This window comes from Abrus precatorius, unplaced genomic scaffold (assembly GCF_003935025.1).
Source record: "Abrus precatorius isolate BTA unplaced genomic scaffold, Abrus_2018 Scaffold11, whole genome shotgun sequence".
Taxonomy (NCBI): Eukaryota; Viridiplantae; Streptophyta; class Magnoliopsida; order Fabales; family Fabaceae; genus Abrus; species Abrus precatorius.
In genome coordinates, this window is record NW_020874303.1 from 22,285,486 (window position 1) to 22,356,329 (window position 70,844).

The following is a 70,844-nucleotide window of genomic DNA, read 5'->3' on the forward strand; positions in this document are numbered from 1 at the left end:
TTCTTTTAAATTTGAACAATTATTGCATTTAATAGTTTTTATGAAATATGAGATTGAATCATTTAATTGTTAGGTTAAAATTTTTTATCCAACATATTAATTTTATAATTTTTTATAGAAAACAAAATTGATAAATAATTTATCACAGTGATTATATATATAACGAAGCAATTAAAATATGCAATCAATGTAACTTTTTCTATCTGGACGGAAAAATTAGAAAGGGGATATGAATGAATGAATAAAATATTTTTTTATTAAATGATTTTATTTTCAACTAATAATTAAATGATAACAAATGCTAACAAATATCTTAAAAATATTGATTAGGGAATTAAAAAAATAATATTATTCATGAAGCAGTCTTTATAAAATTTAATACTTAAATAATTTAAAATTATCTAAAATGCAAGTTAAACACAGCCAAAGTCCTCGTTACGTCCGTTGGAAGGGACACACCCCAAATTGATACGTTCCTGCTTCCAATGCACCCAACCATGAGCCACCTAACTCGAAACAAGTCAATTACTGCAAGTAAAGTTTTGTTTTGGTCGATTTCTACAAGTAAAGTAAAGTTGCGTAAAGCTTCTCACCAAAATAACAAATGAGGGACACCCAATTGTTTATCAAAAGAAATTTAGCATTATACTTTTTTGAAAACTCTCTTTAATATTATTTTTATGATTAGAATTTTTAAAAATAATTATTTCACTAAACAAGTATTTTCATCTTTTAATAAATTAATTAATTATACAAAATACATTAAATAATGTGTTAAATAAATGTATCTGACCAGAAAGCTCTGCCCTACATGATTTTATAATTTAGGACTTGAGAATTATTATAAGTACTGAAATCTTTCTTTTATGTATTTAATATTTTTGTATTCGTTGAGATGAATATTGCATGTTAAATTAGACCAAATCTCATTGAATATGTGTAATGGTAGGGTAGTGCCACATTGAATGCATGCATTGTTACTTTTATTTATGGGTGTGTTAGAAAGAAAAACATGTAAGAGAATAATAAAAAACAAATATAGTAAGAGTAAGATTTTTAAAAAATTAGTTTTTTATACAAGCAAAAAATTAATAAACTACTTTTTAAAGCTTGTTTTATATTAATTATTGACATTTAATTTATTTTTTTTACATTATATGATAAAATATTATATTAAAAATACTTAATTTTATTGTTATTTATCATTTTAATAATTTTATATTCATATAGTTAAATCAAAATAATTTTAGTATATATATGTATATAATTATTTACAAAAATATAAAATTTTATTTATTAAATATTAAATTATATGTATATTTATTATAAAATAAAATACTTATTTATTATGCAAACTATTCAACTAATTTTTTTAAGATTTGAGTGATCAATTTGATATTTTAAATATTTCAATTATTCTCACATTACTTTTTTAAAATTTGTTTTTGCGTTGAATTAGTCATTTTATCATTATTTTAGTCACATATTAATTTGGTGAAATTTTATTTTATTTTTTAAATAATTTTATTTACTTTTATTCCTTCTAAAGACTAATATAATAATTTTAAAAATATTTTCTAATATATTATATTTTAAATCTTTAAATGATTGGTTTGACTATAAATAATTTTTAAAAGATTAATTTAATGAGAAAATGCTCGAAATATTAATATAATAACATTTTATATTTTTAAAATATTAATGTAGGTACTCAGTGATACTTTAATTTTTAACTAATTTAACGTTTTACTCGTTTAAATTAATTTCCAAATTAAAATTGTGAAGAAGATAAGGGACATGGGGTGATGGGGGTGAGGCCCACGTCATTAGATCCCACACAATTTTCTAGTTGCCACCTAAATTTGCTGCCTCCACTACTCTCCAACGACGTATACCAATCCATTTGTCAATGCTTTGCTTGAAGAATGCATATTCATGATTATTGATTGAGGGTACGTTTACATATATAAATAATTAAATATTTATTAATATCTTTTTACATTATAATATAATAATTTTAATTACAAATTTTATTAAAACAATTTTACAAAAGTATAAAATATTTTTATAAATAATATTTTTAACATATATTTAATGATGTATTCTAAAAATTTACTATAAACAATAAAATATTATACATTCAATATACTATTGACATTCAATATTACATTCATTAACAAAAACTTATTATTTTCTGATTTTTTAAATATATATGTTATTAGATACATATTTAAAATCCTAATATTGATTAAGATATATGATAAATAATATTTTATCATTTAATATTATTAATACATTAATTTTATAGTAATTTTAAATTTTGTATATATTTAACTACAAGTTTTAAAAAAATTATAAATTAAAAAGCGTATTTCAAGACTCTTAAAAGATGAGTTTTGAAAAAAAAAGAAAATTTTATTTTTTAATTTTAAATTAAAATAACAAAATATCATTTACACTAATAAACACACGCAGTTAATATTAAAGCATTAATTTATATTTTAATTTAAAAAAATGTTAATTTAAAATAGAAAGTTTTTGTCGCATCATCCAAACAATCCAAATAGAAGCCAACATCTTTGCTGCATTTAATTGGCAGTCTCATAACAACAATTATCAAACCACTCTGTCCAACCAAAATCCAAACGTAACGCAACACATTTGATCTTCCAACTATGTAACCAACCAAACCCTCTTTTCTTCAACTTTCCACTCTCTCTTTCCCTCAACAATAACATCAACAAGCTCATTCCTCAAACACTGCAAAGCAAAACCACAACGCTTCATCAATCAAAACCCCCATTTTCAAATCACATTAAATTCATATGAGTTTATCCATCTACCCTGTTTCTCCCAATTTCGATTCCCTCTTCATCTAAATTATATATATAAAAAAAAAACCAATTTTATTTATTTTTCTACAAATTATTATTATTATTGCATCGATTCTTTTACTCCTCGGATTTTCGGAAAGAACCAAAAAAACAATAAGACACGATGAGAGGGCAGCAAGATCAACAATCTAGGGTTTTTTGCGAGCTGTCGGCTCTCGTTTTCAACCTTCTCCGGTCACCGGCTCTCGTGGTGGGGTCGCCTTCGAGGCGTTCGTCGTCGGCGGGTCAGATAACGCCGGCGGGGTTCGCGTCGCTGCTTTTGGGGATTTCGGTGGCTCTGATGCTGTGTGGATCGGTTACTTTCTTCATCGGGTTTATGCTTATGCCTTGGGTTCTTGGATTGGTGATGGTGTTCTACGTTGCTGGGATCCTCTCCTCTCTCTCCGTTCTTGGACGTTCCATTCTTTGTTACGCTACGCCGCGCAAGGATCTTCCTGGTAAGGAAAAAAGCTAAATATATTTTGTTTGAAAAACTTAATCTACCATTTTAAAAATCCTTTCTACGATTTTATTTTATTCTAAAAAGGAAAAATCTTGGCCGTTTACGCATTGAGAAGAAAATTGTAATAGAAATTGTGGAGATTTAAGAGTGCGTAATGGATAAGTTAATGGAGGGACCATTCATCTATGGTCTATTATGTAAATACTAACTCTTTTTTACAATAATTCTGTATATGAATGTTTGATTATCTGTTTCTCTCCTGCTTGTGTTTTGTTTGTTTGTTTTTGTTCTCCAATTTTCTGGGTTTTTCATTTTTACGAAGAAATTGGAGAAAGACTTATGTGCCTTTGAAAGATTGCATAATGAAATTCCACCATTTAGTCTTTAAGCTATTAAGGAGGTTTTTTTTTTTTTTTAATTTCTTTTCTTTTCCTTATCTAGATTCTTTCTGTTCTATGGGTGGATCTTTCAAATTGATGAAGATTAGGATTTCTGGTTTGACCTTCAGCAATGTTGTTTTCCCACCTCTGGTTTGGTTGAGCTTTTGCGAGCATTAAAAATAAAAAATAAAAAATCTCTGGTAACATGTTACTATGTTAGTCTTGTGCCTTAATTACCCATGTTTGTTAAAGATTCAAGATGCAAGCCCTACGTTATTTCAACTTTACTTATTGACCCTCCTATATTGGTACTTCTCATAACCAACGATGCAGTTGTGCAAAGGGCAATACCCATATTGCTGATAGATTAGCTACTGTTCAGTGTGATGTAGATAGAATTTGCTATTGCCACACATGATATAGCAGACTAGCAATTTGACAATAAAGGATTTTGTGCTAAAGTTGTTGCATTCGTTATTTTAACTTATTGTTTTCTTTTTTAAATGGATTTTCGTATGAATAAGAATAAGATACATCATTGTAAAGGTTTAAGTTCAAATTTTATTTGAGTTAGTAAAGTGGAAATTATGATAATGAGATACACTATTTTGTTATGTAGGCTATGTTGAATCCAAAAAAGAAATGCTGGATATTATTATTATTATTCAGTCAAGTGTTGGATCTGCAAAATTAGTTTTTGTTTTAAAACAGTTAAGTGTATAAAATAAAGTACACAAATTGTACTCATTGTTTTCCAACATTCTTATTGGGAAGTGATTGAAGCTGCGCTGGTGTATCAATGTTACTTGAGGCTGACAAAGTTTGCAAATTCAACCTGTTTTGGCTAAGTTGGCAAATTTTATCTTTGTTTGGCTTTGATTGCATAACCCATATAAACCAATGTAAAAGCTTCCAATCTGAAAAGTAAATTACAATTTAGTCCTTACAATTTGGATGTTTGTTTTGACTTGAAACCGTGCGGCTTATGTCTCCGATTGTATCACTCTTTTTGGTTGGATTATGAGCCTGACAACTTCATTACAAATTTTTGTTGTTCAGAGTGGAAACTTCTATGAAAAGATTTATAATGGAATTGACCAGTTCGATACTGGTTTTGTGCCTGCTCATGCAGCCTGTAGAATTATGAAGATTAGGGAACTTCTCTCACAAGAAGCAGGAATCGTGGGTTTTGTCAAGAGTATCAAAATTTGTGGATATGGCCTCTTATAATTACAATTATCGAAGTTCTGAATCACTAAGAATCGAGGAGTTGTTCCCAGCTACTGCCCTTTGCTGTCAATTGTTTTTTTTAATCTTCATAATAACTTTTGTAAATTTTGAATTATAGGCTTCTGAATATCTTTTTTTATTTTTTTCCATATCTAAACGTGGTGTATATTCTATAAAAAGTGATGGAAAATATTATCTAACTCAGTCGAGAACATGGATGTACTTGAGCAAGGAGCAAATTTCGGATCCGATGGTTGCTCTAGATAAAGAGATAAAGAATCCAAAATGTTCTTTTCTTATTTTCAGATTTTAAAAAGATATATTATAATAGCACGCCTTTTGACAAAATTTTCAACATATTATTGGGTAAGCGTCATGTGAGTTTTATCAACTAACAAAAGGGAACGACTGATTTATAATATTAATTTATAAATATAATGTTGATTTTATCAGTATAAATTTTTTAACATTATCAATCAATTATAAAATATGACAGATTTACCTTTTAAAATAATTATTATAAAAATTAATCATTTTCATTAATATAATAATCCGTGACTAAATAATAATAGAAAAATATATTATCATGTTAATAAAATTTAATTTATTAATCAAAGATATTTTAAAAAAATAATTAACAATAAAAATGATATTTTTATTATAACTTGTCATTAATTATTATAAGTAAAATTAGTTTTATCAATCTGTGCATAGCCCGATAATTAAATTTAGTTATTATTGAAAAGGGAATTATGTTTTGCTTGAGCCGGACTCCGTCTAATCTAACTTTTGCTTGTTTAAAAAGGATTTTGTCACTGTTGGAGACTTTTTTTTTAATACTTTTCAATCTTAAATATAGATTTTGCAAAGAAATAAGTTACCCACACACAGTGAAACAGGCAACTTTTATTCATACAATTTCTTTAAATAAAATATTTTAAAGTGAGAAAAAAATTTGCTATCACTGTAGGATGCCAGAAATTGTGATTGTTAATCATGATCCAAGTAACTAGTTGGTTTTCTATTTTCTACTTTTTATTCACAGTTAGGGATTATTTTCCTTAAAGTTATAGAGATTATTGAAATGAACTTCATATTTCTCCACGAAAATTTTCCACATCTATCAAACTCAGATTAGCATGTTTAACTAATCCAGTTATCTATCAACTTTGTTAGATAGACTTTGCTTATAGACTTCAAGTAAGCTAACCAAACCTTTAGCATTGCTTTACAAGAGAAACATTAAATGCATAACTTTCAAATCCAAACCGAGTCAGCAATAAAAACAACACACAGAGTTAATAAATATAATAAAAGTAATATAGATACATTATAAATATAATTTAGTTTAGTTCAATTTTAATAATTAAAAATAAATAAATTAAACTACGGTATAAAATGTGATATATTCTATTGTTTATTGTTTCATCATGATTTAACAGTTTAGAAATAATTTAGTTTAATTTTAAACGCCCCAGAAGAAGCACATAAGATATTCTATAAGCTAGAGAATTTTTTTTATAAAAAAAAAAGCAATTAAATCACCAATCTTTTTATCACATCTTAAAAGTACAACAAAATGATTGAAATCAGAATAATTAAAAAAGAATAAAAACGAAGACACCAATAATAAAATAAAATAAGATGTTGTGGTACATTGGTAGGGGGTGATTATCCTGAGTAGATATGCACACCAATAGCAAGTAGAAATATGGTGATGAGTCCAAAGAAGATGATAGTGTGGACTAAGATAGAAAGGCCACTGGTTTGCATGCTCCCAAACGCCACCACCCTTCCCTTTCCTGGCAGCTGAAACAACAATCCTGGGCTTAATAGCACGAATAACACCACTGATATCACCACTGGACCCCAATCAGCCATCACTCTCCACAAATTACTAGCTTTTCTACAACAAATATAGTATAGTTTTCGTTCAACTTTATAGTGATCCTAACTTCACCCTTCTCTGTGATTTCAATGAATGCCGTGTGATTCTCTGTAAGCTTGTTAAATAGGAAATTAAAGAATGATTCTGATGTGGGTATGTGAGGCATGCAATTGATTGAGTTTGAGGGTAACTCAATCAATGAAGCAAGGTATAATTGACAACCAAAAAAGGAGCATCAAGTGCCTTGTTGGTTGATGCGAGCTAGAGCATAACGTGTCAACGTATACTGAATCTACTGACATAAATAACTTCTCATTTAATGGAAAGTTTTCTCCATAGGTATTCTTTATGGTGATCAAATAATCAAATAATTTTATTTTTTTATATGATAAAATAAAAATATTATTATTAATAAAAAATATTCATAGAAAAATGTACTAGTTCCTTTTTTTTAAATTATTTCTCAAAGAACTTTTTCTTTCTCTGACTTTCAATGTCATCAACCTAATTTTGAATATCAATATTATCAATTTTAGAATTTCAACAGATAAAATAAAACTTTGAACAGCCTATTATATATAACTTTTAGGACTAAGCCCAATATCTCCATTTCTTATAATATCTGAAAGTTGATGTTTACGGTGAAAAATGACTGTTGTAAACAAATAATCCAAAGATCAATCTGGGAACTGAATTTAGGTCCTCTTTGGGTTCTTTTAAGTGTGTTGTTAACGTGATGCTCAGATTAACGGCGTAAAAGAGTATTAAGCAAGAATAGTGAATAATAAATGTGCAGAATTGAATCAAATGCAGATGCTTTTACAAAAATATAGTAAACCGGAAACAAACAATGTACATAGATACAAGCAACAAGCACTGAAATTAAAATGCAGAAAGGTAAATACAGGAATGTAAAGGTGCTGGAAAGTAAACGTACGACTCCTCACAACGACGAACAACGGTCACCGTGGGTCTCCTTGTAGCTGGTGTCTGGCGCGGTGCAGGGTTTCAGCGTCTCAGAGTGTTTAGGTGCGGTGTCTGGGTGCAAAAAGTCGTCCTCTGTGAAATAATGCTTTGTAGTATTTATAGACATGAAGATCACCACCGTTTTCTTCCTTTTGCGGGCACTTCTTAGTAACTGTCTTCAACTGTTGATGCTCACTATCCACGATTGCTTGTGATCGTGCTGTTTGTTGGGGCTGTAACCGCTATCGCCCATGATCTCCTTTGCGTAGTGGTGAATGTTAATAACTACTGGTAACCGCTTTTGGATTTTTCAATACTCCTATTTTTCGAGTATTTCTGAGAGAACCCTAGGAAACTCTTTTAATGTTATAGCCTTGGAATAGTTTCTTCTTGACTTCTCTTTTCGAGCCATTCTGGAGTTTTGAGAGTCTGTCTTGGTCTTGTGGACTTAGAACATTTTCTTTGCTCATTTCTGTTTTTCGAGCAATTTTGGAGGGACTCTTAAGCTCGACCAGATTTATGGACTTAGAATATTTTCTGACCACTTCTTGTTTTTCGAGCAATTCTGGAGGAAATCTGGAGCTCAGCCAAGTTTGTGGACTTGGAATATTTTCTTACCACTTCCTGCTTTTCGAGCAGTTTTGGGTGTCAGGTACTTGAAAACTCCTCAAATATTCCTCGAAAAGCCATCAATTTGTTGTGGACTTAGAATATTTTCCTGTTAGTCTTGTTTTTCGAGCAGTTTTGGGTGTCAGGGACTTGAAAACTCCTCGAAAAATCATCAGTTTTGTGGACTTGGAATATTTTCTTGCCAGTTCTATTTTTCGAGTAGTTTTGGGTGTCAGTGACTTAAAAACTCCTCAAAACTTCTCGAAAAAGCCTTTAGTTTTGTGGTCTTAGAATATTTTCTTGTCTTTCAAGCAGTTTAGAGAAAAATCAACAATGTGACAAAAATCTCTTAAAATAACTCGAAATGTGTTCCTTTTAATTAAAACCAAAGATCTTCCAATATTCTCTTATGCTCAGGTTTATCTTTGGCTCCTTCTTGACCCTCAAAACTTGTTGAAATGTAGTTTCCTTCAAGATGATTTTTAACTTAGAAAATTTTCCTTATCCCAAACAGATGCCCCCCAAAATATTAATATCTCAGGTTGATGAGATTTTAATATTTTTTATTTTGATATTTAATTGAAAAATTTTCATTTTCTACTTTTCCCGCCATTTCTTATGGCGTCTCTGCCACTTACCTGCTTTATGTCAGGCACGTCGCTCAAAGTCGGCGCAATAAATGCAGGTACTGCTTGGCAGTTACCGAAAATGTCCCATTATTGAGACGTGCTCCGTTCTGTTGGGGATTTAAGGCCATTTTTGATCGAAAAGACACCCCACTATCTCTTCATCTTCCCACTAAGTGCCAAAATACTCTGGACTTGGGCTCTTGTATGGGCCTTGCACGAGGTTGGGGACCAGTATAAAAAGGCGAAGTTACCTTCCCATTTTTTACACTTTCATATTTTACTCCCCTCTTAAGAGCTATGTTCTCTCTCTTCTACTTTTGTGTCGAAATCTCTTCCAGTTTTTTCCTATCTTCTCTTTTTCTCGTCGAAATGGCCTCAAAGTCTAAGGTTCCCTCTGCCTTCTCCAATGCTGAGCTCGTTCCTTTGGGTCATTCGAGCTACCTTCCTGAGCCACCTCTCGAGGAGGAGAAACTGGCTATTTGGAAATCCCAGGTACTCATTCCCTTTTCATTAGGCTCGAAACCTCATGTATTTTTAGGTCCTTTTGTTCCCCAGTCATCTGTCGAGTTTTCCGCTGATGGAGTCTTGGCATTTTCTTCCAAATATAACTTGGACTCTCTCGAGAATGCTCAAAAAATATTTAGAACTATGCCTCCTGTAACCAAATACTTATATTTGCCTTGGTTAGATAGAGTTGAGGGTGAAAAACAAGATAGTTGGAGGGCCATAGGAATCTATGATATCATTCAATTGTCTAGGTACAATCTGTCTTACAACTTCCCTATGATCATGAGTTCTCTTTTCTTCTGGGATCGAGCAACTAGCTCTTTCCACGTGCCTTGTGGTATGATTACCCCAACTCTTTTCGATGTGGCTGCCATTCTTGGGCTTAGGCCAACTGGTCCTTCATTTCGACCAGATTCTCATCCAAAAAATCCTGATGTAACCCCCAACTTCCAAAAGCTTTCTTACCAACTCTTCATAACCTTGAATATGAATCGAGATGGTCCCGTTACTGATGAGGAGCATGTTGCTTTTCTGATGTTTTGGCTTTCCGCATATGTTTTTTGCTCGAGATCGCTCCAAGTACAAAAGACACTGCTTACTTTGGCCCAATTACTACACGAAGAGTCTTCAATATGCCTTGGGAAGCTTATCTTAGGGAATTTGTATGAGAATTTAAATGAGGCTGTAGCTTCATTTAAGTCTAGTGACTTTCCTTCAGTCATTAGTGGCCCTTTTTGGCTGCTTCAGCTCTGGCTGAATGTATTTTTGAAGAAAAATTACAAAGCTCTGAACCACCCAATATTTCTCGAGAGATTGAAGGTTTCCGTTTGACTTTCTTGACTACTAACATAGTCAAAAAATACTATTGTAATGCTTTTCGACAATATTTCAATTTTTTCTTATCTCTTCAATCTTTCACTCCTCAACTTGCTCCTTTTTCTGCTCGAAAGGTAGGGCCAGTATGGTTTAAATGTCCTTTTCCTTCGAGGACCCCAAGTGCCCAGTCTGAAGTTTTAATGACATGGAGACAGTTTCTTTCATGTCAACTTCTTTTTTGTAGTTTCACTCATAGGCCCTATCAAGTGGTTACTTATCAACCAAATCTGGTAGCTCGACAATTTGGGTTGGGTCAATTAAAACCTTCTTTCATGTTGGAGGGGTCAAATCTCGATATTCTTGAAAACGCTCGAAAGAGTATTGATGATTTGAATGAGGCTATTAGTTTCTTTCGAAAACGTAGGCCAGAAATTTCCCCTTTTGAGTTTGAGCCTATTTTTTACTGTACCAGCACTTTTCAAAGTTGGTGGTCTACTTATTATCATCACCCTGAGATATCTATCGAAGCGTGCAACCAGAAGATGACTTCTGCTTTTTCTATATTTCAGAAGGGGGATCCAAAGGCCAAGACAAGAGGTACGCATATTCGAGAAATCCAATCTTTTGAACGATTTTTTAAAGTACTTTACTTACCACAAAGAATATCCCAAACTATTTTTGAAGTTGCTCTTTCCTTGAGAGAAAAAACAAAAGAAAGAGTAAATAGGTATAGGGATTTTCATCCTTTTGAGAAGTTCATAGAAGAAATCTTTTTTAAAAAATTTTGACCAACTTTTCCACCTTTGCCAAACTGTAACTTTGCTCTGGCTTTACCCATAATTTCTCCTAAATGGGTCGATCTACCTTCGACTCTTTTGAACGAATTATCCCCTCCTCGAAGTAGAATAACAGCTTCGAGATTTTCTTTTAAAACATATCCTTACCCTCTTCACCTTGATATTCAAGATGTGAGAATCCTTACAAAGTTTAAAGATGGTAAGATTTGCCCTGCTTTTTTTTTTCGAAATACCTTTTGTATTTTTTATTTGATTTTAACCTTTTTCGAGTACTTTTACAGCTCTTCCAACAGAACCTTTTGTTGGTCGATATGACCAAGAGGATTGGGAAGAAGATGAGCCTCCTAAGAAAAAACAGAAATCTACTAAAAAAAGCTCTTCTTCAAAAACCCTACAAAAGGATTCATCTACACCCCAAGCTGCCTCTGGGGTGTCTAAGGTAAACATTTGATCTGGGTTTAGTTTTATTTTGTTTTTCTCGAGATGCTTATTATTTGGAAATTTTTCATCTTCCAGGCTAAAACTACCAAAGCCACAAATCCTGCCAAATCCAAAATTTCTGTCGAAATGGCTATTCCAACTCCTGTTCGACCAACTTCTGATTAACCTTCGACTCAGTCAGCGGAGGTAAGTATTTTGTGCTTTTTAGAGTAAAATTCTATTTTTTCGAGCAATACCTTAACCTTTTCTTTGTAATAGGTTTCCATTGATGACACTCTAAGTGTCAATTCCCCTCCTAGGGTTCAACAGGAGTCAAAAAAGCGCTTGACCCCTATTCCTGAGGAATCTCAAAAAAGCTCGAAAAAGAATCGTGAAGTTGTTTCCCAAAACTTGGCGCTGGGGAATGAAGCAACTTCGTCTTCAAGTTCTGGGACTTCGAGCTCTTCTTCAGATGCTTCTTCGAGCTCATCTAGCTCGAGTTCTGAAGATCAAGCTCAAACAGAGCAAGCTTCTGAGGTAAGGCGGGATTTTGCTCGAAATTGATCTTTTTAATCTGTTTCACAATTGATCTTCATACTTGTGAATTTTCTCACTTTTTTTTTCTAGGTGCCCCCTATATCTCGGCAAACACCGCCTCTGGGTTCACCTGAGGTTGATGTTGTTACATATCACTCAGAAGAGGAGGGGCCCTCACATGAAGGTGAGGAGAATGCTGCAGAAGGAAACCAAGTTCCTGAAAACCTCCCAATTTCTGTCGAAGGTCCTCTCAGCCTTGAAGTTGTGCCACCAACATCATCCATTAACTCAGAAATGAACTTGGATGATTTTAATGCCATGGTGGAGGAAGATCCAGAGGGGGCCATCAACAAAATTTTGGCTGGTACCTTCACCTTTTCTTCTTCATCTCATACTCCTTCAGGGTCACACTCAGAAGTCTCCAAGCCCACTAAATCAACTGAAAAACTACTCGAAGAGCTCAAGTCCTTGGTCTTTGATGCGCCAATGATGAAGCATCTTCCAACTGACAAGGACTTGATTGCCAAGATCAAGGGTTTACTTTCTTCGTTGAAGGTTCAGCTCTCGACATTTCCTGAAGGGCTCCAACGTTTTGAATCTCTTTTCATCAACTCTTTAGCTATTATAGACCAAACTGCTATGGTTGGCTCTAAACAAGATCAAGCTCGAGTTAAGCAGGACTCTGCTTCTAATAAATTGAAAGATGCTCGAACTGGGTTGGTCAAACTGAAGGAATCAGCTACCAATGCCGATATGAAGCAGAAAAAGGTTGATGCTAGGATCGTTGATTTAGAGAAACAACTCGAAAGAGCTTGAAAGGAGTCAGAGATGCTGAAAAAAGCTAGTGCAGCTTGTGAGAGGAAAAGAAATTTTTTTATAGAAAATGTGAAGACCCTGACTATAGAGAAAGCTCAAGCTATGGAGGATATTTCGAGTCTGGATGCACAATGCACGGCTCTTGAAACCAGATATCAAAATTTGAGAGCCGTTTACACTGAAATGCGCTCGAAGCCTCCTTTTTGATTTTTTCATGTATTTTTCTTTGAATTCTAGTAGTTATTTTAATGTAAATACTCGAATTCTACTTTAAATGATATTTATTCGTTTGGCCTTTTTACTACTCGAATTATCTTTTTGCCTTAAGTTATTTTTACTTCATGTATTTCTGGTTTGTATGGTTTTAAGTACTTACCGTTAATCGACATGATTCGACTAGTAGTTCTAAGTTCTCGAATTGAATAAGCGTTATTTGAAAACACATTTTCAATCTCGAAGGGGTCTTCCCAATTGGGTGACCATTTTCCAAGTTTCCTTGATTTTTTGTCGAACGGTAAAATTACTTTCCATACTAATTCACCAGCATTAAAAAACTTGCCTCGTACTTTTCTGTTGTATGACCTCGCAATTCTTTCTTTTTGTCGAATCATTTTCTCTAAGGCACTTAAGCGAATTTCATCCAGAACATTCAATTCATCAAACATTAAGGCCCAATAATCTTCACTTGGTAACTCGAATTGCCGCTGTAATCTAACTGATTGTAGATTCACTTCAATAGGTAAAACGGCTTTATGGCCATAAACAAGTCGAAATGGGGTTGTCCTCGTGGCCTCATTTGGAGAATTCCTATATGCCCATAATACTTGGCTTGAAGTGTCATGCCAATTTCTTGGTTTTGATCCAATGTGTTTTTTAATTAACTTGATCAAAATTTTAATTACTGCCTCCACTTGTCCATTGGCCTGAGCATAATATGGGGTCGAAGTTATCATTTTTACATTCAAGGACTCAGCATATTGAGTTACTTTTCGACCTACAAAAACAGTTCCTTGGTCCGTTGTCAAGGTTTCTGGTATACCAAATCGATGAATTATATATTCGTCGATAAAATTAACAACATCACTCTGAGTAACTTCTTTCAATGGAACTGCCTCAGCCCACTTCGTAAAATAGTCTACAGCTACAATGATATATTTATGGCCTTTTATCGAAGGAGGATGAATTTGGCCAATTAAATCCAGAGCCCAGCCTCAAAAAGGTCATGGCTTAATTATTGAATGTAATTCTGAAGCTGGAACGTGTTGAATATTACCATGCTTTTGACATTCTTCACAGGATTTTGCGTAGTCCAAGCAATCTTTAATCATCGAGGGCCAGTACAATCCTTCTCGAAGTAACATCCATTTCATTCTTTCTCCAGCTTGATGGCTCCGCAGATCCCTTCATGGATTTCTGCCAGGGCAATATAAGCCTCATGTTCGCTGAGACATCGAAGTAAAGTGCCATCAACACCCCTTTTATACAATTCATCAACCACAATTGTATAGTTAACTGCTCGAAATTTTGTTTTTCGATCAGTTGGAATGTTGGGGTCCTTGAGATAATTGACTAAAGGTTTTCTCCAATCTTGGTCAGTTAAGTCATTTATGTTTAAGATCTCAAGGTTTGTTGACCCTAACTTCTCCCTTATCTCTGTTAATTTTGTTAGTTTTTCACTCGAAATTCTATATTTCGAGGCAATTTGGGCTAATTCATTGGCCTCTTGATTTTTGTTTCGAGGAATATGTTCTAGAATGACTTCGTCAAATTTTTGTAATAACTTATTCACTTTTACCCAATATTCAACGAGGTTTCTACTTAAACATTTATATTCTTTGGTTAGCTGCTTTATTACTAACTCAGAGTCTCCTCGAATGATTACATTTCTTGCCCCGAAATTTAACAATATTTCAAGTCCAGCTAATAATGCTTCGTACTCAGCTTCATTGTTTGAACAAACTAATTTTATCTCGAAGAGTAATTTCGTTGGGATTTCGTCTGGTGAAATTATCAGTATTCCGATTCCAATTCCATTTCTATGACTAGATCCATCGAAGTACAATTTCCATGATTTTAGACTTATAAAATCTACTTCTTTGATTGGAATCGAATGATCAACAACGAAATCAGCAACAACTTGGCCTTTTACAGATTTTAGTGGTTTATAAATTAGAGAATACTCTGTTAAAGCCAACGCCCATTTTCCAACTCTACCATGAAGGATAGGTTTCGACAAGAAATATTTTATTATATCGTGATGTGAATAAACATGCACATCAAAAGGCCTAATATAATATTTCAATTTCTCACAAGAAAAATATAGACACAAACATAATTTCTCGATTGGACTATATCGAGATTCTGCACTTATCAACATTCGACTAAGATAATAAACAGCTCTTTCGACACCATTTTCGTCTTCTTGAGCTAGCATGCTCCCAATAGTTTCTTCTGATGTCGAGATATCTAACTTCAAGGGAAAACCTTTCTTTGGCGGAACAATTACTGGTGGTTGTGTCAGATATTGCTTTATCTCCTCAAAAACAGCTTGATGTTCTACCTCCCATCGAAACTCTTCTTCTTTCTTTAACTTCAATAGGGGTGAGAAGATTTTAACCTTGCCAGAAAGGTTGGAAATAAATCTTCGTAGAAAATTTATTTTCCCTAGCAACGATTGCAGTTGTTTTTTAGTCGACGGGGCTTGTGTCTCAGATATTGCTTTGGCCTTATTCTTGTCGATTTCAATTCCTTTTTGGTGAACAATAAATCCAAGGAACTGTCCTGCCATAACACCAAAAGCACACTTTAGAGGATTCATCTTCAAGCCATATTTTCGCATTCTTTCAAATGCTTGTCGAAGATGACCAACATGGTCACTTTTATACTTAGACTTCACGACAATATCATCAATATAAACTTGCAAAAATTCTCCTATTATGTCATGAAAAATAGTGTTCATTGCCCTCTGGTATGTAGCTCCAGCATTTTTTAATCCGAATGGCATTACTACCCATTCATAAGTTCCTAAAGCCCCAGGGCATCGAAAAGCTGTTTTCGATATATCCTCTTCAGCGGTAAAAATTTGGTTGTACCCTGAATATCCATCTAACAAACTTAAAATTTCATTACCTGCTGCCGAATCTACTAACATATCGGCTATTGGCATAGGGTATTCATCTTTTGGTGTAGCAGTATTTAGATTTCAAAAATTAATGCAAACTCTAAGAGATCCATTTTTCTTAATCACAGGTATTATGTTCGAGATCCAGTCAACATACCTGGCTGTACAAATAAACTTTGCTCTAAGGAGCCTTTTGATCTCTTCCTTGATTTTTGGCAAAATCTCTGGCGCAAATCTCCTAGGTGGTTGCTTTACTGGCCTCTTTTCTGGTCGAATTGGGAGTCGATGTTCGACTAATTCCCTCGAAAGGCCTGACATCTGGTCATAATCCCAGGCGAAGCAATCCTTAAATTCCCTTAGTAGCTTGATTAATTGGTCTTTCACTTCTCCGTCGACCAATTTACTGATGAAAGTTAACCTCGGCTCCTTTTCATCTCCGAGGTTCACTTCTTCTAAGGGATCTTGTGCCTCCATTTTTGGCCCTTTTCGAGCTGAATCTTTCTCGAAGCTAATCGGTTCATCATCGTAGATGCAATCGAGCCGGATATCGTTGCCTTTGGTCTCTAGAACCGATTCTTTTTAAATCACACATGTTTCGAGTTATGTGTGCCTTTGTTCGGCTAGATAAGCCGAATTTGTCGTAATGGCCGAATATGGTGAATCGGCCTCCAATCCTTCAGCCACTTTTAGGGCCGCTTCTCTTCTTTCGGCTAGATGAACCGAACTTTCGACCATGTTGATATCTGCATGGCCTTGGATTGGGTCTACGGCTTTATGGGCCGAGATTTCTTCTATTTTTTGTGATTTTATGGCCGAACTAAATTTATCGGCCTCTGAAGTATCCCTGGCTTCGAGAGCCATTTTTATTTTATTTTCGGCTACGTAAGCCGAAATTCGAGCCAAAAGGCTCTTTTCAAGGCTCTTTATTTCCATTCTTTTCGGCCTCCACTATTTCTTGGAAGCCGTAAAAACCCATCGAAGGGTCTAGGCGAATCTGGTGTCGAATTTCGCGAGCATTTGGCAGGAGAGGATTTCGGCCAAAACAAGGGCCGCCTATATCTTCTATACGGAGTGGCGCAATGTTGGCAAAAGACTTGTCAAATGTTTTGCTATCGAGACTGTTTACATGAACTTCAGCCTTAAAATAGCTCTGATCTCCATCGACGTATTCCAACACTCCGTTGTTATTCCAAAGACATAGTTTCTGATGCAGTGACGAAGGTACTGCCCCAACCCCATGAATCCATTCTCTCCCGAGCAATAGATTATAACTTGCCTTAGAAGCTACCACTACGAAGATGGTTGGTCGAGAAACAGATCCAACCCTCAAGTTAACGATTAGGGCCCCTTTGGAACTTGAAGATTTCCCTTCATAGTCCGTTAGTACCAAGTTGTGTGGGAGCAAATCCTCTTCAGATTTCCCAATCTTTTTCAGTAAAAAACTGGGCATAATATTGATAGCTGCCCCAAAATCCACGAGGACTTTGTTTACTCGAAATTTTTCGTTAATTCGAGCCGCAATGTATAGCGGCTTCATATGACTCTTCATTTCACGTGTCGGCTTCTCAAAAACAGCCGACGATTTAGCAAGTGAACCATCCTTTGCCAAATAACAATAACCCCATGGGTTATTATCGGGTTCGTCATCGGCATAGAAGTCTTCTTCATCTCCTTTGCCGATGCCTTCGGCATATTCAGCAGGCAGCATGGATACAACCCTAAGTATGTCCTCGAGATCATCTTCAAAGCCTGATTCGAATACATCGGTGATCAATTCATCATCTGCATCGTACTCGATTTCTGGACTCTTCATCTTCAAGTCTTTCTTCATTGCTGGTGCTCTCTCTTGAGTCATTTTGACTTCGACACTAACCGAGGTACACCGCATATTTCTGGCGGCATTTCCCTTGGCTTGTTGGACTTGATTTTGAGCTCGAATTTGGGCTTGGATTCGAGCTTGAGCTTGTGCCTGGACTTGAGCTCGAGCTTGAACCAAGGCTTGTGCTTCATGCTCAGCCTTCCTGATTCTTTGAGCCCTTCGCCACTGAGTTTTAGTCATAGGAGCCTTAAAATAGGGCTTTTTCGACTGAAAATGGCTCCCAGATGGATTCTGGCACCCAGTTTGAGTGAAAAACTTGGGTTGTGAGAAAACTTGTTGTGGCATGACCATCGAATGTGACGGTCCGCCCTTTTCAACCATCTGCAATTTTGGTCGAGTTAATGATGGGTGTAGCACGTTTCGAACCCATGTGTTGCTCGGAACGTTTTGAGCAGGTACGAAGGTCCTGCTTTGAACAGTCTGGGGATCACGTATGGTGATAGAGGCATTCTGGGTCTGGATCCCTTTGTTCTTGGTGATCACCTAGTTGGTGGTTACCTGATAGTGTTTCTTCATCTTTGATTGATCGAAGGCTTTAGCCGCCGCTTTATCGAAAACGGCACTGCACCTCGGGCACAGCATGACCTCACTGTCTGTTTCCTTCTTTCGAGTTAGAAAGTCCAGCAGCGAGTCACCAGCCTTTGGGAAGATTTCAGCTTCTTCCTTCTCGAAGGCTTCGAGGGTGTCATTCAAAGAGCCTTTTCCTTCTAACTCTTCTACAGCTCGATCGAATGACCCTTGTTGTTCAGCAACATCGACCATCAGTATGTCGATAGGTTCCACAAAATTAGCTTCTATTTGCATGGGATCAGAATCGATTTTCATCGGCATTTTGGTTTTTTGCTCGAATTTTAATCGTCCTTGCTTAATGGCGTCCTGAATAAGATCCCTAAAACGAACACAGTTATTAGTCCAATGACCATAAACATGATGAAACTTACAATATTTTTGACCCTTTCTTTGTTCTACAGTAGGGATTTTATGATCATCAGATAATATAATTTGCCCATCCTTCAATAAAATGTCGAAAATATGATCAGCTTTAGATACATCAAAGGCATAACTCTTGTTAGGTCGAGTTTTGTCCTTAATTTCGAGTGGTTTTAAAGACTGGCAAACATAAGGGGGTCCTGGTTTTAATTCAGCTACATTTACCTCATTTACCCCTAAATCGACATCTTCTTCGTCGAGATCATTCTCGCTTCCTATTTCTCCTTCAGCGAGACCTATGTAAGCCACTTTGTCTTTTCGAGGAAATTTCTCTATTTTCTTAGGGACAAATTTTTCAGCCTTAAGTTACTCGATTTGCCTCACTCTCGTCGCTAACTGCGACATGTCTCTTAACTGCTGATTAATCAATTTCTTTCTAATCAAGTACTTTAATTCGCCTATAGCCATTTGGACTAGTTCATATTCTGAAATTTGAGTAAAACATCTCGACCTCATTTGTCGAAATCTACTTAGATAATCATCAATGGATTCATGATGTATTCTTTTTATATTAACCAAATCCATTAAGCTAACTTTCGCTTCACCACGAAAGAATTGTTCATGAAACCTTCTTTCTAATTGATTCCAATTATGAATTGAATTCGGGGGTAAGTTTGTGAACCAGGTAAAGGCCCCCTTAGTCAAAGAACTAGGAAAGTACTTTAACTTTAAATCTTCATTTCGAGCTAAATCTCCACATTCTATGGCGTATCTAGCTATATGTTCTACTGTAGATTCACCGGAATCTCCGACAAATTTAGTGAATTTTGGGACTTTCCAGCCCCGAGGCAGTTTAGCCTGCAAAATTGCCTCAAAGAATGCTGAGACAAAGTTGGGTCTATTAGCATACCCTACGTCGAACCCATGTTGATTCAGGACTTGTTCGACTACATTGGCAATATTTTGAGGATTCGGGTTGTTTGGATATTGAATTTGATGCCCCCTACATTATTTTGCCTAACTTGCTCAAGTATTTCATCAGCATTCTGATTTCGAGCAATAATAAAGGGTTGATTTCCCTGGAAATCACCCTCATTTTGTCTCAAAAGATTTTGGTCGAGATTTCGACCAATTTGCCCAAATGGAGCATTTGGATTTCGAGCAAAAACTAGGGGTTGGTCTACCTGAAAATTTCCCTCATTTTGTCTCGGAAGATTTGGACCAAAATTTGGTCTATTTTGCTCGAAAATTTGACCATTTCGACCAAGATTTGTAGCATCTTGATTAGATGTTTAGGCAACATTTTGCCCTTGCCTTATAGGGACTCGAGGTGCCCCAAAAACGTCAGCAATTCGACGCATTTGTTCAGCCAAAATTTGATAGCTGGTATTAGTCGTTTCCACTATGGGATTCAACACAGTGGTCATTTGATGAGTCAACATATTGACCATCTCGTGATTGCTTTCATCCATTTGTTGCCTCATGGAATGTAAGGCAACATTCGAAAACGAGCTAGTAGGAAGTGAATCCCCACTCGAAGCTCCAAACGCAAATTGCGTTTCAGGTACTCCACCAATCGTACCCATTCCCGGTGGAATGGTATGGAGTACACTCATTCCCGGTGGAATGGTTTGACTCTAGGGTGACACGGTTGTCACCACAGGGTTGGAGTAGGTTGATACTCCAAAGATAGGAGGCATACACACGGGAGGTAAGCCAAATGGGTGATCACCCAGCCTTGGCCTTGGGCCAGGGTTTATGCTGGGATTAGTTGGCGGCATAGTAGCCATAAATTGGCTAACTACGAAAGATGACGGCGTAGGTTTGATAGTCATATTTTAATACATCTTTCTCTCTATGTTTTCGATTTAATTGAGTCTTTTTAGTATATTATTTTGATGTGTTAGTTTAGATTTGTGTTGGTAAGTCATTTAGGATTTAAATTTAAATATTTCTTAATTCCCGCCATAAATTCTTGTTTTGATACAGTTTCTTGAAAAGACCATATCTGGAGCTACACTACTCGGAATTGGACAAAATTGGTGTCCCTGGAAAGATAAGAGAGAGATATACAACTTCTCTGTTGCGAGAAAAGCCCAGTTCGAACATCTTCAGGCCCAAAACTGCGTCACAATGTTGCGGTCCTGCAATGAATTTTTCAGAATTTGGTTTTATTGTTGACATTACTTAATTAGGGTTTTAGGAACCTCGTTAGGAAGCTGGGCCTTAATTAAGCCCAATTATTTTGTCTTTAAATAGGGTTTATGATTTCGCGTGGGGATCTTCTTCCCTCTTTTTTGCCTTAATTTTCAGAATTTTTAAATAAAAGCTTTCGTAAGGATTCCTCTCGTCTCCCTCTCTTTTATTTTCGAAAACTTCATCCCCTTCTCTAATTGGTCGAGCAACATGATTATGAAGCAAGGCTAATTCATCAACCGGTTCAAGGTTTCAAAAACTACATTGCATTCGAGTTTCAAAATAGGTTTTATCGAATTCCTCCTTTCCTTCCTCTTTTCTAATTAGGTTAATTACGTTTTTCATGATATGGAATTTTCGTTGCATCCTAAATAGAAAGAATAGGTTAATTTCATATTTGAATTAATTAGATTCACCTAATTTAATCAATCAATTGTTCTAAATTTTGTTAAAGCATTGGGTTTGCGATTGCAGTTCTTGTTTTGATGGAATTCATAATCTAGATTTAGATTTTAGGATTGTTGATGCGTATTGAATTAGTGTGATTGGAAATTCGTTGGGATTATATTTGTGTGAACGACGAGAATTACATTGTAGGGATTGAGATCTTGAATTGGTTGAATTTCATAATCCTTAATTTTCGTTTTTGTTATTTTGTCGTTTAAATTCAAAACAAATCCTCCCCCAATCTAATTTGAAATTGCATGATGGAACTAAAAATAAAATGCATTTTATGTCCTTGAGAGATGACCTAGGTTTGCTTCTTGTATTGCACAAATTTTTGAGAAAATCTAGCTTGTTTGATACCATTGCGACGTGGTTATCAAGGTAACACCGTCGTTGGTGTGGGTTGTGCGGCAGTAGTAGTATTGCCGCTTACCTTCTCTGGATTGGTATCACTACCATCACTTCTAGAATTGCCATTCCCAGAACTCGAATCACTATTTCTTCCTCTATTAGTCATAATACAACGTCCGTTACGTAATATCATGCAACAAAGCAATCAATCATTCAAAACACACAATATCGTCCCATTGGGCGTGCCAATTTGTTTACGGTGAAAAATGACTGTTGTAAACAAATAATCCAAAGATCAATCTGGGTACTGGATTTAGGTCCTCTTTGGGTTCTTTTAAGTGTGTTGTTAACGTGATGTTCAGATTAACAGCGTAAAAGAGTATTAAGCAAGAATAGTGAATAATAAATGTGCAGAATTGAATCAAACGCAGATGCTTTTACAAAAATGTAGTAAACTGGAAACAAACAGTGTACATAGATACAAGCAACAAGCACTGAAATTAAAATGCAGAAAGGTAAATGTAGGAATGTAAAGGTGCTGGAAAGTAAACGTACGACTCCTCACAACGACGAACAACGGTCACCGTGGGTCTCCTTGTAGCTGGTGTCTGGCGCGGTGCAGGGTTTCAGCGTCTCAGAGTGTTTAGGTGCGGTGTCTGGGTGCAAAAAGTCGTCCTCTGTGAAATAATGCTTTGTAGTATTTATAGACATGAAGATCACCACCATTTTCCTCCTTTTGCGGGCACTTCTTAGTAACTGCCTTCAACTGTTGATGCTCACTATCCACGATTGCTTGTGATCGTGCTGTTTGTTGGGGCTGTAACCGCTATCGCGCATGATCTCCTTTGCGTAGTGATGAATGTTGATAACTACTGGTAACCGCTTTTGGATTTTTCAATACTCCTATCTTTCGAGTATTTCTGAGAGAAACCTAGGAAACTCTTTTAATGTTATGGCCTTGGAATAGTTTCTTCTTGACTTCTCTTTTCGAGCCATTCTGGAGTTTTGAGAGTCTGTCTTGGTCTTGTGGACTTAGAACATTTTCTTTGCTCATTTCTGTTTTTCGAGCAATTTTGGAGAGACTCTTGAGCTCGACCAGATTTATGGACTTAGAATATTTTCTGACCACTTCTTGTTTTTCGAGCAATTCTGGAGGAAATCTGGAGCTCAGCCAAGTTTATGGACTTGGAATATTTTCTTACCACTTCCTGCTTTTCGAGCAGTTTTGGGTATCAGGTACTTGAAAACTCCTCAAATATTCCTCGAAAAGCCATCAGTTTGTTGTGGACTTAGAATATTTTCCTGTTAGTCTTATTTTTCGAGCTGTTTTGGGTGTCAGGGACTTGAAAACTCCTCAAAACTCCTCGAAAAACCATCAGTTTTGTGGACTTGGAATATTTTCTTGCCAGTTCTATTTTTCGAGTAGTTTTGGGTGTCAGTGACTTAAAAACTCCTCAAAACTTCTCGAAAAAGCCTTTAGTTTTGTGGTCTTAGAATATTTTCTTGTCTTTCAAGCAGTTTAGAGAAAAATCAACAATGTGACAAAAATATCTTAAAATAGCTCGAAATGTGTTCCTTTTAATTAAAACCAAATATCTTCTAATATTCTCTTATGCTCAGGTTTATCTTTGACTCCTTCTTGACCCTCAAAACTTGTTGAAATGTAGTTTCCTTCAAGATGATTTTTAACTTAGAAAATTTTTCTTATCCCAAACAGTTGATAGTAAAAATGCAAAAATAATCATCGATGACAATGTGTATAAAAGACAGAGAACAAATACATTTACAAAATGCTAATTTACATTAAAATAAATTAAAACATAACATATCTCAATCTCTCAAGGAAACATAATGTTGCGTCTCGAAATAGGGAAACATATCTTAGAAAAATATAATTTATTTTAAATTTAATAGTAGGGGCGTGTAGTTTTAATTTTGAGAAATAATAAAACATAATCTTTAATATTTTTTGTTATTAAATGGAAATCAACTTTTAAAATTTTTTCTCCTACTCTAATATAAAAATATCATCTAGCAATTTAAATATTTCTGCACTCAGATGGATGAGAGATTGAGATAGACTGCCAAGGCAGGCCATGGGCAGGGATGAACAAGATCACCATTGGAGACAACTCACAGTTTGGAGAGAGGACGCAAATAATCCATCTTTGGGGCTGTTTTGTATTGCTGATTGGACCTTTGTTGACCCCTTTTTTCTTTGTGGTTTCTCAATGTATCCAAAGGTATCAAACAATTCATGCATTATTAACCCAAAAAAATAGTAATGCACCAAGTTATTATAATACAATTTGAATTAGAAAGAAGTAAAAATAATCCATATATTTTAACGAGTAAATATATAAACATCTTCTAAATTGGTAAGAGCAACTTTGTTCTTGCAACCGTTGCTTATAACAAAATGGAATTAAAAAAACGAGGCCAATTTTTAGACAAAAAAAAAAATTGCTACACGTGCATATAAATTTTTAGTCCCTCAACATTAGAAATTCAGTAAAAATTTCCATTAAAAATGGTTTTATGTGTATAGATTAAATTAAAGAATTTAGGTATGCATGATTTAATATGATAAATTAGTTCTTTTTCTCTCAATTTGATTCATGAAAATTTTAGTCTAAAAAATGGTCAATTTCGCAAAAGAAAGACTAAATTATTATAAATATATACACACACAAATTTCTTTTAAAGATTAAATCAACATAAATTAGTGTCAGAGAGATGACATCATATGTTTACTTTGTTTAAAACTGACAATTGTGCTTTAGAAAAAATGCTAAGAGAACATGCATTTCTCTTAATCAATGGGACACGAACAAATTATAAAAGTATATTAAATACACATCTAATCTTTAGTAAACTTTTTTAATACATGTCAATTAATTAAAACTTATAAAAAAAAATATTTTCTTAATTAATTTGGGTTAATTATTATATCTTATATCCCGACCCGACCCGACCCGACTTAATTCATCGTCATCCCCGACACTACAAACGGTGTAAAACGCCACCAAAGAGAGAGAGAGAGAGGTTTGTTGTTTTACAGATATAAAAAACAAAGATTCCGAGTTCCTGTTTCTACTGCCATTCCTTCTATATATGAGATTCTTGAATGCATAAACATATTATTTTTTAATAGAGAAACGTTTTCGTTTATTAACTAAAAAATATGTCCAACAATGTCATGTTTTTGCATAAATTTAGTATATCCAATTTTATAGCATGAGCAATTCTGGGGAACGTCACTTAGAAGTGCCTTTTATTTCATTCTTTAGTTTGATTAATCTCAATTTTTAGAATTGCGTTTAAGAATTTAAAAATAATATATTTTCATTATTCTTAAGTTAACAACATCATATATTTATTAATATACTATACAAACATGTCCATTTAACTAAAATCAACTATGTGTACAATATTTTACTGATTTAGTATAACTAATTTAACTACGCCACATCAGAGCAAGAATTTCTCAGAGTTTAAGATTTAGGATTTGCCGATTATACAAAATAGTCAGTATAATGTGCACTTGGCAATAATTGAAGAGGAAAATAAAACAAACACGGTCTTGACGGGTGATCAATTTGCAGTAGTGCTGCACCTTTTTTCTTTTCCAGCATTTCACCAAGTCAAATCAAGCTATGAACTGAATTAAAAAAACGCTGTAAATTAATCCAAGTATAACAGCCTCAGACATCTCAAATGCAAGTGAATAAAATCAAGTATTATAATTCATTAAAGGAAAACTGAATACAGGCACAACAACCGTGAAAATAAAGTATGAAGAACCAAAAAGTAAAAATAAAAATACAACCATATGAATTATTATTACACGCAGTAAGAATAGGACAAAGATACTACATAGATTTATTTGCCCATGATTTATATTCTATGATAAGGTGTAACAATTAGCCGAGGTACAAGTGGACCTTAACAGCGAGAAGGAACACACAGATGAGACCAAAATAGAGGAGTGAGTGGATGAGTATGGAAGCACCACTAGTTTGAAAGTTGCCAAATTCCACACACCTTGACCTTCCAGGTACCTGGAATAGCAAGCCTGGTGTTAACAACACAAACAGCACCAATGACACAAACACTGGGCCCCAATCCGACATGTTTTCCAATTTGTCCTATTGCAATTGCAAAATGCTAGCTTGTGTTAGTGGAACACACTAAATTAATGTTACTATTGCTAATGCTTATGCTAATGCTAATGCTAGCTTGTGGGGTATTCCAGGGAAGGTTATTATGATTATATATAAATGCAACATTGGACTGTGATTGTGAGTAAGGGGACAATTAACAAAGCAGGTGTGAGAGGAGGCTTAGGGGGTTAAGTCACTGTGGATTCACTGCCGCTGTGTTCATGTGATGTGCTTTGAAATTGGACTTGGATTTGGATTTGGATTAAGAATAACTTGCTTCACATGCTAATTGCAATTGGGTGGTGCTTCTGCTTCCACCGATTATGTGCTCTGGAAGCAAGGAATTAGAGGTGTGCTTATTGCATTGGTTTCTGCTTTGGATTCACTTCACACGCCTTCTACAAACTACAAGGCTCTCTGTTAATTCAGTTGCCATTGCCATCGTGCATGTGTGAGAAGATAAAGCTCAGAGAAGTGATTTAATTAGCAGTGAGAAAAAAGTGTTATTTTAGTAATTGATTTTGTTTATTATTATAATTAATTATTTTAATAATTCTAACTCTTAAAGTTGATTTTAAACGTATAAAAATAAATAATTTATACTTAAAAATGAGATAGAAAAGAATTTTATTTTTTTTTAGATTTTTTGGATACGTCGGGTGAAAAGTAATTTTCAGATATAAATTTATTTGACTTGTTTAAAAAAAATTGTAGTAAAATTACTATAAAAAATATCATACCTTTTTTATACAAATCAATGGTAAGCTATATTTTTGTCATATTTATATTAACTATTAAATAAAATTTTAGAGCGAAAGGTTTAATTTAAAAACTTGATGATATTGAAAGTACGATTATGTTTATTTCTAAACTTATTTCTCTTCCATCGTTTACATTTTACAAGTGGGAAGAACTCTCGACTTTGATCTCAACCAGATTATTAAAATTCGTAAGGTTAATTCTAAACGGAAGTTCTTATTACATCATAATAGATTTAGTATCTAAATATAATTTTCATAATAAATATATTCAAATGACTAAACTATCTCCTACCTGTAGAAAAAAAAAGTGTTTTTCTTATAAGTTTGCCAACACAGCTTTGAATCTACCTTGACGAAAAATATTGCATGATTTTGGACTACCATTCACAAAAAACACACTTATTTTCCGATGACCCATAAAAATGAACTAAGTATGTATTTAATATCTTAAGCTCCAAAGTCATCCATCTTAATGTCTTATAACGACAGCACGAAAATTTCATCAACAAAACCTTATGAGCAATAATTTATAACACAACGAGTCATTACAATATCATTATTCCTATTCAGTGTTTTAGGCCTCTTCTTTTGAAAACCTTTATTCGCTAATTAATGATCAAAGTCAAATCTTAAATTGTGATTTTTAAAAACTTAATGATGTATCAATTTTTTTTAATTTCTAATGTGCTTGACTTTTAATCTAATTTTTAATTAAAAAAATAATCATTTATTATTTCTTAAATAACAGAATTAACGTATATTAAATTGTGAAAAACGACTCAATCAACTTTTTTTTTGGTTTGACGCGAACGGTATGTTTGAATATATATATATATATATATATATGATGTTAAATAATGACTATTGTATAATATAATAATAGTGTTCAATATTATAATTCGAGAGATTATATCAACTTGGACAAACGATTGAGGCAGCTTCTATATGACTAAACATAAGATAAATGTTAATTTTAAAATAAGTTTAAGTAATTAATAATAATAATTTTTTAATAAATACTTAGTATATTTTATATATCTTTAATCTAATAATTATATTTTTCCTTAATTTCAAGAGTTTAATTATAAAAATAAATAGGAAATTGGAGGTGAATCTACTGCGTGTTTAGTATACGGCTTTTTTGGAGCTTGGAAGATGTTTCGTATTCCTCAATAATTAATAAAACATTAATCTTGTCAGTTTGATATATATAATATTTATTTAGTTTTAAAGGGAAAAAGCGAATAACTATTTATAATTAATCATTCATTTAAATTAAGGATTTTTATAAATATTAATAATTTTAAATAAATAATAAAAGTATTATTTAGATATACATTTTCTCATTAAAAATAGCATATTATCTAATTCAAATAAATGCAGGAGTTTGATCTTTCATTTAAAATTATAGAAAAAATTATCAATTGTTAAAAATAAAAATAACTAAAAAAACCTTTTCTTCATAAACTTAACTTGATAAACTCAGTCAGTCACTGCACTCTCCACACACGGTTTTAGCTTTAAAACTTCCACGGTATGAAGCTTTGGATAAATCTACACCTGTAATAATTCTATGCACATAAATACTAGTTTGTGTTCAAAAGTAAACAGTCATACCAATACTCTTTGCCCATTATTAAAATTACATTTAAAGTTAATTTAACAACAAACATATGTACGCTTTGTATAAAATATCAGCATTTACTGATCATGTGCAAGAATTTCTTTATGTCTTTCATATTTAGTTAGTTAGACTTTAAAGCAAGTTGCACTTTTTTTTTTACGAAGATAAACAGTAATTAAAAAGGTAGAAGTAGGAAACTATGAATGCAGAGTATAATATTAAAATGTGAACAATTAATTGATTGACAGCATCCATATTGGACATTTTTTCCACGTCTCACTTAGTATTATCATTTGTTATGGAAAATGTAGTTGGTTTGTTTTGGAAGATGGATAAGTCAATATCAACTCAAATGCCAACTACTATGAAGAACACTTGATGAATTCGCCTTCAACTCACATTCACACGGTACAATTTTGTCTTTTGTGTTTAATTATGACTAGGTCTTTCTTTCTCATTTTTGTCAAGTCTTGCCTTGTGATTTGATAATCATACATATTCTTATCCAGGTTGCCCAAGAAGTCACCCACTCATTCACACTTCTTTTTATTTCTTGAATTATAATTAATTATGACCAAAAACTTCGTCAATTTTAATTTTACTTCTGATATATATATGTATTCAACTTCAGTCTCCAAAAAATACCCAAAAAACAGATGCTTTTGGTTTCTAATAAAGAACTAAAATTACATACTTTTTATTAAATCAAAAATAAAAATAAGAAAAGATAAGAAAAGGATGTGACTTTCTGGGAAAGAAGTGTTTTCCTTTCGCTGTTTTCGCTAAAATCGACTCTTTAGTAAATGTTTTTCTGAAAATTACTTTTAACTACCGATAAAAAACGAAAACTTCTTCACGAAGCTTTTTAGAGTTGAATTGTAAGGAAATTTCCGCACGCAATAATCGTACTAGGGGCGATTTATAAATTTTGTGATGGAATTTGATTTTAATGTATTAGTTGCGTTCATTTTTTAAAAATATTAGTTAACTTCAATTATGGCACGTTATATAAATTAAAAAAAATACACAATCGAACTTTTGACCCACTGATCAGCCACTTAATAAGATCGAGTGTGTTCACTTTACACATCACTAAAAATGTCACCTAAAAATACCTTTGCTAATGTACACATTATTTATTTCATTAAATTAATAATAGGAATATTTAGAGACAGAGATAAATGAAGAGTAAAAATCATTTAGAATATTATTTTGATATTTATTTTATCTTTTTAAATTTCTTTAAATATTTAAAACGACAATTAATAATATCTATAAGCGTAAAGGTTGTCTACTGTACGTATTTTCGAAGAAAGGAGTATGTAATTGCATTCACTGCTTTGGAAAAATCAAACTTGCTCCAACTAGTAATAGTAAAGCTTTTGCTATATAGACATTTAAAAATCTGTAAACAAATTAAAAACGTGAGAAGAGTGGTGTAGAATAAACTTTCTTATAGCTGGTGGTCTTGGTCGTGATTAATAGAAGAACGTTGAAGCTTAATTCTCATTCTCAACCCCAACAAACGCCAACTGTGTCTGTGTGTTTTCTGCTTTTGCGATTTTCTTTCTCCCATTCTTCATCACTTTTGGAGCTTCGAGCCGACCAATCCGTGTTTTTATTTTCACTAGTTATAGAACGCACCGCATCAAATCTAGCAACCTCTACAGCTTCAAAAATGCAATCTGTGCAGTTCTACTTCTAGCTTTTTATTCTCCGGAATTAACACCATGACACCTGGTAAACGTGTTTACTTTCTCTTAATGATGTTATTATGATTATTATTATTATTATTATCATCATTATTATTATGTCTTCTTTTGAAAAATAAAAAAGAAAAGAAAATTGGGGTGATTTGGTGCGATGTACAGTGAACTGAATTGAATTTGACTTGGTTTGATTTGTAGAGTGGGTAGTTGAAGTGAACTGCATCAATTGGGGCTTTGTGTGTGTGCAGTATTATTACCTTTTCTGCGATTGATGCTTTAAATAGGGACCATGTGGATTTTGGAATCTCTTATCTGTTTTTAGAGTCGGTGAAAATCAAACACTCGCACCGGGAGTAAAGGGTTTTTAGATTATTCTCTGTAACTTTCTTTTTTAACAATTTTATTTAATTTACTCAATTATTTTGCTCCAATTAGCACATTCTGCTTCCAAAGGATGTGGAATATTGGAATAATTGATTGGGAATGTATAGACAGAAAAGTTTAAGTTGTTAGTTACGTTGTGCAGTTCTGATTAATGCCTAAAGGGGATTCTTTATTTTCTGCAACTGTCGCCATTTCAACTAATTCTTTTACTGTAAAGAGGGAGAAAAGAAAGCAATGATGATGACGATGATGATGGGAAGGCTTTTGAATTATTTATTGTTGTGCTCTCAGGTTACGACTACGATATTAATGATCTTCATCAAGAAGCTCAAGCCAGATGGCTGAAGCCTGCAGAAGTGATGTACATTTTACAGAATCATGAAAAGTTCCAGTTCACCCAAGAGCCCCCACAACAGCCCACAAGTAACATCCTTGCTCTCTTTATCCATTTGATGATAGAAACAAAAAATGACAGCCTTTGCCATTCCCGTTTGTTTCTTTGGAATGACTGTATATTGGTGATTTTTAACATTATTAATTGATCTTCTTAACAGATGGATCCCTGTTTCTGTTTAACAAAAGAGTCCTGCGTTTTTTCCGTAAAGATGGTCATAACTGGCGCAAGAAAAGAGACGGAAGAACTGTGGGAGAAGCACATGAACGGTTGAAGGTGCATTACTAGTGTCTATGGTGTTGTGTTTGCTAGTTGTTCATGAAATAGGATAACTTATTAACACATGTTTAGAGGGGGTCTCAGTTGTAGAAAGGCATCATATGAGTATATATGTAAGAGGAAAATTCGTTGGCTCTCCTGAATTGTTGGGAAAAAAAATATATATTCAAAACTTTGATAGATATCTCAAACATGGTGAGTGGTGACAGTTGGTATTATTAAAAAATATATAAAATTCCTCATTGGAAGTTTCATTTTGAATTGTATTTCCTAGCCCAAACTCTGTGCTTCTAAGATGCTTTTGAAATAACCGATTTCTTCTCAGCAGTACTCTTTTAAAACGTTATTCACTTATTGTTACTTTATTTATGAGTCTAGGCCAACATTTGTTTTTGCAATGTTATTCCATATACTGACTTCATCTATCTGAATGATCATACTCTGAGTGACTAGGTTGGAAATGTTGAAGCCCTAAATTGTTACTATGCACATGGAGAGCAGAACCCTAATTTCCAGAGGCGGAGTTATTGGATGTTGGATCCGTGAGTAAATTTAACTATTAGCTAACTGCATTACCATGTACTATTATGACCGCATGTTGTCTTGTATCTTTCAAAAGAAATATGCAAATTTTGGGAAAAAGTCATTTTCAAGATAACTGAATGTTAAAAGAATTACCAAGATTAAATTGTCACAGACTTTGAAACACAATCAGCCTTCAATGTACATAACTGTTTGTGAGACATGTTTGTATATATGTTATTGTAGCAGTTATTCATAATCACTCATTATGCTATTGTTTAATGACAGGGCATATGAGCATATTGTTCTTGTGCATTATAGAGACACAAGCGAGGTGAGTCTAATGAAGCTTCAATATTTAATTCTCTAAGATAAGGGCTACTGATAATAGAAAATTAGTGATCATTCCTTAGATTTACAATGCCCTGTTGCTTCGCACTAATTATTTTACTTTCTAATGACCTTGGGTCTCAAATGAAGATTTACTTTTATCTTCTCTTGAATCATTTTTGGTATCTTGGATGGAAATTATTTGATCATATTCTGTTATTCACCATGTGCATAGCAAAATTGTTGTGCAGCCCATCTTTGAGTTCCTCATTACTGTTTTTGCATTCTCATGTTGTAGGGAAGGAACAGTTCTGGAGCTGGCGCACAATTGTCGCCAGGTTCCTCCTCTGTGTTTAGTCAGAGTCCTAGCCCATATTCTACTCAGAATCCAGGGTCAATGTCCATGCTTGGTGATTCATATGAACCTTATCAGAGTTTCTCCAGTCCTGGATCAGCAGAAGTTACCTCTGATGCGTTCATTCTAAACAATGGAATGGGTCACTTGGATGGAACAGATGCAGAATCAGGAACCTCAACTGAACTGGAGGTTACTCAAGCTTTGCGCCGATTGGAGGAGCAGTTAAGTTTGAACAAGGACAAGTTTGAAGATATTGCTGCCTTCAGCAATAAGCATGAAACTGCTCATGATTCAGACCCTCAGCAAAATCCAGGAGTGATCAGCAAGCAAGAGCAATCTGCATCTTTCTCCAGACCAGATGATCAGGGGATGTTTTATAATGGAAGGCAAGGTAAATTTGACAATCTTGATCTGTTGAGAACACATGCTTATATCAGTGAAATATGTGAGTCCTTAATTTATACTGTTTTAATGTGTTCACATACAGACATTTCTTCTACTCATCTAATTATGCTTGTCGCATCTTTCACCTGCACAGCTAGTTTTATGTAATTTGCTTACTGAAATTTATGCTTGCTTGTTTAAATTAAGTCGCTCACAACTATCATGTAGCCGCTGATCTTCTTGTTTGGGTCTCTGTTTAATCTCTCTCACAGAAACCCAATTCCACAATTGTTATATGCTGGTTGTCTCTCTTATTGTAATCAGAGCATAGCACAGAGGGTGGTGATTTTTAACCCAAACTAGGACTCCTAATCAAACATGGAAAGTACTAAATTTAAGGAAAAATACTAAAACAACCTCAAAACATACTTAAACAATGGAGTTTGGGTTTAAAGTTGGGCTCAACAGCGTGGTTGCTACGTGCAAGCTCAAGAGAAACTGTCTGTTTATATCATATAGTCCCTGTAACTCTACCTAGATAAAAAGTTGCGGTTGTTTAAAGTTAACTTGTCTACTCGGGATTTATTGGTTGCACTTTTGGGCTTTTATACCACCTGCTCTAGGAACTTATTTGTTACAATTGTGGCCAAAGGTTTACTTGTCAAATTATTGTAACTCTTTGACCGAAGTTTTTCCTTATCAGTCAGTTATTCAACCCTCAACTTTTTTTAAAATTTTCATATTTTGAATTTCAAGTGAAATTCAGCTCTTTGTAGTTTGTTTTCTCTTCATTATGAAAACATTGACTGGAAAGAGAGGAAAGTAAAAGATGCTATAAGTGGTGTATATTCTTATAGGTGATGGTGGTGAATGTTATCATGAATTAATAGACCATGGTTGCCCTGGTCGAAATGAAAAGGCTGTATGGACAGAGGTGCTGGAATCATGTAAGTCCTCATCCACAAACAAGTTACCACGGAAAAATCTATACATGCTAGATGGAAATGTAAGTACTGCTTGGACATATTTCATAGATTCATATAATTTCGCAATTTATGTTAGCTCATACAACAAAATGATCTTTTTCTTGTGTTTTGCAATTCTTAAACTGTTTGATACTTAAAGCAGGAAAATTCACCATCTCCTTTGAGAAGGGAAGAAGTTGCCAATCAGGAAAACAGTAACTGGCTAAACTTCAACAGCAATAATGCTGAAAACTGTATGATTTACTTTCACCTGATTAACTTAACAATAATTTTGGCACTTTGGAGTTCCTTTAACTTGATTCCACTCCCATGTTACAGCCATTTTCTCACTACCTCAAGGCATTGGTGGAGTCAAGTTTCCTCAATATTCTTCTATGGTAGAAACACAAGAAATTAATTCTGACTACTATGCAACATTGTTTGACCAAAGCCAAATTGGAGCACCTCTGGATTCAGATTCAAGCTTGACTGTTGCACAAAAACAGAAATTTACTATTAAAGCGGTCTCCCCAGAATGGGGTTATGCCACTGAAACTACCAAGGTTTGTGCTTTTCAAGGTTAACTCTGCAGTAGTTGGTGGTATCTTCCGAATGTCAAAACTACCCATTCTTTTGATTAATAACTATTGGTGCTTCTACCTGATCTAGGTTCTTGAAGAGCTTTAGACTTCATACTTTGTTGAAATCTATATAAATTGCTTGAGGTAATTGTGGTGTAAAGCAGTTATATATAAAGCCCGGTCTATTTATAAATATTTAGGTTAGGGAAATATTGTTCAAAACTTCTAACTTGTGACTTTGGACATTTAAGACCTAACTAGTTGGGACATATGTATCTCGTCTCCTTTTTTTCAACTTTCTTATCTTAAAATGAATATGTAATGTTGATTCTGTCCAAATTTGATTCCTAAAGCTCTATATTCTGCATAGGTCATCATTGTTGGATCTTTTCTCTGTCATCCCTCAGATTCTGCCTGGGCCTGCATGTTTGGTGATGTTGAAGTTCCTGTTGAGATAATTCAGGATGGTGTAATTTGTTGTGAAGCTCCATCTCACCTTATTGGAAAGGTTACTCTGTGCATTACCTCTGGAAACCGGCAGTCCTGCAGTGAAGTCAGAGAGTTTGAATATCGCAATAAGACCAATAGTTGCACCCACTGTACTCAATTGGAAACAGAACCCACTAGAAGTCCAGAAGAGCTGTTATTACTTGTTCGGTTAGGACAGATGCTTCTTTCTGCATCAACTGAAAAGGATGACAGCATAGATTCTAGAATTCCTCTCATAAAACAGAAAGCTGATGATGATTCTTGGAGCCATATAATAGAGGCGCTTCTATTTGGCAGCGGAACCTCATCTGGTGCTATGGATTGGCTTCTTGAAGAGCTTTTAAAGGATAAGATGGAACTGTGGCTTTCTTGCAGATCCCAGGAAAAAGATGAAGAGACAGGCTGTTCTTTGTCCAAGAAAGAACAGGGTATTATTCATATGGTTGCTGGGTTGGGCTTTGAATGGGCCTTGAACCCTATTCTCAGTTGTGGAGTGAATATAAATTTCCGTGACATCAATGGGTGGACTGCTCTTCATTGGGCTGCACGTTTTGGAAGGTAATCTAAAACTCTAGAGTACTTGCTACTTTGTTGACTGATTTATTTAGTTTTGGTGAAAGATGTTAATATTGTTATACAAGGCAAGACTTATGCAATAAAGATAGGAAAGTATACATACTTAAAATTTTCAACGAACAAAATTTGCTTGATAAAATCTATATATAAATCCTTGTTATTTTTTTCCCCTGGGAGAAGAGAAGAGATGGAAGGAAAGATAACAAGGAGAAAGAAAGGAGAATAAATTACCTGATCTCTTATTGAAGGCATAAAACACTTAAATGAAAGCCAACAGATATGATAAGGGTTTTCAATATTCAAGTCTGAAAATTAAACTTAAAATTATATCAAATATACTGCAATTTCAATTTCTAAAATTAACAAAATCCCTGTAGGTTAAGTTTGTTGGCAGTTTGCAGTGCCAAGTCAGGCAGTCAAATGTAGAAATTGATGACAACAGAGAATATAAAACTTACCACTTTTAGCAGCAAGGATTACTTCTCGTATCAGAAATTACTTGGCTTGGTTCAATAATTGTTGAACACGTATATAATGCCTAATCAATCGAAGCAAATGCTGACTTTTATATCTAATTGAAAAAAATATTTCTTCATTCAGTCATCTGCCAGAACTGATGATCATATCAAGAATAGTCAATAATAGTCGTGTTTCTTTGCAAACCATTGTATAAATTATGTTCCATTTACAGTATTCTGGAGGTTATTTTATTGAAGTGTTCCTTATTCAACGTAGGGAAAAAATGGTTGCTTCACTTATAGCTTCTGGAGCATCTGCTGGGGCTGTGACAGATCCTAGTGCACATGATCCAATTGGTAAAACGGCTGCATCTATTGCAGCCAGCAGTGGGCACAAGGGACTGGCAGGGTATCTTTCAGAGGTAGCAGTAACAAGCCATCTGTCATCTCTTACATTGGAAGAGAGTGAGCTATCTAAAAGTTCTGCTGAGCTTCAAGCGGATATTACGGTTAGTAGTGTCTCCAAGGAAAATCTCACTGCCAGTGAGGATCAGACTTCGCTCAAAGATACCTTGGCTGCTATTAGAAATATAACTCAGGCAGCTGCACGGATACAAGCTGCTTTCCGCTCTCATTCATTTAGAAAACAAAGAGCGAGAGAAGCAGTTGCTGGTATAGATAGATATGGTATGAGTGCAGGTGGTACTGGTAACATTCCAGAGCTTTCTGCTATGTCAAAACTTGTCTTTCGGAATGCACGTGATTATAATTCAGCTGCCTTATCAATTCAGAAGAAATATCGAGGATGGAAAGGTCGCAAAGATTTCTTAGCATTGCGCCAAAAAGTAGTGAAGATACAGGTAATAGAATTTAACTTTACAGTTTGACTGGAACAAAATAAATTCCAGGAGCTATATAAAAAGAGTTATACGCAAGCTTGTAGATGCACGTGCACGTGCATACTTTGAATCTTCAACGGCATTTTATCAACCTAAGTTATTTCTAATTTATTTGGGCAGGCTCATGTGAGGGGTTACCAGGTTAGGAAGCACTACAAGGTAATATGGGCAGTTGGAATTTTGGACAAGGTTGTGCTACGATGGAGAAGAAAAGGAACTGGTTTACGAGGTTTCAGACAAGAGATGGACATTAATGAAAATGAAGATGAAGACATTCTTAAGGTGTTCCGAAAACAGAAAGTGGATGTAGAAATTGAAGAGGCTGTTTCACGGGTGCTGTCCATGGTTGACTCCCCGGATGCTCGTGAGCAATATCATCGCATGCTTGAGAAATATCGTCAAGCTAAGGTTAATTACTCTAAAAGCGAAAAACCAAGTTTGTCTTTTTATCAGAGCTGTCAATATCTCTATAGCACCCATTAGTTTGCCACTTTTGCATGAGGCTTCCAGGACATTTTACTCTTGAGAGTCATAAGACAAAACAGTGACCATCACCCATTCTGACCTTAGTTCGGAGTGCAATTGTTTTGTGCGCTGGCAATGCATAACCTGTCAAATCTTTTGCAGGCTGAACGTGCGGGTACGAGTGAAGAAGCATCATCAACTTCTATAGGAGGCGCTTTGAATATGGAAGATGATTTTTATCAATTTCCATAAGAGCAACGCTAGCCTTGCTAATCTTCGTTCTTTGAATGGTCAATTTCTGGCGTCACCAATTAGCTGACTTATTAGTTCGTATACAGTGTAGATTAGTATAATGGCGATGAGCTTTTTTACTTGTAAAATATGAAATGGTCTTGGATGCAAGTAGGGTGCGGTTTTCAATTTAATTGGCTTAGATATAGGATCATTGGAAGATATGTTGTAAACATATGCATCATTGTCGGCTTATGTAGTTTTTTTTTTTATGATTGTATTAGAAACTGCTCTTATTGTTGTTAAAGCATCATAGTTGCTAATCCACAAGCAATGCTCAAGCCCAAGGGTGTCCGAACACACAAAGGGTCCCAAGTTAGAAAGTATCAAAGTGGCTTCCGTTCTCGTTTCTCTTTCCTTGTTTATGCCGAATTTGGTTAGTTTGCTTGACAGCCATGGCTGGAACAGATTTGATCACACAATTATGTCGTTGGCATCACCATCAAATGCACATAAAATGACATGGCAGGAGATATCACCATTTATATTGCCAGCCTGTATAAGTTTTAACATTCCACTTCGGCATCGTCTCTTCACGGCTATAAATCATGAATTTGAAAATGCAACTTAAAAATCACTCAGAGTTCAACTTAATTTCTCAAAATCACAACGAAACCTCCCTGAACCTCAAGTAAATGACTATTTTGCAATTATATGTTATTATGCTAGCAAAGTCAATATAATTATTACCCTTTAGTCCCCATTCTAACCAGAATCGTTACATAGCAAATCTACAGTTAATATCGTTTTCCCGGGGAGAGGTGACCAAGAAAGACAGCATAGTGTTAAATACTGAACGAAAATGAAACTTGTTCCTTGTGCAGCTCAGAACAGTCAATCCATTGCAAGCTTAGTCTTGCTGATCTTAAGAGAACAAAACAAACCTTCATTCGCAACCAAATACAAAGTAAATATTATGATAAGCAGCATAAACTAATTTGTAGAGGTAACTGGATCAAGTTGCTTGGATCCATGAAGTTTTTAATCTCCAATAACCGGTAATCTTTTAACAATTTATCCTTGAAGGCTTTTTTTAACCAGTCAAACACAAAATTCTTACACAAAAGGCACAATTAAGCGTTCAACACAACCATCCAAAAAGAACCCATTTTTCAATTTCAAATGTCCAATCAGAAACTGTGAAACAGCTATAGGTAAACTTCTTTGGCCTTTCAGGTCACATATTTGATGGTCTATCTTCATGCATAGTTCAAACGGAATATGTCATTCAACACATAATAGCTTCCCTGCGGTGTTGGTATCAAATGGAACATCTGGAAACAGAGTGACAAATTTAGTCATCGCCATAATTAGATATACAGTCAATGAGAAGACAGCAAAGCAAGATGAGAGATAGAAAGAGAGAGATGAAATGTCCACCAAAATACAATAAATGTTTCTACATTAAGGAAAAAAGAACATATACAATTACTAGTATAAGAGCAATGTACACATGTATAGCAAGGGCCAATAAAAATACGGAAGTAAAAGTGCAATTAAAATTCCATCACAACATTAACATTATTATAAAGAATAAAAACAAAAAAAATGTAAGTATAAATTTTCAAATTGCAATCCCATGAAATATTTTCTTATCTTATTCTATGTAATCAAAACGACCTTCATCTATTCCCACAAATTGGATCCCTTTCTTTGACTACAAAGACGACCCCTGAAAGATTATTAATGAAAACCAATCCATTCATGATTTATTTAATAGAGCCATCCCATCCATTAAAATTTCTAACAGAACTATTCAATCCATCTTGGTTTTTAACTTTTTTTAAGGTCCTTAAATTTATTAACAGAGAGAGCCAGTTCTTAAGGAAGAGGTCGCAGCAATTTTGCAGGTCTCCTACTGGCAAGGATCATTGCTCAACTTCCACATAAACTTCAAGATGTTTACTTTAACATCTGTGACTAGCTGCCAAGTTCCAGTTGTCTGTTCTGGTAATGATCTTTGCTTTTATTCTTTAAAGAGCAAAATTTTCAGTAGGGAGAGTGATATTTAAAGCTGGATCAAGACATAAGATTATGAGAATGCACTCCGCTTATAGAGGTTGAAAATTCATCAAAATTGAAGCCTCTAGAGCAATTGTTGAGCAACTCCATCGACTCCTTGTGAAAAGAATGGGAAAAAGCCAAACTTTCAGTGATTGAAGATGACACCACGTCAACTACTACAAAAATGGTAGGGTAAAAGGAGCTGTTTTGAAGGATTCCACAGGCCAAAAAATTGAATTCTGAATGAAGCCAGGTCGCAATTTGGAAGAGGGGAATTTTGAATAACCTACCCCAGCACCGATAAAGAAAAGTGCAAGCAAATTGATATTGACGAAAGCACCACGAAGTCACGAACAGCCGTTGATAAGAGCATACGTCGAGGGAGGTTGAGATCATGAAGCATTTCCCAAACGTCAAAATGAACTTTTCCCCCTTGTTGACAGGGTGGTCTAAGGCATAATGCTTAGTGACGCGAGGCCAAGTTACGTTTGGTACAATCCATAACCATCCAAAAAATAACTCTGATCCAATTTATTAACACAGTTTCTAAAAATCATTACGATAAACGAACAGATAATTATGTTGCTTCTCTCTACTCTAAACATACCTTGAGATTTCGAATCACATCCTAACCATTATTTCCGATCAATTGGCAATTCATGCAAACACTATGATTTGATTTGATTTGATTTGATAACATTCCTAACTCGTCCTTCACCTCATCATCATAGACTCTAACGTCAATAATATTAACAATAAACTAAATCCTCCTTACAGTTAACAATTTAGGTCTTCCTTTTAGCCAAAGAAATCTACATTTTACACGCCCCTCTCTTAAGCCAACTCCAAGTAAAGGAGCCAAATCAGCAACAAGGAATCAGAAGACGCATTGAATTTTATCGTAAACCCTAAGAGGAAGTTGGAAGGTACCTGGCTGAACTTGAGAGCGTGCTGTTCGCCGGCGAGTTGGAGATTGCCACTGACGAAGACAAGCATGCCGGCGTTGACGCCGGAGGGTTGACAATCGACCGTGGAGATGGAGTGATGCGATTGTTGGAAAGGAAGCGAAGTGAGTTTGGCAACGATGTTGGAAGCGCCTTGGATCTTCTGGCCTTCGAAGGTGAGCATAGAACCTTCTTGATAGAGGTTCGCTAATCCTGGGCGGTTGTTATCGAAGGTGGAGTAGTAGTGCTCCACGAATGCCTTCGCCACTGTGTCTGGATCCATCTCTCTCTCTCACTCTCTCTCTCTCTCTCTCCCTATTTATTTTTTATATATATTCATCTTCAAACAAGGTCGCGTGTTTATTACGTTTAAGAACAACCCACTTCTTATTCACATTATTCATTAACGATTAAACTTATCTCAATTACAATGTAATTATAACTATTATCAACGTGAAAAAGTTTTATTAGGAAGAAAATTATTACTCTATTTTATATAAAAATTATGTATATAAAGTGATGATAAAAAAATATATATCACTGTGTTCACCCTTAAAGAGAACTAAAGAAATTATGTATATAATTTAAAGGTATTTTTGAAGAATCAAAGTGGTGACCAAAAAATTTAAAAGTAACTTATAAACCAAAAATAAATAAAAATCTAAGCGCTAATATAATAGATCGTTTGATGGTCTTTTATAAAATTGAAGTATTTCCATCAAGAAAAGCAAGAGCCTGTTTTATATATGCTGTCATGTATTGTTAACCTTTCAATAAAGTTTTTGTATTAGTAATTAAAGATATACATACACTGATAAATTAAGAGAAAAAAAATTACGTAATAATATATTTATAAAAACAACAAGAAAAAGTCGTCGACAGCAGGGTTCGAACCTGCGCGGGCGAAGCCCAAAAGATTTCAAGTCTGTCTCCTTAACCACTCGGACATATCAACGAGGCTGATATCTACGTTTCCTTTTACTTTTAAACTGAAATTGTTTTTCAATGCCAAATTTAGTCTCTCAACTTTTAATTATTATGATCAAATCATTCGATTAAATTTTATTTATATAAAACCTTTTTTCATTTTTTATTCAAATAATTAGATGTGTAGAATTAATTTAATACAAAAAAGCTAAATAGTTCAAAATCATCAAATTTAAAAGGAATATATATGATGTGAAATATTTAAAGAGCATTTTGCGTTTGACTTAATTGGTAGAAACTTCTGTTGTCATTTAAAGTGCTTAAGAAAGCATATAATAAATAATTTTATTAGAATCAATACCCAATGAAATTCTTGAATTTTTTTTTTTACTCGATTTAATTCTTAAAAAATGGTTACAAAATAGTCTCTCAAAATTATAAATGGGAGATTTTAAATCATTTTATTTATTGAACGTAAGGAAAAAAAAGTATCGTATTTATAATTTCTAGAAACTAAAACAGTTGCTTTTTTTTTTTAAGGATTAAAGCGTCTGCTGCATTTTTTTAGCGGATCAATTTAGGCATCCATCTATCTTATGATTTGCATTGAAAATTCTATTTTTGCTCGTTAAATCAAGTCTGACCCTAATAAAAATAAACCCAAATTATTTAATAAGTTCAGTTTATAAAAAAGCTTGGTTTTAGATGTGTTCAGTTTTAGTTTTACTTATTGTTTCTTTTTCAAAGTTTTGCCATGTTATTCTTACAAAACCATGTAATTACATGGGAATCGTAAACTGTTATTCGAATTGCTAGAAATTAATACTACATATAATATTATATATTATTATTTATTTATTTAATACTATTATTGTTTTATACGTAGATATCTTAAAAATACACTCATATAAAGCATCCTCACTCTAGTACTGAAAACATTTTCATGGTGATGAATTTACGAGTAAAGTGTTTTTTTTTTTCCCTTGTCTTGGCTAAGAACCTAAGGTGAATAAAAAAAGGACATTTCTTAAGAAGAATTGACTCTTCAAAACTAAGTATCCTTGTTGAAAGACAACTGTATGGAATGTTGTTTGCCAAAATAAATAAATATGGTCGCAGATAAAACAAAGACTCTATTGCGAAACTTTAGCGACATTTTTTTTGGGTTGTTTTTAGATTTGAACTTCTGTATTCAAGAACGATTATGCAGTTTGCTTTTGGCTTTGTTTGTTTTATAAGTGAAAATTTTTAATTCTCACATTTTATGGTTTAAATAAAGTATATAATTTAATTTATATACATCTTAATTTTGATGGTTTAAAATTAATTTTACTTGACTTCAAATTAAATGGGCACTCATGCGTTGGAAGCAAGTTCCTTTGATTGTGCCATGAATACAAGTGTTGGCATTACATGGTACAGCAGATAAACAAGCATATCCACGCCAATAATACGTATTTACTAAACTGGTGGAAAAATTTATTGTGAAACTGAGGGTACCAACGGAACCCCACATTTGATATCTGAAATGTGCAAGTCTTGTCTACCCAACAATCAAGTACCTTATAATTAATATCCAATTAAAACTACATCTGCTTTGGCATCAGCTTTCAAATAAGCAAATTGCTTAAAAGTTTTTGTATACTCTATCTAATTGGTCCTCAAATCCACTATGAATAAAGATAAAGATAAAGCTGAATAAGATTTCTTAAACAGAGAAGGTTGTCTTGTTTCCTAGTTATAACGCATGGTCTACAATGATTAATGACTTTTATCCAAAGATGCAAAAAGTTACTACTGGGTGTTTTATGTTGTACAAGTCCCCTGCCAATACGGTGAAATCTCCTGCTGGAGAAGGAAAAGGTACAGGATATGATAATTACTGTAGAATTAAAAGCTTATGAGTTCTGATTTGGAAAAAATTCAATGTAAACTATCTGTTGTTACAGTGTATGTACTCAATTTCCAAGAAAAGTGATGGGTTTGTATCTTCCCCCAGTTATTTATCGAATTTCAAACTTATGAGTCGTATATGCATTGCCATGCAGTTTAAAATAACTTGCATTGAAAATCTTGGTAAATATAAGTTGAGTAAAAAAAGAGGTTTTACGTTGTCTAATATTAGAGAAGTTGATCAGTATATAAGAATATTGTCCTACCATTCATTGCTTTAAGATTTTAAATGAATACGGTGAATTAATCTAATTGTGTTTATTTATTCCTTAAATCATAGTGAATATTTTCTCTTGAAAACTATGATGTTCTTTTTAGTTCTTTTAATTATTTTGCATCTTTCTCAGATTATAATATATTTTCACTATTTTATCAACTATTAATTTTATGTTTGTTTTTTTTCTTATGACTTGTTCGTATCTTAAAAAATTGCCCTATTAGTTTCTTAAAAAAATCTTATCAGCTAATCCCATTTTAAAGAAACAATTATGATCAAGCTAATAAAAAATGCATCTTTTCTGGATTTTTCTATTAGAATTTTTTAAAAGTATTTTCATTTTGTTTTATACGTATTTCTTAGTATTACAAAAATATAAGCCAAGCTAATATCCAAAAGTGTTTGCACATTAGTAATACGTTTTTATCAGTAAATTTTAAAAACATTTATTTTTGTTATTAACTTAAAAAAAAAGTTACCAATATAAACTTGTTCCTATTATTTTTGTAATAAATTGAATATGTTACGAACAGACAAATGTGGACCAGCCATTTATTAGCCATGTAGTAGTTGGCGTTAGGAGATAGTATACATTAAAACCCCCAGAAGATAAACATTGTAGCAAAACAAGACTCGATACTTCTTCTCCAAGGACAAAACACGTCTGTTCCTAATTTAGAAGGACCATATAGCAATTTGTATGTAAAGCATTAAGATGTGTGACCATATAATAACACCAGGTTAGTTTAACAGTGTATTAGAGAGAGTAAATTACTAACATACCTATAGTCATTATTAATCTGTTGTGCCATGCCAGGTCCATGATGGTCCATTTCTACTAAGTACATGTTAAATTCCACCGATGTAACATTTGGGCATCATAATTTGAGAACATTAGCTTGTAAATTGACTATTGAGATTCAAATTGTAAAAGGAATCATTTCATGACATGTCAAGGCAAAGCAACGAGCGAAAGGAAATCCAGAAGCAGAAATGTACAAATCGGCCAAAAAATGGTGGATCACTCAAACACTACAGTATAATGTATCAGTTACATGTTTCAAAGCCGAATTCCAGCACTGTTAAGCTCAAAAGGAAGCCAACCAAGCTGCTGAAGGTACTCATCAATCACCATCTTTATTGTGAGTCATATACAAGATTGATGGTGCACTAGCTCCCATTGTTGCCAAGAAGCTAATTTCCTTTCCTTCACCTGAATCAAGCCCTTGTGATACATGCATCATCAATACACATAAAATGTAACGTGCCTAATGCCTAGGCTAGATTACTATAAGTTGTATTATTACATACACAAGGATGAGACTCCAGAACCTGCATTATAATACACTAGTCTTCTAATCAGCCTCCATCATTGTGGATGAGAAGAGAGACTGACTTTACAAGGAAGAATCAAAGGGTTTTGGTACCCCTTAACAACCAATTAAAACTCAATTGCAACCAATTAAACTTGGCTCCTATGTACACTCCCTGCCACAAAAACAATATTTTAAACTGGGGGACCTTCAAACAGCAGAAAATACAAGATAGGTCAAAAAGGTAGAATGAACCATTTCTGAATTTCTACAATATTTTTTTGTTTCCCCTTTCTTCCATCCATCATTTTTCTTTCTGATGAGATAGATAAACATTCTTCGGTCTCTAATGAAATCCATCAAACTTTGAGGTGGAGAAATACTAAAACAAGCACTGGCTGTTAAAATAGGATACTTACTCTCAGGAGACATCTGAACCTATTTATCCACTTTCAGAGTGCCCTGGAGTACAGACAGCTATGCTTCCATTATCATAACCCTTTGGTTTGGATCAGCACTGTATTTTCTTTTCAAGATGACTGGAAAAACCGTGAAACTTCTCTATAGAGCTGTTCAGCTTCAAATGGTTTTGAAACATATCCATCCATGCCATTCTTTAGGCATTTCTCATGTGTAGCTTGGAATACATCCGCAGTCATGGCTAAAATGGGCACATGCCAGTTTGAAATATTCTTAAACTCATCCATAGATGCTTCTCTGTTCACACTATCTTCCATCTTCCTAATTTGCACTGTAGCTTCAAAACTGTTGAAAAGAATTGCTATTAGCAATTTGTAACACAATGATAATTGTAATTTTTGAAGTAGAAGTACATAAATTAATACTTTAAATAATATTTTTTTATTTAGAATTGTAAAATGAATTGTGGTATTGCTGTGGCAAGAAGTTAGCCTCAAAATGCTTCGTATCCTTAACATACATGAATCTTGTTTCACAAATCTTTGTAGCAAAAATTACTCTCGTCTATGTTTAAGTAGAAATTTAAAATATTACTCCAAATGATAAATTATAAGATTTTGAAAGTATTCAACTTGCATACATACCCGTCCATTTCTGGCATTTGAATATCCATGAAACAGGCATCAAACTGATGTGGTGGCGTCAATGAAGAGATGGCCTCTTTTCCACTGCTAACACAAACCACGTCTGCCCCATACTTCTTCAAAGCACCAGCAGCTACTGCACGGTTCACACTATTGTCATCTACAATTAGAATTTTCCTGCCCCCAAGAAGATGGCGAAGAGATAAACTTTGAAGCTCTCGATTTCGAGGAGTTCCCTTGTTCCGGACACCCATGGCTCGCTGTAGTGATGCAGCAAGCATGCTTGCTCTCAGAGGCTTCGTGATGACAGTAGGATTATGAACACCCAAGTTTACACTACTTGCTTTAAAAGAACTACTAGAATTAACAAGAATGAACAGCTTTGGAGGAACCCCATGATCAACTTCCCTTGTGCTATTGACAAAGTGAGATGACAAGCCTAAATCTCTATCCCAGACCTCCTGCTCAATCAGGACCATATTAATAACTATACTCCCATTGCTTATGGTTGACAAAGCTTGGTTTAAATCTGAAACCATTTCAACATGAATGCCAAGCCGTTGGATGTGATATCTAGAAACTTTTGTTCTAACAGGTCTTGGATCAATAATCAATGCAGTCATCCCCTCAAATTCTGAAGATGCAGCCTGAGGTTGGTTGTTTATTTGCTGAATTTTACACTCATTTGAACTGCGGTGTCCATTGGTGAAGACAGCAGTAAAAGTGAATGTGGATCCAACCTTGGGTATGCTTACAAATCCAATTTCCCCATTCATGAGGCCAACCAAACACTTGCTAATGCTTAGGCCAATACCTGTTCCCCCATGCTTTCGGGAGATGGATGGACCTACCTGCATGAATGGAGTGAAGATGAGGGGCTGGGCTTCCAGAGGAATACCTTCACCTGTATCCTCAACAGACACAATCAAACTGACAAGATCATTTGAGGAGGATGAGAAAGAACCAAGAGGTCCCTCTTGACTGAAAGCCTTGAATCCTTCCCAGCTCCGGCGATTATCTGCTGCAGGGGAACCACTCAAGGTATTTTCTGAGTTGGATTCTCTGTCAACCTCTATTGAATGGACAACCTCCTCAACAAGATGGATAGTGACAAAAATATGTCCTTTGTCGGTGAACTGCCAAACAAATACAAGATCAGTTTTAATGGTACTTTCTAGAAATACACATCAATTTTGCTCTACTGATAGTCATTCTTGGCAAGAACACTAATAGAAATTATTTTCATTCCATGAAACTATGATGACAGTAGTATGCATATAAGGTAAGGAGGATGTAGGACGGGGGAAGATCTCTACATAAATTTCATTATACATAATGTTCTTCTCTCTACTATAGACTTACCTTGATTGAGTTACCCATGAGATTGGTAATAATTTGTCGAAATCTTCCTCGATCACCTATTAGCAATTCTGGAACCTGATCCGACACATACACTGCCAACTGTACTTTCCAAAAAAAAATCATGAAAAACTATTAACTATAATTAGAATATGAACATTTTGAAAATTCCATCACAATAACAATAGACAAGAGGTATATTACCTCTACTCCTTTTCCTTGAGACTTCTCAGAAAATAGTGACAATACATCATCCAAAATTGACCGTAAGTCAAAGAGCACAGACTCAAGCTCTAGCCTACCAAATTCAATCTTTGCCTGGTCCAAAACCTCATTTATAAGTGAAACAAGAGTTTTTCCACTTTCCTGTGCAGTCCTGACATATTCCTGTTGGGTTACATCTAGATCTGTGTCCATAAGCATATGCAGCATCCCTGAAAATCCAATTTAGAGCAGGGTCATGGCTTAAGAAGCTCTTTTTGTGGATTGTATAAACATTGGACGTGGTAGACTATACCATAGTCAGACGACTCACCTAAGACACCATTCATTGGTGTTCTGATCTCATGTGAAACAGTAGCAAGAAACTGCAGTTACAATTGATTATGCCCACATGATCAGTGCAAGTTAAGCCAAAACAAGAAGTTAAATAAATAAATTGAAAAAATCTTACCTGGGATTTTGCAATATCAGCTGCCTCAGCTCGTTTCTTAAGCTCCTTCATCTTTCGGCAATCATCTTCTACTTTGGCAATTCGATTCACAGTAGCATGGAAAATATGTCCAACAAGGAGTGCAATAACAAGGATGCCAATTGAAGTAGTTATTGCCAACCATGGCCATGGTGGTTTCTGCTTGAACCTGGGTAAGCATCAAACTTGAATTTTATGAATAGTTCAAGTCCATGACAACTTGCACATTTTAATCATTGTAATGTATTTTAATTAATTTAGACTGGGTGATCCCAAAAAAAAAGTGTGACAACTAGACATAGAAGAACTCTAAACTACGCATTGCTAACAGCAAAATCACAATATTGTAAAGTTAATGAAGTATTAAATCATATGACATTAATACACCTCTGTTAAATATATCTTCTACCAATTTTAAGGTGGCACTGCTATTCGCACAAACCATGTCGAGCATTTAGGAGGACAGGGATATTAAACTCCTTCTGTAGAATGCTCTCACCTGCAGTGCATCTCATGCTTCCTAAAAGGATCTCCAAAGTTAAGAGTGCTGACGTGATAGAACACATCCCCTGACTCATTTGTGCCATACATGGGAATTGGATGAGTATGATTTGTCGTATCGTACACATTAACAATTACAGTTTGCTTGCTAGCAAGTTGCTGAAGTAATTTCTCCACTAATGACTCAACATCAAAGACTCCCCCTAGATACCTGCACAAAAGTAGTGAAGACATCAAAATGCTACTCTCTTTAACCGTGTTCATGATATTTTTTTCCTTTTTCCCATCAGCTTTACCGAATTTAAAAGTAGATTTGTAACTTCTAATTATCAAAATGGAAGAGCCAAATTATTATTCACCCTTCTTACATTAATAGTATTTGTGAATCTCCTCAGCTCAAAATTTGAATACAGTGATTAGTTTCTTAGTATACTAGTTACTTCGTAACTTTAGATAACCCAAAGAGAATAAGCCAAATTATATGAATGACTAGAAAATGTAAAGAAAAAATCAATGAATGTCAGATGCAACAAATTTCAAAATTTAGGCACACCCATCAGCTGCTTGAATCCTTTCATTTGGGGTTGCATTTGATGGAAGATCTCTCTTGTACACAGCAAATGTCAGGATAACCCCTAGACGATTTGTTTTGAGCAGCCTGAAGGGCGCAGTTAACACTCCTTTGCCTGATTCTCTTGCACGCAGCACGTTTTCACGGTCCTCCTGTTGATGAACAAGTGAATAACAGTGACGACTGTAAATTCCAAATAAATTGCCATAGATTTCAGATATCAAACATGAACAGCCTGTATCAATTGATATTCACAAAAATAGAGTATACTATTCTCCTTTAAGAGCAGTCCCATCAGGACAGGCAAGAGAAAGGAAGAGCAAGGGTACAAAACAACAATCTGGGAGAGTAGATACTTTTCCTCCCAAAATATTTTCCCAAAACATAATGAATGACCACTAAAAGACCAATCAAAAACCATACAACCAGGAATCAAGAGCTCAGAACAGATGGGTTAAAATTATCATCAGAATATCTAAGTATATTTTATAGCATTTTCACAATTTTCATAATTAACAATTTATTATTCAGACGCGCTCCACATAAAATTTCACTAGAATCTGTAACAGAAACCTACCTTTCCAGAAAGCACATTAACAGAAATCACATGTGCAATTGTATCCTGTGCAAAGATGACAGGAGCATATTCTTCATGAATGGGGGATGGCTCCAATGCCTCTGGGGCGTAATCGTCCTTATGAACTGGGTTCTGCTCCAGAGTATCCATCCTCTTTATAGTCCAACCTTGTTGCTTTTCAAATTGTTCCCTTTCAGAATGGAGCACCCTTACAGCATATGCAACACCACTCGTAAGAGGCCTCTCAAAAGCAGTTCTTTCAGTGTACCTAGCAAAAGTATTCTGCAAGTTTTGAAAGTTAGACCGATATGCATAGATGAGATTAAAGATCGAAGGTTTAAAGAATTTGGGATCTTTTCTAAGTTATCCAAATTTAGCAATTAAGACGACAAGATATCTTGGTGCATAATAAACAAAGACTTAAAGTAGAAGGTGAGCCAACATAATTAATCACTTGCAGGGAGGAATTAAGACCTGATTTGCAAGATTAAAACAAAGCTTAGTACCTGATCGATGGCTGAGGGGTTCTTCGCATGGTGGAAGGTTGAGATCAGAATGGACATGGCTTGGATATGGTTCATACTCACATTAAACTGATCCTGAAGCATCCTAGCCCTTTCATCACACATGCTAGCCAAAGTTTCTTTCCTCTTATCAGTAGCTTGTAGGCTCATGTAGCAGAAGATCCACAAAGATACTATGGTCCAACCCACTACCCATGTCAGCAAAAGCTTTCTCCCCAACGCCCTCTTCACTATCTTGGACCCAATATACTGATAGTACTGTTGGTGGATTTTGCAACCCTGCCCTGAGATCTTCTCCCACCATTTGAGCCACATCTTGCCACCACCACCACCTGGAAAACCCATCTTGGTGTCTATTATTCCACCACTGCTAAAGAACCAGTTAAGGTAAACGACAGACACAACCCAGCAACATAACACCAAAAGTAGATGCCCCACTTTTAGACCAAACCCAACTACATGGAGCAAACTCATCAACAACAGTAACCAACACAAGTTAAAAACAAACAGTTCCAAGAGGTTGTGGGTGTGAACTCTATCTGATTCCAGGTAGGCTTGTGTTGTGAGAGGAGAGAGAGAACCACTGTTGAATCCACAGAATCCCCCACAAGGCTAACCCCTAATCACTAAAATGTTTTAGACTTGTGAAAGAAGCAAATTCAAGAAATAAAAGAAGAACAACAACACAGACCCAATTCCTAAAATCACTTAGGTTGCAGTGGGAGAAATAAAAAAAAAAAAGACAATAATGATAAAAATAAAAAATAAAAACAGATGTGACCTTGATAAGATGCTGTCTTATCCACCCCAATAGCTTAAAATTCAGGAAATGCAAACGAACACTGAAATTTGAGGCAGATAAGAAATTCAAATACCCTTAAGAAAAAGAATAAAAGAATCACAAGATTCTGGGTTTCTAATTCTAAACAGAAATTGATACTTGTTATTATCTTGTCAGCTAGCAGCAGCTACCAACCAAGACGCAGAACAAAAGGAGGGGCCAAAACTAAACCTTCAAAAGATTCGATTTTTATTATCACTCAGCAAAGAAACTCTTGCTTCCACTTCATGACCCTAAAACCAAACAGCAACTACATAAGCACGTGAGTGTGTGGAAGGCTTGGCTCTCCCCAGCAGAGTTTTTTTTTTTTTTTTTAAATTCCTTTTTAGAAGCTGTACACTGTAAAAAGATAATTAAAGACAAGAATGAAGGTGCTTCCGTCTCAAAAGAACGAGTTCATGGAACTGAGATAAGAGAAATTGGGAAGGAAAGATGATAAGAACATGGCATAAGAGCACAAATGTTTTCAATATTATAGGAGGGCATTATCTCTTTCCAAACTATCCACTCAAAAAAACATTATTTTAACCAGATGATTATTGATTATTGAAATAATAAAAAAGTTTAATGTATATTTTTAAACATAATAATAAAATAGAGGGCAGAAAAGGCATAGTTCCACTGAGCAGAAATCACAGCCTTTGTTAACTTTGGTTTGCTTTGTGTTCACATCCCTATCCGTCCATGCCAGTAGACAACTTCTTCACGCTAAGTCGTTAGCTCTGTGCGGGCGTGTGTTTGTTTAGCTGTACTTTGTGTTTCCAAAAGTACCCCTGCATGGAACAAAAATTTCAATAATAGGCACAACCCTTTTTCTGCCCTATGGCATTAGATACCCCGTACTTTATCAAAATTGCCATCGGAGTCAAAAGAGTAGGTAGAATTCTAGTAGTGATTAGAACCTCTCAAGGTGTTATTATCTTTTTTCCTTCTTCTTCCCTTGGAATCTCTCTCCACTGTTTCATTTTGTTAATCTTTACATTACACCTCTAACTTTACGCTCATTTCAGACACTAAACTCAAAGTACCCTACTCTACCGGTTTCCTCTCCATATATTTAATCGTTCCAATTCAAGTATGGGAACATAGTGAGAGAATTTAGGCCATTTGTCACTTAATTGGAACTTGTTCCCTTTCTTTTCTAAGATAGCTCCGGTAGTTTTAACATTTTGAGTAATTCAAACCATTTTAAAATATATTTTTGTCTTATAATCATGTTAATAATAAGAATATTTTAGACAAACAGCGAGAATAGATACTTTTACTAATAAAATTATATTTATCTAATACATATTTACAAACCTAACAATTTGACGCCAAATCTAGCATACTATTGTTATACCACCAAAAGAACTTAATTAAATAGCTTGTTTGGTTAACAAAATAAAAAGATAGGAGAATTGAAAACTTGAGGGAAGGAATCTCCTCCAATTACATGTAAATGTAAATGAAAGTGGTCTAAAATATGCCTGGAAGACTCAAGCACGAAAATCATAAAGAAAAATAGAAGCTTGGAGTATTACTATTAACCTATGTATAAAATGTTTAGTACATAAATACAGGGGTGAGAAAGAGGTGTGAAGCGTAGGAGTGATAGCCGGGTTGGGTGTGAACTTTTGTTGATGTGTTGACCTAATAGGAGGCAACAAGAAGCAAAGGTTGGACAAGGAATTTGGTATGTGGGCGTAAAATGAGTGAAGGGTTAGGGTAAAAATGGAAAAGAAGGGGAAAGTAGTTGGGAAGCATAAAAAAATGCAAAGTGGTAATTTAGAGGGAAAGAGAGTGGCAAGAATAGAGGGCACTTTAATCAAAGAGGTGGCCACGAAGTGATTAGGCCATCACTACTCAGTTCTTTTTGGTGTCCTCTGGAGTGGGGAGCTCTTCATGAAAGCGACGTCCTGCGTCAGCTCACAAGTTCTGTATTTTGTGCCAATCACAATCCTCTTCCTTCGCTCTGCGTCTTTACCCTAATCTCAATACATGTATCAACTAGTAATATCCCTATAGTCCTACACTACCAATCTTATTTCTGCCCTCAAATCATTCATGTTAGTACCATTTTGTTCAAATCTTGTGTATTTAATGCCTCATTAACACCTACATGAGTAGGCAATTTGTTTTAAATTTGCAAGATTCATTACTAGGCTATTTGTTTTTTATTTCATGTTCATTATTATTATAGAATTTGGTCAGTTTAACTAATTAAATAAATCATTTAATTAGTTAAAGATGTATATATAAGTAATTTAGATTCAGATCATATGTAGTTTTAGCGGGAGATGAGAGCTAGATGAAGAGAGAAAAAAAAAGGAAATTGGGTAGGACTCAAAGAAGAAAAGATAAGAAAAAGGAGAAAATAAAAAAAATGAGTGAGAGAAAAGAAAGAAGAGAGGAAAAATAGCTGAGTGAGTGAGTAAAAGAAAAAAGAAAATATTTTTTTATTTTTACGCATTTTTGTTTAAATAAAAATAAGCAGAAAAAATAAGATGTTGCATTTTTCGCACAAATTGCAGGAATTTATTTTTAAGTAATTCATGACTTGTTGCTCTATTTAATTTATAACTATTACACCCACCTTTATCATTAAGGTATGACTAATCTAGAGTTTGTTTGTTTTATTTTTAAAAAATAAGTTTTTTTATTTTAGAAAAAATACTTTGAATAACTCTTTTTTTAAAATTTTAAATAATAACTGTCTCTTATAAAAATAGAAAAAAAAAAGTAGCATAGTTATAATTTGTTGAATTTTTATTAAAGAATGTTGAAAATAACTTATCATTTAATAAAACTGTCTCGTCGTGATTTCGGCAAAAATTCAACTTCGAAACTCATTTTATATGTTAAAAACCATATTAAGTCCATGTTCAAAAGTTAATTAATCAATACAAGCAAAGTGGACATTAAGAATCCGTTTCACACGTGAAATTAGAACTGTGGTTTACAACTATAATTCTAATTTTAATATTATCAAAACTAAAACTGATTTTAAATCATTATTTTTATTTTTAAACTGTATAAACAAATAAAATATTGAATTATAATTCCAACTTAAACTTTATTTTAAAAATTATTAATTAGGAGTGGTTATTTATGAGTGACGAATAGTAGAAGTAATAAGGTTATAAATTGAGATTTACAAAATAAGACTTAAAAAGTTTATAAATGTTACTTTCAATTAATTAATTTCATGAAACTATGCATTAAAATAGTGATTTTAATTTTCAAATAACTTTTAATTATTTAGGTAATGAAAATCTGTTGACGAGGGTGGGGGACTGGACCGTATACGCCAAAATACAAAATAAAGATAAATATATCCAAAAAGATTAAATAATATTTTATATGATAAGAGTTTAAATAAATATTTAAATAAAAACATTGTTTTTAAATAGTTCATGCTATAACGTCGTTATTCATTTATTTTACTTTAACCTTTATATATATAACTTTTTTTTTAATTCTTACAACAAGTGTTTTGTTTTAGTTATTACATGAAAAAAAAAATGTATAAGGATGTAAATCGAAAAATAAGTTACATATAAAAAAAAGTGTTCTATATTAAAGTCAAAATAGAACTCGCAGTGAAAAACAAATTAAAAAATATTATCATAATCCATAAGCAAATTGTAAATGATTATTTATTAACTAATAAATTAAAAAAAAAATCAAAAGTACCTAACAATCTATGTATATATTTTGTCTATAAAACAATCAATATGCTATAATTGTACTAAAAAAAATTTGTAAGTTTAATTATAACCTTTAGCAAATGAGACGAAAGAATGAAACAAAATGGGAAACTTTCACTACTTTCAAGTAAAATAAATAAATAAATACATTGACACTTAAAAGTTAATCATGTTCTCTCATTTTAATTCTCTCTAATAAATAAGAGTATAATTATTATTTTTAATCCAACTCTCAAATATATTTTTTTCATAATATTTTTAAAAAACATATTAATATATATCAATGTTGCTCAAGGCCACTAAATAATCCGCTATAACATATATGAATTACCATAATCTTTTATCAACTTACTTTAATATTCCTTTTCTTTTGACTTTATACAAAATATATATTTTTTATTTTAATATTTATACATAACATATTATTATTATTATTATATGCAATACATTTTTTTAGTTTATATAATCTGTTAATACGTATAATGACTAAAAAATGTGCTACCTATGTAAAGTAAAATAAAAAAGTTTAGACAAAATAATAATATTATAACAAAAGTTAGCAGTAGAAATACTTTTAATTTTAAAAAAATTATAAAGTATAATTTTATATGAATCCAATTAAAAATATAAATTTATTTTATATGAATCCAATTAAAAATATAAATTTAATGTAGAAATTAAAACAAAATCTAAATTTATCCAAAATATTCTTTAATGTTTTAGAAGATTAGTTCAATTGTTACTGAAGATATGTTAACGTGCCCACGAGCAGATTTGCCTAACTGCCTAAGTCCCAAGTTGGCACATGACATTAAGACCAGAGTGGAGTCAACTGCCGAAATCAGAGTCATCACGTTATAGTGTTAGCTCCCTCGTCCTTTCCAGATTTTCATGATATTTTTATTAACTTTTTTTATATATAAATTATCTTCATTTTTACAAGACAATATTTTAAAAGATTATTTTATTATTATATTATATATTTTTATATTAAATTATTATATTTTGTATTCAATAATAGCTATGCAACTCATGAAACACTTACCTTTAAAAAACGCATGAACATACACGAAAATAATTATACATGATCTGTACAACAAACCTTTCGGAATGTTCATTTACTGCACCGTTATGCCGAAAGGTTCATGACCGCCGGGAATAAATCTAACATGCTACAAATTTTCAACTATGAAGATGAATAATGCAAATTTTTCAATATTTTAAATTGTTATTTTAATGTTCTATATAAATATATATTTAATGAATGAGTTCTTATTATTTATTTTTATTTTTCTTATGTTAGCCTTATTTAAATTAATAATTATCATAATAACAAATAATAATGATGATGAATAAATAAATAAAACTAAAATAAAAAATTATATGTTGAACTAAATAATAATAAAAATAAAAATAAATAAAAAAATTCAGACAAAAAAATAATAAAAAATAAAAAAGGAGTAAAATGGTCTCAAATTTAATTTTTTCAGATTTGAGAGGGAAGAACTTTAGGGTTAGGGGTGTACTTTTCTCCAAGAAAAACAAAAAAAGTTATGAAATGGTGGATGTGAGGTTAATGGAAGTAATGATTTTGAGTGATGAAGATTAGTGAGAGCAAAAGGAAGAGAAATGAGAAAAGATAGGAAATTTTTTTTTTATGGTGAGTTTTGTGTTTGTGGATGATGATAGATGGAGGAATGGGTAGAGAGGTGGTGAGACATGGATGTTTGAAGTGGTAGTTTGAAATTTTTTATTTTTTTTTGTCATCTGGGATTGATTTGATATAAGAAATGTTTATTCAAAATATAAATATGTATGAAGAAGAAAAATGTATAAAATGCATGATGAAACTTACTTGATATTCTTAAAAAATTTTGCTTGCCTTTTGTTCTTCCTCCTTTCTTTCTCTATATTTTCTTTTTTTCTCTCCAAGTTTAAGAATCCTCCACTTAAAATTTTTTTAGCTTTGATGCCTCTTTTACTCTATTATTCTTTTTTTCTTTTATTGCTAGAGTTTTCACAAAAGGATAAAAATTCTGAATTTTTTCTTTTTTATGTATAAAGTAACATTGGTTCAAAAGTTTGATTATTTGTCATATTTTATTTTCCTTTTAAAAATTAATTCTGAAAATTTTTTATTTTATTAAGACAAATTTTTGTTTTTTCTTTAAAATTTTTTGATTTCATTATCCTTTTGTAATATTAGAATTTTTTTTTAAATAAAAAAATTTTAAATCAAAATTTTGGTTTTTACATATATATATATATATATGTATATATTGTACACGCAAAAACTTATATATTGTTTGACGAATTCGATCAGATTATTTCAAGCAGGGTTAATCAAAATAATAATAATTTTGCTTTTAGTTTCTGCATGTGAACGTATATGCGATTTTGTATTTTCAGTTTTAATTGTTTATAGTTAGTTTTTTTTTAAATACTAAAATCTTTAAATTTAAAATTTTATTATACTTTATACATTTTATTTTGTATTTTTATTTAAATATTTTGTATATTTTCATTTATTTATATAAATTAATTAAATTTTATAATTAAAACTAAACTCTTCACTCACTCAGAACATACACTTAGTGTGTGAGTTGAACGAATATCACTCAGGACATCAATTGAGAAGTAATTTGGGTGAAGTTCCAGAAGAACATGTCACTGGTATTCTTCTTTGACGTAAAAAGGTCAAATATTAATATACAAACAAAATTAAAATAACTTTGTTTTAACTGTAGAGAAGTTATAAAAATATATTTTATTTAATTTTTTTTTAATTAACTTTTATTTTTATTATTTATATACAGTTGTATAATTCATGTTTATTGTTGTTATTCTTATATAAAATAATAATAACATTTTCATTAGATATATTTATTTTTTATCAATTTTTAATCTAATTATTTATTGGTCTGTAATTTATTGTGATGATCATATGTATAAAAGTATATACAGTTAAACAATTGAAAACATTTAATCAAATTAACATCATTTATTTGTATTTTAAATAGCTTATCACATGTTAAAACAAAGTAAAATAATGATAAATTATCAAATAATTTCAAAGTTATGTAATTTTTTATAAACTTAATATACTTCATTATAAATTTGAATTTAATAATTAAAATAGTTTTTTCATATAACAATTTGTTTAAATAATTATTTTACTAAATTTGAAAGTATTGTTAGAATTTTATTTTAAAATTAATAATTAGATAAAAAAATTTATTATATATTAAATCTTAATTTAATAAATTTGATATTTTATTCATATATATAAAATTAATTTTATATATATTTAAAAATATATTAAAATAAGAACTCATTTAATTATAATTTTATAATTGTTCAATTTAATAAAATTTAATATAAATAATTATAAATAATAATTATAATTTAATCATTAAATTAATAAAAATTATAGTTCATATAAAATAATTAATGTAACTTATATTGATATAATTTTAATAATATATAATTAAAATAATTTTAAAAACAATTTCTCTTAATCCAATTAAATGTCGGTCTCCGATAAAAAAAAATATATACTCCATCAGCGAACTTATTCGTGGAATTGACTATTATACTAATCTCTTTTATATTAGGTAAGTGGACAATAATTGTTTTTAAACGTGCAACGTGACGTTGATTTTAAACTTGGACTAATTTTCATTTCCCACCTGAATCCTTTTTGTGTATATAAATAGAGTAATTTTAAATTATCCTGCCTTTTATTTTGACAAATTATTTTAATTATTAAATAAGAAATATTTATATTTTATATTTTGAACATAATAATAAATACTTTGTAAACATCATACAAAAAATAGAAGCATCAAAAGGAAATAAAAAAAAAACACCTTTTATAAATATAATACTTAAAGAAGATGAACCAGTTAATAATTCAGATACTGAAAAAGAATCCCATAATAGCAAATATGGATAAACAAACACCTTAACTAAATCATATTAAAATTAAAACAAGAGCTACAAGTTAACGTGTTAATACGAGTGAAAGAAGTTTGAATTTTAAAATTCGATTTTCATTCCAAGGATTTCTCATATTTATGTTTAATAATTTCATATAAAGAATTTAATTTTCACCAGTTAAATAGAAATAACCATGCTCTACAAAATGGGAAAAGAAACTATAAAATTCAGAAAAAGACACGTGACCTACCGTGACAAACTGAACCGGTTGGAATTATATGTCGTACGACGACAGCGAAGAAAATGGTATTAAAAGGTCATTAGTTTAATAAAGCATGATTAAATACCTAACTAAGAATATTACTACTAATAAAACGTGCACGCTGTCTGAATATCAAATAATGTAGGGCCACCTGAACAACAGAACAAGTAATCCTTGTTTGCGCGTTACCAGAGGTGGAAGGCAATTTGGCATTTAATATAAAGGTAGTAAAATAAGCTATTTTAATGGTATTTTTTTATTATTTTTCTTAATATTCTGATAACATAAAATTTTAACTATTGAATTATATAATATTTATATATTCAATATAAATGTTAAATTTGAGATAACTTAAATATTTATATTATATGTATATATAATACTTCAATTAAAAATAGTTTGATCATTGTATTTACACCGTGAATGTATTGGTGGCAAATGACATTATAGAATAGAATCCGATGCATAATTAAACAGCTTATTATGTACGACACGATGTAACAACGTCGGTCGTTTTGTTTACTTTTCATTTCAAGAGAAAAAATAAAGTCGAGTGTTAAATTTAAGCTTTTTTTATATAATTAACATTTTATATATTTTTTAAAATTTTTAAATTAAATTACTTTTAATTTCAAATTTTGTAATTTTAATTTAAATCTTAAAATAAAATCATAATTTTTTATTTATCAATCTAAATTTGTTTAATAATAGAATGATAAAGTGTAAGAGAGGAAGACGATAATGATAAGTAAAAAGTAAATTATTGATGATTGAAATAATAATAACTAGTGATTATATTAACAATAATACAATTATAATTATAGCAATGACAGTATAAAGATAATAAATATTATATATTAATTATAAATAACAATTTTTGTGATAATAATAATGGTAATTATGATAATATTTATAATTTTTTATCAGTAATAATAATAACATGACAATACACACACACACATATATATATATATATATATATATATATAATACTGATAATAATTATTATAATAAAATTAACAACAATGAATAGTAATAAAAAAATAAGTGACTTAGAAAATAAAATAACTGCGTGATGTTAAGAGTAATGATAACAATAACTATCATAATAATTATTGTATCTTTTAAAATAAACGAAAGTTGTATACTTTATTTTTGCAAGTACAAACTATAAATCAAAATTACATTTCTTATTTGAAAATTTGAGATAACATTAATTCAAAGCTAAGTTAAATGGTATTATAACTTAATGTTCTATTTTAAAAAATATATTTGAACACCAAAAATTAAAAAATACAACTATCTATTTATTTTATTAAAATAGTGACAGATATGATAGTAATTTAGAAGGAATTTCTTGTTTAATCAATATGACACAACTAAAGTTTAACTCGCGCAAAAGTAACAAATATTATGGCTCTCACAAGGAGGGGTCCAAAACTAAATTGAAAACATAGAATGTTTCTCTCATAATTGTTAAAAAATACGTGCACAGCAATATGAATTCGAGACAAAACACAATCTACAAGCAAGGGTTTGACCTCCCAAATGCCAAACCAAACACAACCTTATTAGACATTAATTTCAAAGACATCATATTGGTGGTAGTTAGTTCAAAAAGAGGTTTACGTACAAGATCTATGAGTCATCATTTAGGCAGTGATTGAAAAATATGGTTACGTACAAAGAAAATATCATTTGTTAACAAATAAAAATAATTATGGGTTAAAGATAACTTTTGTTAGTATAAATTTTGATTTAAAAAATGTTAGTGTATACTTTCAAAGTTTTTATTAACAAATAATTTATTATAATAATATTTAATAAATTAATATATAATGATATTTTTACTAACAAATTGGCATAATATTATATTGTTAGTATACATGCATGTTTATATTAATATATTTTTTTTTTCAGACAAAGGTTATATTAACAGAAGCTACCATAACATTTGAGAATTTTTGTTTATTAATAAGTGACAATTTTTTCTTTTTGTAGTGTTTATTGAACCGTAGGTTCCTTATTGAACATATCTATCAGCAATAAATGCATGAAATCTATTTGTTTAATACAATAATTACATGCATGATCAAGCCAACTTCTATGTATGACCAGACACTACAATCTATTCAAACCCAACACCAACACCAACACCAACTGGTAGAGGGTTATGATAAAGCTTCGCAATGCTTGCTAATCTACGACAAATGTGTTAAAGTATTGGAAAATGATTCCTCCACAAAGTAGCCACAATTGTACTATTTCCATATAACACTCCCCTGGGATCAATGCGAAGCTGGTTATGAAACTTGCAAATAACATCTGGAGGATGTCTAACAATTTCTCGCTCAATTTACAACTTGCCAACAAATCAAGATTCTCATTGAGCAAATAAGAATGGGGAAGAGCTCATTATGAACTTCACTATGTCCTTACACAAGTTGGCTAGATTCAATCGTCCTCACTTTGGAGCACTAATCTCAATACTCGGAATCCAAAATAATTTAAATTTATTTATTTTTAAATGTTGAAATGACCAGCCTCTTCTAAATTTAGGGATTATTTCTAGCAAAAAATAAAAATTTATGATAAAATTTATATTTGTATTATGTATAATAAATTGTAGAAAATGATTTATATTGTTCCCTTGATTTATTTGTGGACATATATAACCATTTACTTGTCTCTTTGAAAACAAAATTACTTTAAATGAACCAATTTATAAAAATAAAATGTATCATTCTTAAAAATAAATTAAACTAAAAAAATCACTATTAAAAATATGCTTTCATTTATGTGTGAGGATGCAATACAGCAGCTGCTCAACCAAACAAGCTACTAGTCTGTCTCCCTAGGATAATGAGGGTTGCAAGTTAGTACCATTAATCTTACAGGGACACGCTAGCTGGGTATTAATTGAAGTCAGGTTAACTCCCTTCATATTCATTTTTGCCACAATTTACTTGTGTTGATAAAGTGCTAATTGTATTTAAATATTTCTCGATTATTGTATTTATTATTATATATAATAATTAACATTTACTATTGTAGTTAATCATATTAATGGTACAAAATTTTGATTGAAAATATGAGTGGGGCAAGATTAGTTGAACGTGGGTTTTAAACATTTTTACAAGGACAGGTTGATGTTTATGCTTCTAAGATCCGCAAGATAAGTAGGGACAGGTAGAGTGCTAGTTTAATTTGGAAGAGGCAAGTTGAGATCAAATTAAGCGAAAACCCATTTCAGTTACTCGCCTGAAGGGGCCAACAAGGTTTTCAAAATAATGATATAAAAAATGTTAAAACATAAAAGCATCAATATTCACGTTTTGAAAATAATTCTCATTTTTTCAAAACATAAAGTCATCAATCTTCAAATGGTCTATTTTACGTTGTATTTTTAATTTATTTAAGAATTGTTTATGGAGCATTTTCTTTTAGGTGCAAAGGACCGCAAAAGTTTACCATGGAACCTTTTGAGCAGACGCTGTCAAAATGTTTCTGCAAGCCAGGGAATATTCTTCATTTCAATCACAGCTGCCACAGACCCAAAAAATAACACATTTGTGCCTATAAAAGACACAGAACAAAAACAAGAGGGTAAACTAGGAAGTAGCATAAATGGCTTAGAAGCATCACTAGAGTTTTATTTGTGTGTGTGTTTCTATAAACTTATTGGTGTGTGTTTAATTCAACTTGTTTTAGAAAAAATAATCATTTATTTTCATTAACTTTTTAAAAGCGGTTTTATAAAAATAAAAACAGTTAAAAAAGGTGTTTAAAATGAGCAAGACTATAGTATTAATTGATCAGTCAGAATTAGAACTTGTATGTGTCAAGTTTTAAGGATTGATATAATAGAAAGTATAAAGATTAACAAGTGTTTTGTTTTGTTTTTTGCTCTGAAGTGGTTTAGTTAAATAAATTGACAATTTTAAAAAAAATTTCAGGCGACAATCACCAGTTTCATTTAACATAAGTAAATATACCGGCTTGCTGAGATGTTTGAAAATGTCGTACTTTCTTTCTCTTTTTTAGTAACTCTTTTGTACTCTTATATAGCTAATTTTCTTCGTAATTTTTTTTAATTTTAAAAAACAAAATATGTGCTATTAGGAAACTGGAAAAAAAAATTCTCTCTTTTGTTCAATATGAGGTCGTAAATTTTTCATTTTAATCATTAAAGAAGGATGATTAGGAGAGAAAGAAAAAAATTTGAAAAGTTTCAAAATTTAACATTGGATTTCTAAGAATATGTTTGTTTTCCTTTTAAAAATAGTTTTCTATTTTTAAAAATATAATACAAATTTGTATTATCTTTTATTTTTAAAAAGAGAAAAGTATTTTAAAAAAAGGAAACAAATATATTCTAAAAGTTTGTTTCCTTCTCTCTTAGTTTTAAATTTTTAAAAATTATATTTTAAAATATTATTTTTAAGTAAAAAATAAAAACAAAACTTATATTAACAAATAAATTTAATTATTTATTACTTAAAAACATTATTTTTAGAAACAGAAAATAAACAAACTCTAATTAATTTTGGATATAACTTGTTTGTTCTAAGCACTTGAGCCGCAAGATTAAGGTGTATGTTTTTTTTTTTTTTTGTCAATTGTTTTTAAAATCAGTACACAGGCTTGCAATGTTTTTTTTTTTTTCAGTACAATGTCTGAAGCCCAAAATTCGACAAGAAAATCATAAAAAATTAATGGGCCTAAGAGTACTTCAGTTTGAATGGGTTAATAAAATTTATTCTGGGCCTGGAAGACATATTCAACACGTATTTGCCGCCTTTGATGACCAAAAATATCAAATTTACTAATCGTGTGAGACACGTTACCATTGAATCTAGGGAATGGATTCATGATATGGATCAAATTGGGCATTAGGCATTTAAAATCATAGAAGATTGGTTTGTTCCTGCTCCAACAGCTCCTTTAAATAGTTCAACTCGTTCACGGGCTCAAATTAATAAAATTCATATTTTATTATATTAAATATAAAAAATAAATTAAAAAAATAATTTTAATTTAAGATTAATTAAAATGGTAATAATTTTAAAATTCGGTTCATTTAAATTTAAAACATATATACAGCTTGCCAGTTATTTTTAATAAAAGTTTAGACTCATTCAGCCATCCCATCATTCCCATGAAAACATGTTACAATAATAAAAGATCCTAAAAGTGAAAGGTAATTATAAAAAATAAAAATAAATAAATACAAAATAGTAAGTATAATAAGTAAATTTTTAAATTTTCTCTAAATTATTATTATTTATTTGACATTAAATTTATCTAATTAAAAAATTATTATATTTAAAACAAAATTATTAATTCAAATACATACAATATAATAATTTTAATTACTCGGTCAAAGACAACCGGAAGAGAAACATCTCTCTAGTTCTAAGGTGAAACGGTCACGCAAAATTCGCGTATTTCAAAGTTAATGTTCGGTAATTAAATTATCGACATATAATCGTAAATTGACAATTGATTATTAAGACGTAACAAACTAACAATGCACCTAATTCGAATAATTTTAAAGACTTATGGTAGGTTTGATTTCTGTTTTTAAAATAGTTTTCTGTTTTAAAAACGGAAATCAAACATGCTTTTATTCTCACGCACTCGGTTAAAACTGGTCCAATACCATTATGCCGCGTGTCCAAAGTAACGTGAGTTGGCCAATAGCGAAGAAAGCATGACGCGATGCTCGGAGATCCATTTATTTAACCGTATTTAATAAAGTTCGACAAAATTAGGTTCCATAAATAAATAAATAAATCAAACGGGGAATATCAGGAAATCCTCATTCATTTGGATCGCACTTTCACAAACTCAAGAAATAAGGTCGGAGAGGCACTGCCGGAAGAACACCGTCTTTCACTATCCGGCGATCCATTGTTTCGTCCACCCTTTTCCGGCGATCCTTAATCTCCGCAACCAAACATGGTACTTCTTTATCCTCTCTTCCCTGCTTCGTTCACTTTCACACTCTCGATTTAGATCTATCATTTTTTCTTTTATTTTAATTTTCCATATCTGGAATATTCAATTTGTCGTGTTTGAAATTATTGAGAAATCATTTGATTTCACTTGATTCCTCTAATTGAAGTCAGAAACCTATCAAATCTTACGGTGATAATTTTGTTAACGAATGTCTTTGTCGTTTATACATCGAATTAATTCCTTAATTTTGTGATTCTAAACTGAAATGCTTCACTAGCTTATGGATCTGATCTGACTCGGTACCATACCAATCCAATTGTGTTATGCTGTGCTATTTGAATTGATTCGTTTGATTTGTTTTGGTTTTGCGAATTTAATTGAAATTGAATGTGGAAATTGTGGTTCCGTGTAGACGACATCAAGGCGCCTTGCGGACAGGAAGGTGGAGAAGTTCGAGAAGAACATAACGAAAAGAGGATTTGTGCCAGAAACTTCTACTAAAAAGGCCAAGGACTATCCCGTTGGCCCAGTGCTGCTCGGCTTCTTCGTCTTTGTTGTCATCGGATCATGTAAGACTATTATTTTAATTTCACCCTAATTATTCGTTTTTATGATGTTCGTCTATAATTTTATTTGTACAAAACTTAGGTTCAATCTTTTTGTTATTTTTAAATTAAAATTAGAGTTTCACCCGGAAAAAAAATGAGTATGTTATGTTATTGCAAATTAGCATGACTGAATTGTAAACATTTGGTTGTTGGCTGGGTATCTATCATTATTTGGTATGATTCTAGAGTCTTGAGTTTTTTTTTCCCATGAAAATAAGCAAGGGACCATTATATTGTTATGTTGCTTCTTTGGTTGATGATATATGATATGTCTTGTATTCCAAAAGTGTTAGTGGTTAACGAGAATATTCTCATGCCTTCATAGCCAAAGTGAGAACCTAATTTAGGGTTGGGACCCTGAATTTGAAGAGGGGATATTTTCTGATGACCGCTGCGATAAAAGAAAAAATGTGATTATTATTGGAATGCAATACTTGTCGAATGAAATGTTGGATCTTTTTCATTCATAAAAAAAATTCTACGGATTAGGATGATATTTGCTTTGGTGTGTTGTAGATTGTGTTTACCTTTCTTCCTATTTGCTTTTTCAATGGCCCGTGCTTTAAACTTTCTTTGACGCATATGTTTGCTTTTCTTGGACAGCTCTCTTCCAGATAATCAGGACAGCAACGAGTGGAGGCATGGCTTGATGGAGCTGCTTTTTGGATCGTGTCATATTCTCCCTCTTAGCCTCGTAGAAAATGGCAATACTTCTCTACATGCGTTGTACTAGACCCCGTTCCTGTTCATGTTTTGATGAACTTTAAGAATTTTAAATTATAAATACGACTATTGTGCGTCTTATATTCAATTCTATTCGACCAAAGGGAATGGGGGAGATCTAATTACTGTGGCAAGGACTGAAGACGTCTTGAACCTCACCCTTTTTTAGTTCCTTAGGTTGAAAATGTTAATCAGTTTACTTCATGATTTTATAAATTTTTCATTTTAATTTATAATTTCACAAAATGTATTTTAGTTTTTTTTATACAACCGACATTGTCAATTAAAATGATTTTTTTTATATAAAACTAAATATTAAGGCAAATTATATAATTTTTTTAAAGAACTTTAAAATTTCATAAAAATGATTTTTACTTCATGATTTTATAATGACTAAAATGGAAAGATTTTATAAAACTAAGGATTAATGCAAAAAAATGAATAAAATTTAAATTAATAATATTTATAAATTTATTAAAGGAAAGATTTACTGTTTACCTGTAAACGATAATTGCAAAGCAATATTGATACATGTTTGTAGTGGAAGCATAATTTTGTTGATACATATGCTTGCAGCGGACGCGTAATTTTATTGTTCCGATCCGAATTAATGTAGCAGAATAGAAGCAGCCATGGAAGGAAATGATGGGATGTGCTTAAGCACAGGATGAATTACATGGATCATGGACAATGTCTATTTCTTCATGACAGCAGTTATCCAATTATTTTGAGGTTTTTTGAGGCTTCCCGCAGAATTGTGCTTGGTAGGTCACAAGTTTGTTTTTGTTTGAAAGGATATAAAAAAAAGAAAACGTAAAATGAACCAAGGATGCGCACCCATTCAACCATCAACTAAAACAAGCAGGGATACGGTCATACGGCAATTCATAAAATCTATTAAGGTTTCGATGGTTTAGATTTTCCCTTTTCAATTTGATTTGATGCCCAGTATTCAATTTATACGGCCCTCTAAAGGAATCGCATCAACTAGTCACGGGATTCGATTTGTCTAGTTACTAAGGAGTCCCTTTTCTTCTTTTTTTTGCTTCTTCAATTTTATGTTTTCTTCTTATTAATTGTATTCCTAGCGGCCAGACCATACTGGAAACACAAAACACTAAAAGAAGTCATTCTTCAGCTGTTTGTTTTGATAGGAAGAAAATAAGTGGGGAAGTTTTGGAACTTTTAATTGACGAGTTGAGAGAATTTTTTTCTTAAAGTCAACTTTTTTCTCAATTTTTTTCTTCTCTTATTTTCTCTACAACTAAACAAATACATATACATGTTTTTTTTTTCTCATTCAAGCAAAGCAGTTCATCATTTGACTAGAGAAATAAGCTACTTTTTTAAAAAATCTCTATTCTGTGATCAGACGCAAAAGAAGCTATCTATATTATGAGATCGTAGTGGCAGAGACAATTATCTAAACTGAAACATAAAAATGACCTTAGTACAACATTGATGAATAATGGAAGAAGCATCAAAATTGGAATCCCAGCTTCTTCCCCGTGTGACAAGCTGGGAACAGATCAAGAAAAGCCACATTTTTCACTTTCCAGACAGCAGTCACAGCACATGCATGGAACCAAGATCATGCATTTCTTGAGTCAGCAAATTTGTAAGAACATGAAGTTATGTGATGTAATGTAAGATTACAAGAGCAAGGGTTCTGCATGAGACGGGCAAGTGGCACCAGAACAACCCATATTTATAGTTCCTATTGCTCCGAAAGAGAGGCCACAATATTTAAGGCTCTGGATATGCCTCTCCCCAGTTTGTGAGGTTTAAATTTTGTATGAATTTCCACAGATATCTAAATTCTTGTTGGTAATTCAAGCGCCCATTGGATCTTCCCACTTAGAAAAATCAAACAGGAACTAAACCTTCACAATCTTCTAAGTATTTGCCTTGAGTTGAAACCTGATAAATGAAAGCCGTTTGTATTGTCATTCTTCATATACACAGAAAAAAGTCTTGAAAGATTGAGGTACATGCCTGAGAGCATGAAGAAACATGAAGTATTACACATTCGTATCATATTCGTTAAACCAGTGATGAACATCATCTTTCCTGCATCAGCAATCAGCATCAACGGCCAGCAAATTGCAAGAAACTAATGATACAAGGGAAATATTCTCAGGCCATCGCTGTATTATACAAGCTAAATCAAGGCATTGCAGTGAGGCATGGATAAAATGCAGTACCATATACTATCCATTGCCTTTTCCTTCCATGCGGCAGCACACACCCAGGAACCTTCAGCCATTCCCTACTGGCCATGTTGTAAGTAACCAGTCGATTCATTTGTCTAGATCTTAAAGACAACATAAGCAAGCCTTTGTTTCCCAAGCAAGTCATTCTAACGTGCTTCCCATATAAGTCTAAGCACCATACGTTTGGCATTCTGTCAACCTCCTTCCACAAGAACGTCATCTTCTGCAGCTCCCATATACACACACATGTGGCAGCATTCTTTGTGAGCAGCCCCACAAGCATGATTCGACCATCACACTCAGCCAGTGTCTGGTCAGTCAAATGCAATGGCACCGGGATTAGGTACTGTGTCCAAACCTCAGTTGTCATATCATAGGAAATAATCCCTTCTGGATCTGAATGCATGAAGTAAAGTGTGCTGTCAATTGAAACAGCCTGTGACCTAAAATTGAGTGAGAATGGCAGCTTAATGTCTGCAGGCATGTTTCCAGAACAGCTCCAAGATTTTCTTACTGAATCATAAATTTCATATTCTCCATCACAACCCACCCATAGGATCTTGTAGCCCACACCAGTTGAGTTCCTATTTACTGTCATCCCTACAGCAACACGAGACCAGACCTTAACTGATCGAGCCGGCAACTCCTTGAAGGATTGAGTCAGTGGATTACAAACATAGAAGTTCTGATGATAAATGTCAAGAAAGCAAACTAGACCCCCTGCAGAAGCCACCGGTAAAACTATCAACTTTGTAGGCAGGGTTGATATAGCGCGATGGTACCATTTCTTCATAGAAGGGTCATACATGACTCCAGAATTTGCATGTTCATGAGCTATGGTGTAAAACCATGGATTTGCTTGTGGGACTTCAGCACAATACTGAGAAAAACTTTGAGAAGTCAGCAGAGAATTCCATCGTTGGCATACAGAGCGGAAGCGGAAAAATGTGGCAATGGGAACCCGTGCAATCACAGGCTCGATTAAATCTTCAGGAAAATCTTTCCAAATTTGTTGTTCCATAACTGCAGCCTTAGAGGACCTTCCAGATGATTTTCCTCTGCTCTTATCTCTTCGAGACTTCTTAGATGGATGCTTTAGAGGCTCCATCATCCTGAAACTTCCAGACTTTCCAGCTGCCATTACAAGGCCACAGAAGTCATCAATGGACCATCTGTGAAAAGGATGATCAAAGATATTCATATACTTCATTCCATGAATTTGTAGAAAAAAATATGGATTGAAAGACCAGCATGATTCATCGAAAAAAACATAATCACAATTCAGAGCATAAAATTAATACACAAACTGATATCATCTGGCCAAAACAAGACTGGCCCTACCTCATATTTCAAGGATGAACAAAATATCAACTTGAACACATAGGAAATGCAAGGGGAGAAGTTGCTAATACAATGCTTATCATTTGTATAAAACACCGTGAGAAATAAACAGTGCACAAAATCCAAACCATAACCCTGTCGAAACAGACACTTTGTCTGTGTTTGGAAACACTTAAAAAAACCTATGCACTTGGATCCAACACAAAAGCTACAGCCACTAACGTTTTCCGTGAATCCAAGGCCATTCAAACATGAATCCAAACACACGCAAATCCAAATAGAGATTAGGTTGTGAGTATCCACTAAATAAAAAAATGAGCATATCAGACTGTGATCTTTGCAAGGATTGCTTATAGATAGCCAAGTTTGATGTAAGTCCAGTAAATCCAGTTCCTATCCCTGATCATATTTCACAGAAATAGATATCCAAGGTAATACATCACTTCTTAACAAGAATCCTTTAGAAACCTTAAAATCAAATAAAGTATTATGAATAATTTACACAGTGAGAGACATAGAGAGAGTTATACAGACCCTGATAGCTTTGAGAGTGGAGCGAGTGGTGTTGCCGCTTTGTTGTTAAAGCAAAGAAATCACAGAAAACCACGAGAGAAGATGATAGCATTTTTCATACTAAATCATGAAACCGCCTCTCCCCTTTTCTCTTTCTCATATGAAAATTTGACAACTTGGGGTTCCAGGTTCAGACCAGATGAACACAAGACAAGAAACACTGTAAATTATGCAATGTACGAGTCAAAACCTATAAAATTTAGAGACTTAATTTTCTCACGAAGAAAGAGAGAAAAGAATTATGCAGGAAACTGGAAAACGAAGAATTGGTAAAGTAGAGAGAGAAGAAGCATTAAATTGAAAGGGAAGCGTTGAAGGGGCATTCCTTCTCCCTCTTCTCTTCTTCTTCCATTCTCTCTCTTCTAATCTTTAACTCACCCGTGCGCCACTTTAAGTCTTCAACTCCTTTTCGTTTACGGATCTAACTACGTATAAATATATTCTTAAGAATATTGTTTCTGGATAAATTATAAAATAATGTTTCTTTACGAATATTATTAAAATTTCAACGAAAAAACAATAATAACAAATTATTTTTTTAAATATATAATAACTTCTATAT

The 70,844-nt window shown here is 32.9% G+C and overlaps 7 protein-coding genes and 1 non-coding gene across 17 annotated transcripts; 3 read left to right on the forward strand and 5 right to left on the reverse strand.

The window, feature by feature from the left end:
- The first annotated feature begins 2,618 nt into the window (after positions 1-2,618).
- Positions 2,619-5,243, forward strand: LOC113856139. The gene is made up of 2 exons (XM_027487826.1): positions 2,619-3,331; positions 4,776-5,243. Exons 1-2 carry the CDS (start codon positions 2,998-3,000, stop codon positions 4,790-4,792), a joined length of 351 nt encoding a protein of 116 aa, XP_027343627.1. The 5' UTR covers positions 2,619-2,997; the 3' UTR covers positions 4,793-5,243.
- Positions 5,244-6,603: 1,360 nt separating this feature from the next.
- On the reverse strand, positions 6,604-25,988 carry LOC113853755. Of its 2 annotated transcripts, XM_027484347.1 has the most exons (3): positions 25,792-25,988; positions 20,310-20,312; positions 6,604-6,843 (listed from the first exon to the last, which is right to left on the reverse strand). In XM_027484347.1, the coding sequence occupies exons 1-3, from the start codon at positions 25,986-25,988 to the stop codon at positions 6,618-6,620; spliced, it is 426 nt and encodes a 141-aa protein (XP_027340148.1). In that variant the 3' UTR covers positions 6,604-6,617. The 2 variants fall into 2 exon arrangements, with proteins under 2 accessions (XP_027340148.1, XP_027340149.1); XM_027484348.1 differs by lacking the exons at positions 20,310-20,312; positions 25,792-25,988 and having other exon boundaries at positions 6,604-6,902.
- A 3,766-nt stretch (positions 25,989-29,754) lies between these two features.
- On the forward strand, positions 29,755-37,802 carry LOC113853753 (calmodulin-binding transcription activator 4). Of its 3 annotated transcripts, none has more exons than XM_027484344.1 (13): positions 29,755-30,143; positions 30,788-30,919; positions 31,051-31,166; positions 31,623-31,711; positions 31,980-32,025; positions 32,320-32,770; positions 33,621-33,769; positions 33,892-33,982; positions 34,068-34,291; positions 34,680-35,356; positions 36,110-36,692; positions 36,852-37,139; positions 37,359-37,802. In XM_027484344.1, exons 1-13 carry the CDS (start codon positions 30,134-30,136, stop codon positions 37,446-37,448), a joined length of 2,946 nt encoding a protein of 981 aa, XP_027340145.1. In that variant the 5' UTR covers positions 29,755-30,133; the 3' UTR covers positions 37,449-37,802. The 3 variants fall into 3 exon arrangements, with proteins under 3 accessions (XP_027340145.1, XP_027340146.1, XP_027340147.1); XM_027484345.1 differs by having other exon boundaries at positions 29,930-30,143; positions 30,311-30,919; XM_027484346.1 differs by lacking the exons at positions 29,755-30,143; positions 30,788-30,919 and having other exon boundaries at positions 30,932-31,159.
- A 250-nt stretch (positions 37,803-38,052) lies between these two features.
- LOC113853756 (nuclear transport factor 2B-like) lies at positions 38,053-40,779 on the reverse strand. The gene is made up of 2 exons (XM_027484349.1): positions 40,422-40,779; positions 38,053-38,761 (listed from the first exon to the last, which is right to left on the reverse strand). The coding sequence occupies exons 1-2, from the start codon at positions 40,716-40,718 to the stop codon at positions 38,687-38,689; spliced, it is 372 nt and encodes a 123-aa protein (XP_027340150.1). The 5' UTR covers positions 40,719-40,779; the 3' UTR covers positions 38,053-38,686.
- Positions 40,780-41,308: 529 nt separating this feature from the next.
- TRNAS-UGA lies at positions 41,309-41,390 on the reverse strand. The gene has a single exon. It is a non-coding gene; the product is annotated as a tRNA-Ser (tRNA).
- A 2,669-nt stretch (positions 41,391-44,059) lies between these two features.
- Positions 44,060-51,469, reverse strand: LOC113853752 (histidine kinase 3). 5 transcript variants are annotated; one of them, XM_027484342.1, is made up of 12 exons: positions 51,145-51,469; positions 50,914-50,974; positions 50,115-50,464; positions 49,609-49,890; positions 49,014-49,183; positions 48,459-48,671; positions 47,942-48,128; positions 47,804-47,855; positions 47,473-47,702; positions 47,272-47,370; positions 45,910-47,045; positions 44,060-45,610 (listed from the first exon to the last, which is right to left on the reverse strand). In XM_027484342.1, exons 3-12 carry the CDS (start codon positions 50,445-50,447, stop codon positions 45,376-45,378), a joined length of 2,937 nt encoding a protein of 978 aa, XP_027340143.1. In that variant the 5' UTR covers positions 50,448-50,464; positions 50,914-50,974; positions 51,145-51,469; the 3' UTR covers positions 44,060-45,375. The 5 variants fall into 5 exon arrangements, 4 of the variants coding, with proteins under 4 accessions (XP_027340143.1, XP_027340144.1, XP_027340142.1 ...); XM_027484343.1 differs by lacking the exon at positions 50,914-50,974 and having other exon boundaries at positions 51,145-51,441; XM_027484341.1 differs by having other exon boundaries at positions 50,115-50,751; positions 50,914-51,441.
- A 13,179-nt stretch (positions 51,470-64,648) lies between these two features.
- Positions 64,649-66,316, forward strand: LOC113856220 (stress-associated endoplasmic reticulum protein 2-like). Its single transcript, XM_027487953.1, has 3 exons — positions 64,649-64,827; positions 65,237-65,393; positions 66,036-66,316. The coding sequence occupies exons 1-3, from the start codon at positions 64,825-64,827 to the stop codon at positions 66,080-66,082; spliced, it is 207 nt and encodes a 68-aa protein (XP_027343754.1). The 5' UTR covers positions 64,649-64,824; the 3' UTR covers positions 66,083-66,316.
- A 1,087-nt stretch (positions 66,317-67,403) lies between these two features.
- LOC113854504 (F-box only protein 6-like) lies at positions 67,404-70,699 on the reverse strand. Of its 3 annotated transcripts, XM_027485517.1 has the most exons (4): positions 70,244-70,680; positions 68,360-69,540; positions 68,151-68,225; positions 67,568-68,075 (listed from the first exon to the last, which is right to left on the reverse strand). In XM_027485517.1, the coding sequence occupies exons 2-4, from the start codon at positions 69,507-69,509 to the stop codon at positions 68,041-68,043; spliced, it is 1,260 nt and encodes a 419-aa protein (XP_027341318.1). In that variant the 5' UTR covers positions 69,510-69,540; positions 70,244-70,680; the 3' UTR covers positions 67,568-68,040. The 3 variants fall into 3 exon arrangements, with proteins under 3 accessions (XP_027341319.1, XP_027341317.1, XP_027341318.1); XM_027485518.1 differs by having other exon boundaries at positions 67,404-69,540; positions 70,244-70,442; positions 70,661-70,699; XM_027485516.1 differs by having other exon boundaries at positions 67,483-69,502; positions 70,244-70,684.
- Between the last annotated feature and the right edge of the window lie 145 nt (positions 70,700-70,844).

Bases quoted from the DNA above. Each gene is read 5' to 3' on its own strand.
- LOC113853756 (XM_027484349.1), bottom strand. From the start codon at position 40,718: ATGGATCCAGACACAGTGGCGAAGGCATTCGTGGAGCACTACTACTCC. The intron at 38,762-40,421 runs GTACCTTCCAAC...CTCTGTTTCCAG, and splicing joins ACGCTCTCAAGTTCAGCCAG to ATGTTCCATTTGATACCAAC.
- LOC113853755 (XM_027484347.1), bottom strand. From the start codon at position 25,988: ATGTCGGATTGGGGCCCAGTGTTTGTGTCATTGGTGCTGTTTGTGTTG.
- LOC113853753 (XM_027484344.1), top strand. The intron at 33,770-33,891 runs GTAAGTACTGCT...TACTTAAAGCAG, and splicing joins TATACATGCTAGATGGAAAT to GAAAATTCACCATCTCCTTT. The intron at 35,357-36,109 runs GTAATCTAAAAC...TATTCAACGTAG, and splicing joins TGGGCTGCACGTTTTGGAAG to GGAAAAAATGGTTGCTTCAC.
- LOC113856220 (XM_027487953.1), top strand. The intron at 65,394-66,035 runs GTAAGACTATTA...TTTCTTGGACAG, and splicing joins CTTTGTTGTCATCGGATCAT to CTCTCTTCCAGATAATCAGG.
- LOC113853752 (XM_027484341.1), bottom strand. From the start codon at position 50,606: ATGAGTTTGCTCCATGTAGTTGGGTTTGGTCTAAAAGTGGGGCATCTA. The intron at 49,184-49,608 runs GTAGGTTTCTGT...GTTCATCAACAG, and splicing joins TTAATGTGCTTTCTGGAAAG to GAGGACCGTGAAAACGTGCT. The intron at 47,046-47,271 runs GTAAGTCTATAG...TTTGTTTGGCAG, and splicing joins TCATGGGTAACTCAATCAAG to TTCACCGACAAAGGACATAT.
- LOC113854504 (XM_027485516.1), bottom strand. From the start codon at position 70,334: ATGCTATCATCTTCTCTCGTGGTTTTCTGTGATTTCTTTGCTTTAACA. The intron at 69,503-70,243 runs GTCTGTATAACT...TTGTAATGGCAG, and splicing joins CCACTCTCAAAGCTATCAGG to CTGGAAAGTCTGGAAGTTTC.
- LOC113856139 (XM_027487826.1), top strand. From the start codon at position 2,998: ATGAGAGGGCAGCAAGATCAACAATCTAGGGTTTTTTGCGAGCTGTCG.